General features: G+C 46.7%; 2 protein-coding genes across 7 annotated transcripts; both read right to left on the bottom strand.

Annotated features, from left to right (window-relative positions):
* Window positions 1-16,622: 16,622 nt before the first annotated feature.
* LOC109787169 (fructose-1,6-bisphosphatase, cytosolic) lies at window positions 16,623-35,242 on the bottom strand. Of its 6 annotated transcripts, none has more exons than XR_005754831.3 (10): window positions 35,018-35,242; window positions 34,852-34,926; window positions 34,621-34,749; window positions 34,364-34,477; window positions 34,190-34,276; window positions 33,994-34,064; window positions 33,760-33,825; window positions 33,542-33,623; window positions 31,045-33,461; window positions 23,634-30,858 (listed from the first exon to the last, which is right to left on the bottom strand). XR_005754831.3 is itself a non-coding variant. In XM_020345725.4 (10 exons), exons 1-10 carry the CDS (start codon window positions 35,240-35,242, stop codon window positions 30,745-30,747), a joined length of 1,044 nt encoding a protein of 347 aa, XP_020201314.1. In that variant the 3' UTR covers window positions 23,634-30,744. The 6 variants fall into 6 exon arrangements, 4 of the variants coding, with proteins under 4 accessions (XP_045083777.1, XP_020201314.1, XP_020201313.1 ...); XM_020345725.4 differs by having other exon boundaries at window positions 31,045-31,120; window positions 33,537-33,623; XM_045227842.2 differs by lacking the exons at window positions 23,634-30,858; window positions 31,045-33,461 and adding an exon at window positions 16,623-16,742.
* A 21,072-nt stretch (window positions 35,243-56,314) lies between these two features.
* Window positions 56,315-57,006, bottom strand: LOC109787168 (histone H3.2). The gene has a single exon (XM_020345721.4). It carries the CDS (start codon window positions 56,911-56,913, stop codon window positions 56,503-56,505), a length of 411 nt encoding a protein of 136 aa, XP_020201310.1. The 5' UTR covers window positions 56,914-57,006; the 3' UTR covers window positions 56,315-56,502.
* Between the last annotated feature and the right edge of the window lie 15,083 nt (window positions 57,007-72,089).

Here is a 72,089-nt window from a genome sequence, read left to right on the forward strand (position 1 = left end):
GTGGAAAGATGATTTGAGTGGAAAGCAACTTGGGGAAGGCTAGAGATCAAGATTCATATGGTTGGATTGGAATATCTTGGTCTCAACACATGAGTAAGTGGCTCTCTCTCAGAAAATTGGTAATGGAAATGTAGGCACGTTCTGATGGCTCTCTCTACGAATGAAGAGTGGGTGGAGGGGTATATATAGCCTCCACACAAAATCTAACCGTTACACACAAATCACCAAACTCGGTGTGACCGAATCAGAAAACTCATTGAGACCGATTTAGTTCAAAATGTGAACGTTAGGATTTTCGGTGGGACCGACATGTCAACTCGGTGGGACCGATATCATTAGGGTTAGGGCATAACATAATCTTGGTTGGACCAATTACTCAAACTCGGTTGGACCAACTTTGGTAATAGACAAACAGAGAGTTCGTCAGGCAAAATCGGTGGGACCGATTCGCTCGTCTCGGTGGGACCGAAGCGTTACGAAAAGGAAACAGAGAGTTTGCATTGCAGACTCGGTGGGAGCGATCGCTCGTCTCGGTTAGACCGAAACGTTACGAAGGGAAACAGAGAATTTGCAATCCCATCTCGGTGAGACCGAGATCCCTATCGGTGAGACCGAAAAGACTAGGGTTTCTGGCAGTGGCTATGTCAAATGAACTCGGTGGCGTCGGATGGATCAAATCGGTGGGGCCGAGTTTGACTTTTGGTTTGGGACATATGTGGATATGAGAAAGTGGTTGAGGTCTTTGGAGCATATCACTAAGCACTTTGAGCAAGTAAGCCATTAAGCAACACCTCACCCCCTTTTAATAGTATTGGCTTTTCCTATGGACTCAATGTGATCTTGGATCACTAAAAGTAAAATGTAGAGTCTTCGACTTTGAAGCTTGAGCCAATCTTTTGTCCTTAGTATTTTGAGGGGTCCACATTCCTTATCCATGCCATGCCAATCATTGAACCTTCCTGAAATATTTATCTTGTAATGGCATTAGTTCAATGAGCTATATGTTGTTAATCATTACCAAAACCACCCAGGGATAGTTGCACTTTCAATCTCTCCCTTTTTGGTAATTGATGACAACATATAGATCAAAGCTTCGACAAATGATAATAAGATTGAAATACATTGTCACTTTGAGAAGTATGTGAAAAACAAGAGCTTCCCCTAAATTTGTGCATTATTTAAAATTTGCTTTGGACCGCAAATGCACAATGTGTTAGGATCATGGGTCACTCTTCCATGTCACATACATCTTGGTGGAGCGCTCAAAATGATAATAATTAAAAAACATGCACTCATCACTAAGCAAAGTGAATGATCATATATAAGATATAAAAGATAGTATCATCCAAACAAGCATTAAGGTAGCGAATGATCAATCACATGATCATCCAAGTATCTCACAAAAGACATAATGTAGCAAGCAAACACACAATAAAGTTCAAGCAAGTAAAATGCAAAGAGAGACAAAACAACTCTCTCTCTCGAAGACTATGATCTATACATATTTCTCCCCCTTTGGCAACAAGTACCAAAAAGTTAAAAATATGCATAGTGTTATGCGTCTCTCAAGCTTGGTCTTCATGAGGTGGTGTAGAGATGACTCCAAGGACGAAAGCTTCTGTTGATGTAGCTGGAGCTCGCGGAGTGGCTGCTGGAGCTGATGGCACTGTGGCTGTGGCTGCTGGTGCAGATGTAGTAGCTCTTGTGTCTGGGACAGGCACTGCAGCAGACCTCTGGCTTCTGGGCACTCTAGTAAAAGCATATGTAGTAGACTTGCCCTTCTTCTCCTCCACTTCCTCCTGAAGTTGCTCAACCACTGACTGAATCTCAGTTACCTTGACATCAAGATCATAGAATTTCTGCTCAATGATCCTCTCCAAGCTCTCCTGGTTTTGAGTCAGGGTGGCCAAGCCCTTCTCAATCCTCAAGGTGGATTGGATCAGATATCCAAGCTGATCTTGCTTGCTCTTCAAGAACACTTGATATGCCTCTTCAGCAGTTGGCATGCTTGCAGCTTTCTCTGCCCTTGCCTTTTCTCTCTTCTCATGTGCTTGCACTGATGATGGATCTTCCTCAGTCATGACAACAATGTTGTCCTCAAAGTCTAGCCTGAGGGGTAAATTCTCTTTGTCCAATGGATATGTGCTTGTGCCCATCTTGGAGTTGATGAGCACCTGATTTGTGGAGCATACCCACAAGATCTCTTCTGATCTGCAGCTGTCCTATTGATTGTTTCCACAATCAGACTCGTCACTTTGAACTTTTGAGGAACATCAAATATATGCAGCAAGTTGATAGAGTGTCCTCTAATCATTCTGTGATCACCTGACTTTGGCAACAGAGTGTGCCTCGGAATGGTATTGATTGTAGGCAGGCCTGACAGTAAGTGCTTCACAGAGCCAAACTTGTGAGTCTCCAGGTCTGCATCAGGAATCTCCTTGTACATGCTGGCCATTGAGTTGTGATCCTTCTTCTTCTTGGCATAGACATCCAAGTCATCTTCATGAGCTTCTGTAGCATTGATCAATCTAGCCCACTCATCAACTGTAGACTGGTACCTTGTACCCTCTGACATCCATACGATTCTACTATCTGGATAGAAATGAGCAGTAGAATAGAATTGCATGATCAGCTCATCATTCCACTTGGTGAGCTTTTGGACAACAAACTTGTCAACCTCACATGCCTTGAAGCTGTCATAAACACCTGGGAAGTGATCTTCACTCTCTCTTATGTAGGTCCAGTCCACCCATCTCATGTCACACACTATGGGCTTCTTGTCAAGCAGGATAGTCTCATAGGAATCTTGTTGTTCCTTTGTGTGGAACCTATAATCCACAACAGTTCTCCTCCTGACAGCATATGGGTCAGCCTTTCTCCACTGTGTTAGTCCTGCATCCTTTTCCTGATCCTCATATCTTCTGCAACATGATGTGCATCATTATGGTCATGGATCTTTGGCTTTAGCTTCCTTAGCACTTGGGCTTCAGCTTCCTCTTCTTCAGTCTCAGGCACTGGGGCCTTGTTCTTCTCCTCAGCAGGTATGTTCTTGGTACCCCTCTTGGGTGCAGTCTTGGGAACTGGAGCAGTAGCTTTGGGAGCATTTTTGGGCTTAGCAGCAGCCCCTGACTTTATAGCATCTCCCATGAGCTTCTGTGCCTTAGGTGCTGGAGCAGCATCCTCTTCCTCTTCATCATCTGATCTCACCATTGAGGACTTTCCAAGAACTTTAGCTATTGTAGTTCTTGCCCTCTTCTTCTTCTTGTCCTCACCAGCTGCTTCTTCTTCAGATTCAATGGTGAACTTCATAGTTTCACCTGTGGCAACTTTCCTTCGCTTTGACATTGGCATCCTCCTTGCAGGTGCCTTCTTGTTTAGCCCTGGCTTACTTGCAGCAGCTGTACCATACTTCTTCTTCAGCACCTTCTTTTTGGAGCTTACTTCCTCCTCAGTGGCCACATAGTCCTCATCCTCAGATTCTGAGGTTCTCTTCTTCCTAGATCTGGTGGCTGCCTTTGGCAAGTTGCTTGGAGTGCTCCTGCTGCCATCATCAGAAGTGCTAGAGGGATCTGAGCCCTCACTCATCTGCACATGTTCCTGTGACCTGTTCTGACTGTCACTTTGATCAGACATCTTGCAGGCAAACTGTCAGTAGACCCTGTGAATAGGTTGTAGATGAGGTAGAGTAGATGAGCATCACAAAGTACAGAGGTTTTGCAAAAAAAATTGAGTCAAAAATCTTAGTTTTAGTTCTCTACAGAAGTGATCTCGGAGCTACCGAATTGACAAACTCGGTGATACCGAAGCAACACTTGGAACCTAAACTAGTGAACTCGGTTGGGCCGAGTCACAGTTCGGTGGCACCGATATTGCTAGGGTTTCACAGAATCTTGAACTCGGTCACACCGATTTGCATGTTTTGGTCGGACCGAAAAGTGCATGTGCAATGGCCTAAGCCGAATCGGTGAGACCGATTTCTACATTTTGGTCGGTCCGAGATGAGTTCTGCGGAGAGCTAACCCTAAAAATTTTGAATCAATCTAGACCTAAGGAAGTTTTAGCTGGATAGATTAATCACATCCGTGGCAAGAAACATGGCATTGTCCTTGTGCTAGGAAACAGAGTGAAAAAGACAGCACAAGGGGTCGAACACTTACCCTAGAGCGGCGAGTGTTCGCTACGGCAGCAACGGCGGAGTAGATTCCGTCGAAGGCGGCAGAGTCCAACGGCGGGAGGTTGTTGGCGGTGAGGAGACGATCCGGAGACCTGAGGAGGCAGAGCAGGACACGCGCGGGCTGAGAGAATTTGAAGAAATTTCTAAAGTCTCACCCATGGGTATTTATATCCCGACCCTGTCGGTGTGACCAAGTGGAACAACTCGGTGGCACCGAGATTGCGGAATCGCAAGCGGTTGCTGCAACTCGGTGTGACCGAAGTGTTCAAATCGGTTGCACCGAGATGAAAACTTAGATCAACTTAGTGAACTCGGTTTGACCGAAATGGATTTCTTGATCAGACCGAAATGCACAAAGAGGTTTTGGAAGTTTAAGTCTATGACAAATCGGGGGACTCCGAGTGCTCCTCACACAGAGTGGTTCGAATCTGACTTGATCAAACTTTGTGATGTAGCATGAATAGAGTTTGAGATGAGAAAAGCATAGATAGCTAGAGAAGGTTCTTAGGCATTCTCGTCCATCCACTTGGCAAAAGAAAAAGATCCAAACAATCAAAGCAACAAGTGGATGTCCTCGAATGAGTAAAACATGCAACCAACATGCTCACACAATAAGATGACAAATGAAATATGTGGCAAAGCATGCACAACCAATTCTAGCATCTATCAAACAATTGGCGATGACTAGGTCATCTATATATGAGTATATTGACTTAGGAGTCAAATGATAACATTTGATGATAGGTCATACTCATCGTTTAAGCACAAGTGGGGTTACCACTTTTACATAAAGCATTGATGTGTTCACACCATTAGAGTTGCTTTAGCTCAATTCTTTAGAGTAAAGCTCCCCCTAGATGTGAGATCCCCCCTAAGAGGGATGAACTAACATTGGGTTTTGTCGATGATGACTTCATGTAGGTGTTGAAGATGTAGATGCTCAATGTTGATGTAGATCATTTGGAGCAATCCTTTGGAGTGAGTTGCACTTTCAATACCTACACGGGTTAGTCCCACAAGGAACAAACAAGGATATCCATAGACATAGAGTGATGTTCACATGAGATGATGTCCATGAATGCATTAGGTTACCTTGTCCCTTGTCTTACCAACAAGAGGGTTTGTGACTCCTTGAACTAGTGCAAGATGTGGAAGTTGATTGCACTTGTCCTTGCCAAAATGATATGAGTGAAGTATATTGGCGGAGTCACCCTCAAGAACTCTCTAGTTCTTCTTCTTTGGGATCCACATCATCTTGATGGGAATCCTTGGGGTAGTAGTGGAACTTGATGAAGTAGAGCTTGATGTAGTCTTGGGAACCCACTTGACCAAGGCCTTAGGAGCTTCTTCAAATGCATCAATCTCCTCTTGAAGCTTGTCCTTGCCTTTTAGCTTGTGGTCTTGTGGTGGAAGATCATCTTGAGCTTGTGTTCCTTGGAAAGAAGTAGGATCATACTTCTCTTGTTGAGGAACAAACTTCGTCTTGGGATATTGATCTTCTTCCCACTCAACTCCATTGGCATTGAACTTTCGTTCAAAACCAATACCTTGATTCTTCCGGTGCCTTCCTTGCTTGCGTACAATTTCCTCAAATTTCTTACTTCCGGCAAGACTCTTGTAAACACCTTTCTCTATAATTCCCTTCAATAAGTTGTTTTCTTGCTCAAGTGTAACTTGGCTAAGAGAGTCATTAGTGGAATCAAGAGAACTAATAGAAGCAACAACATTGGATTTAGCATGATTGTTGTTACTACTAAAAGAAGAATCTTTCTTGTTCTTGTTGCTAGATTTAACTTGTGGCATGTAAGTAGATAAGAGTATACGCTTGACAATGTAAGAAGAACTTTTCTTGCGAAGATCATCATTGATTGCTTTTAAGAACTCATGCTCTTGCTCAAGGTTGAGCTTTTCAAAGCGTAGCTTCTCATGAGTCTTTAAAAGTTCTCGATGATCTTCCAAGGTAGTTTCATGAGCTAACTTAAGAGTGTTTAGTTCTTTAGTTAGATGCTCAATCTTCTTCTTATCATCATCATTCGTTTTATCTTGATTATCATGATTAATAGCAAGTTCATCATAGTTCTCATAACTAGAGTTGTCAACAAGTAAATCATCATCTCCTAGCAAATCATCTTCATCACTATTAAAATCAACATGATTCAGACAGATTTAAGCATCGCTACGAGTGAGAAAATCTCATCATAGTCAACACCTTGAACTTTGTCAAAACCTTTTTGGACAAGTCTAGCTTTGTAGATAGTAACACTACTATCGGCGTCCGTCTTCCTCTTGAAGATCCATTTATTTTCTATGGCTTGCCGATCATCGGGCAAGTCAACCAAAGTCCACACTTTGTTCTCATACATGGATCCCATCTCAGATTTCATGGCCTCAAGCCATTTCGCGGAATCAGGGCTCGTCATCGCTTCCTCATAGTTTGTAGGTTCGTCATGGTCAAGTAACATGACCTCCAGAACAGGATTACCATACCACTCTGGTGCGGATCTCACTCTGGTTGACCTACGAGGCTCGATAGTAATTTGATCTTCATCACTATTAAAATCAACATACTTGGGTGTGTTACCTTTGGACCCTTTGCCATGAAGCATCTTCCAATTCCTTCATTTAGCGAGTCAAATATGTCGTAGGAGTTGGTTGACACAAGTGCTAGACCGGCAACACCTTCATCTTGAGTATATTCGGAGTCGGAGTGATAACTTCTTTCGGAGTGATGGTCGGAGTCGGAGCCGGATACCCATTCACCAACATGAGCTTGATGTCTTTGCTTTGTGTAGCTCTTTGATGATTTGTCGTTCCTTTTCAAATCCTTGCTTCTCCGAGAGGGTCTTCATTCATAACGATCATCTCTACTCTTTCTCTCTCTTGGTGGTGATTCATCTCTTCTACTCCTTCTTTTGGGAGAATCTTCTCTTCTTTTGTTGGGAGTCGTACACTCATTGGAGTAGTGTCCGGGTCTTCCACAATTGTAGCAATTACGTTCACGACTCGAAGATCTTTTGTCATTGTAGGACCTTGACATGGAACTTCTTTCCTTGCTTCTACTCTTGTAGAACTTGATGAAGTTGTTCACCATTAGGCTCAATTCTTCATTGAAGGTTTGTTTCTCACTTGATGATGTGGGAGCATCATATGAGGCTTTGTAAGCACCGCTTGACTTGTTGTGAAGCTCTTCCTTATCCTTGAGTGACATCTCATGAGCAACAATTCTTCCAATGACCTCCATTGGCTTGAGATCTTTGTAGTTGGGCATCATTTGGATCAATGTGCACACGGTATCATATTTTCCATCCAAGGCTCTTAGGATCTTCTTGATGATGAACTCTTCACTTCCTAAGCCGGCAATCTCATCTGTAATGAGAGCAAGCCTAGAGTACATTTCAGCGACACCTTCACCATCCTTCATTTTGAACTAGTCAAGTTGACTTTGAAGCACATCCAATTTGGATTCCTTGACGGAGTCGGTACCTTCGTGCATGTCAATCAAAGTATCCCAAATTTCCTTTGCATTCTCAAGACGGCTGATTTTGTTGAACTCTTCGGGGCACAATCCATTGAAGAGGATATCACAAGCTTGAGCGTTGTATTGTAGCATCTTCAACTCTTCCGCGGTAGCTTCACGGTTTGGTTCTCTCCCATCGAAGAATTCACCTTGCAAGCCAATACACATAATAGCCCAAACAGCGGGGTTATGTCCAAGAATATGCATTTTCATCTTATGCTTCCAAATAGCAAAATTTGTACCATCAAAGTAAGGACCTCTACGGTGGTAATTTCCCTCGCTAGACGCCATACTCTCCTAGGTTGTGAACCCAAGGCTATGATCACCAAAAGCTATGGAAATCAAGGCAAATGGAGACCAAAGCTCTGATACCAATTGTAGCATCAAAAGTATGTCTAGAGGGGGGTGATTAGACTACTTGACCAAATAAAAACTTAACCTTTCCCAATTTTAGTTCTTGGCAGATTTTAACAACTTAGCACAAGTCAAGCAATCTTATCACAATTCAAGCAAGCATGCAAAGAGTACATGAGCAGCGGAAAGTAAAGCATGCAACTTGCAAGAATGTAAAGGGAAGGGTTTGGAGAGTGCAAACGCAATAGGAGACACGGATGTTTTTGTCGTGGTTCCGATAGGTGGTGCTATCGTACATCCACGTTGATGGAGACTTCAACCCACGAAGGGTAACGGCTGCGCGAGTCCACGGAGGGCTCCACCCATGAAGGGTCCACAAAGAAGCAACCTTGTCTATCCCACTGTGGCCATCGCCCACGAAGGACTTGCCTCGCTAGGGTAGATCTTCACGAAGTAGGCGATCTCCTTGCCCTTACAAACTCCTTGGTTCAACTCCACAATCTTGTCGGAGGCTCCCAAGTGACACCTAACCAATCTAGGAGACACCACTCTCCAAAAGGTAATGGATGGTGTGTTGATGATGAACTCCCTGCTCTTGTGCTTCAAATGATAGTCTCCCCAACACTCAACTCACTCTCATAGGATTGGATTTGGTGGAAAGATGATTTGAGTGGAAAGCAACTTGGGGAAGGCTAGAGATCAAGATTCATATGGTTGGATTGGAATATCTTGGTCTCAACACATGAGTAGGTGGCTCTCTCTCAGCAAATGGGTAATGGAAATGTAGGCACGTTCTGATGGCTCTCTCTACTAATGAAGAGTAGGTGGAGGGGTATATATAGCCTCCACACAAAATCTAACCGTTACACACAAATCACCAAACTCGGTGTGACCGAATCAGAAAACTCGGTCAGACCGATTTAGTTCAAAATGTGAACGTTAGGATTTTTGGTGGGACCTACATGTCAACTCGGTGGGACCGATATCATTAGGGTTAGGGCATAACGTAATCTCGGTTGGACCGATTACTCAAACTCGGTTGGACCGACTTTGGTTATAGACAAACAGAGAGTTGGTCAGGCAAACTCGGTGGGACCGATTCGCTCGTCTCGGTGGGACCGAAGCGTTACGAAAAGGAAACAGAGAGTTTGCATTGCAGACTCGGTGGGACCTATTGCTCATCTCGGTTAGACCGAAATGTTACGAAGGGAAACAGAGAGTTTGCAATCCCATCTCGGTGAGACCGAGATCCCTATCGCAGAGACCGAAAAGACTAGGGTTTCTGGCAGTGGCTATGTCAAATGAACTCGGTGGCGCCGGATGGATCAAATCGGTGGGGCCGATTTTGACTTTTGGTTTGGGACATATGTGGATATGAGAAAGTGGTTGAGGGCTTTGGAGCATATCACTAAGCACTTTGAGCAAGCAAGCCATTAAGCAACGCCTCACCCCCTTTTAATAGTATTGGCTTTTCCTATGGACTCAATGTGATCTTGGATCACTAAAAGTAAAATGTAGAGTCTTGGACTTTGAAGCTTGAGCCAATCTTTTGTCCTTAGTATTTTAGGGTTCCACATTCCTTATCCATGCCATGCCAATCATTGAACCTTCTTGAAATATTTATCTTGTAATGGCATTAGTTCAATGAGCTATATGTTGTTAATCATTACCAAAACCACCCAGGGATAGTTGTACTTTCAAACGGCAAGCAAGTTGCTGCTCAAGTGAAGAAGCCCAAGTCTGGACCTAAGCCTGAGACTAAGTGCTTCTACTGCAAAGGGACTGGTCACTGGAAGCAGAACTGCCCCAAGTATTTGGCGGATAAGAAGGATGGCAAAGTGAACAAAGGTATATTTGATATACATGTTATTGATGTGTACTTTACTAGTGTTTATAGCAACCCCTCAGTATTTGATACTAGTTCAGTTGCTAAGATTAGTTACTCGAAACGGGAGTTGCAGAATGAACAGAGACTAGTTAAGGGTGAAGTGACGATGTGTGTTGGAAGTGGTTCCAAGATTGATATGATCATCATCGCACACTCCCTATACTTTCGAGATTAGTGTTGAACCTAAATAAATGTTATTTGGTGTTTGCGTTAAGCATGAATATGATTTGATCATGTTTATTTCAATACGGTTATTCATTTAAAGTCACTGAATAATTGTTGTTCTGTTTACATGAATAAAACCTTCAATGGTCATACACCCAAGGTGAATGGTTTATTGAATCTCGATCGTAGTGATACACATATTCATAATATTGAAGCCAAAAGATGCAAAGTTAATAATGATAGTGCAACTTATTTGTGGCAATGCCGTTTAGGTCATATTGGTGTAAAGCGCATGAAGAAAATCCATGCTGATGGGATTTTGAAATCACTTGATTATGAATCAGTTGATGCTTGCGAACCATGCCTCATGGGCAAGATGACTAAGACTCCGTTCTCCGGAACAATGGAGCGAGCAACAGACTTGTTGGAAATAATACATACTGATGTATGCAGTCCGATGAGTGTTGAGGCTCGCGGCAGGTATCGTTATTTTCTGACCATCACAGATGATTTGAGCAGATATGGGTATATCTACTTGATGAAACATAAAACTGAAACATTTGAAAAGTTCAAATAATTTCAGAGTGAAGTGGAAAATCATCGTAACAAGAAAATAAAGTTTCTACGATCTAATCATGGAGGAGAATATTTGAGTTACGAGTTTGGTCTTCATTTGAAACAATGCGGAATAGTTTCGCAACTCACGCCACCTGGAACACCACAGCGTAATGGTGTGTCCGAACATCGTAACCGTACTTTATTAGATATGGTGCAATCTATGATGTCTCTTACCGATTTACCACTGTCGTTTTGGGGTTATGCATTAGAGACAGCTGCATTCACGTTAAATATGGCACCATCTAAATCCATTGAGACGGCACCATATGAACTGTGGTTTGGCAAGAAAACAAAGTTGTCGTTTCTTAAAGTTTGGGGTTGCGATGCTTATGTGAAAAAGTTTCATCCTGATAAGCTCAAACCCAAATCGGAGAAATGTGTCTTCATAGGATACCCAAAGGAGACAGTTGGGTACACCTTCTATCACAGATCCGAAGGCAAGACATTCGTTGCTAAGAATGGATCCTTTCTAGAGAAGGAGTTTTTTCTCGAAAGAAGTGAGTGGGAGGAAAGTAGAACTTGATGAGGTAACTGTACCTGCTCCCTTATTGGAAAGTAGTTCATCACAGAAATCTGTTCCTGTAACTCCTACACCAATTAGTGAGGAAGCTAATGATGATGATCATGTAACTTTAGATCAAATTACTATCGAGCCTCGTAGGTCAACCAGAGTGAGATCCGCACCAGAGTGGTATGGTAATCCTGTTCTGGAGGTCATGTTACTTGACCATGACGAACCTACGAACTATGAGGAAGCGATGAAGAGCCCTGATTCCGCGAAATGGCTTGAGGCCATGAAATCTGAGATGGGATCCATGTATGAGAACAAAGTGTGGACTTTGGTTGACTTGCCCGATGATCGGCAAGCCATAGAAAATAAATGGATCTTCAAGAGGAAGACGGACGCCGATAGTAGTGTTACTATCTACAAAGCTAGACTTGTCCAAAAAGTTTTTGACAAAGTTCAAGGTGTTGACTATGATGAGATTTTCTCACTCGTAGCGATGCTTAAATCTGTCTGAATCATGTTAGCAAATTGCCACATTTTATGAAATCTGGCAAATGGGTGTCAAAACTACATTCCTTAATGGATCTCTTAAAGAAGAGTTGTATATGATGCAACCAGAAGGTTTTGTCAATCCTAAAGGTGCTAACAAAATGTGCAAGCTCCAGCGATCCATCTATGGACTCGTGCAAGCATCTCGGAGTTGGAATATACGCTTTGATGAGTTGATCAAAGGATATAGTTTTATACAGACTTGCAGTGAAGCCTGTATTTACAAGAAAGTGAGTGGGAGCACTACAGTATTTCTGATAAATATATGTGAATGACATATTGTTGATCAGAAATAATGTAGAATTTTCTGGAAAGCATAAAGGAGTTTTTGAAAGGAGTTTTTCAAAGAAAGACCTCGGTGAAGCTGCTTACATATTGAGCATCAAGATCTATAGAGATAGATCAAGACGCTTGATAAGTTTTTTCAATGAGTACATACCTTGACAAGATTTTGAAGTAGTTCAAAATGGAACAGTCAAAGAAAGAGTTCTTGCCTGTGTTACAAGGTGTGAAATTGACTAAGACTCAAAGCCCGACCACGGCAGAAGATAGAAAGAGAATGAAAGTCATTCCCTATGCCTCAGCCATAGGTTCTATAAAGTATGCCATGTTGTGTACCAGATCTATTGTATACCCTACACTGAGTTTGGCAAGGGAGTACAATAGTGATCTAGGAGTAGATCACTGAACAGCGGTGAAAATTATCCTTAGTGGAATAAGGATATGTTTCTCGATTATGGAGGTGGCAACAGGTTCGTTGTAAGGGTTACGTCGATGCAAGTTTTGACATTGATCCAGATGACTCTAAGTCTCAATCTGGATACATATTGAAAGTGGGAGCAATTAGCTAAAGTAGCTCCGTGCAGAGTATTGTAGACATAGAAATTTGCAAAATACATACGGATCTAAATTTGGCAGACCCATTGACTAAACTTCTCTCACAAGCAAAACATGATCACACCTTAGTACTCTTTGGGTGTTAATCACATGGCGATGTGAACTAGATTACTGACTCTAGTAAACCCTTTGAGTGTTGGCCACATGGCGATGTGAACTATGGATATTAATCACATGGTGATGTGAACTATTGGTGTTAAATCACATGGCGATGTTAGATTATTGACTCTAGTGCAAGTGGGAGACTGGAGGAAATATGCCCTAGAGGCAATAATAAAGTTGTTATTTATATTTCATTATATCATGATAAATGTTTATTATTCATGCCAGAATTGTATTAACCGGAAACTTAGTACATGTGTGAATACATAGACAAACAGAGTGTCAGTAGTATGCCTCTACTTGACTGGTGCAAGCATCTCGGAGTTGGAATATACGCTTTGATGAGTTGATCAAAGCATATAGATTTATACAGACTTGCGGTGAAGCATGTATTTATAAAAAGTGAGTGGGAGCACTACAACCTTTCTGATAAGTATATGTGAATGACATATTGTTGATCGGAAATAATGTAGAATTTTCTGGAAAGCATAAAGGAGTATTTGAAAAGAGTTTTTCAAAAGAAAGACCTCGGTGAAGCTGCTTACATATTAAGCATCAAGATCTATAGAGATAGATCAAGACGCTTGATAAGTTTTTTCAATGAGTACATACCTTGACAAGATTTTGAAGTAGTTCAAAATGGAACAGTCAAAGGAGTTCTTGCCTGTATTGCAAGGTGTGAAGTTGAGTAAAGACTAAAAACCCGACCACGGCAGAAGATAGAGAGAGAATGAAAGTCATTCCCTATGCCTCAGCCATAGGTTCTATAAAGTATGCCACGCTATGTACCAGACCTATTGTATACCCTGCCCTGAGTTTGGCAAGGGAGTACAATAGTGATCTAGGAGTAGATCACTGGACGTTGGTCAAAATTATCCTTAGAGGACTAAGGAAATATTTCTCGGTTATGGAGGTGATAAAGAGTTCGTCGTAAAGAGTTACGTCGATGCAAGCTTTGACACCGATCTGGATGACTCTAAGTCTCGATCTGGATACATATTGAAAGTGGGAGCATATAGCTAGAGTAGCTACGTGCAGAGCATTATAGACATAGAATATTTGCAAAATACATACGGCTCTGAATGTGGCAGACCCGTTGACTAAACTTCTCTCACAAGCAAAACATGATCACACCTTAGTACTTTATGGGTGTTAATAACATAGCGATGTGAACTAGATTATTGACTCTAGTAAACCCTTTGGGTATTGGTCACATGACAATGTGAACTATGGGTGTTAATCACATGGTGATGTGAACTATTGGTGTTAAATCACATGGCGATGTGAACTAGATTATTGACTCTAGTGCAAGTGGGAGACTGAAGGAAATATGCCCTAGAGGCAATAATAAAGTTATTATGTATTTCCTTATTTCATGATAAATGTTTATTATTCATGATAGAATTGTATTAACCGAAAACTTAGTACATGTGTGAATACATAGACAAACAGAGTATCACTAGTATGCCTCTACTTGACTAGCTCGTTGATCAAAGATGGTGAAGTTTTCTAGCCATTGACATGAGTTGTCATTTGATGAACGGGATCACGTCATTAGAGAATGATGTGATTGACATGACCCATCTATTAGCTTAGCACTATGATCGTTTAGTTTGTTGCTATTGCTTTCTTCATAACTTATACATGTTCCTATGACTATGAGATTATGCAACTCCCGAATACCGGAGGAACACTTTGTGTGTTACCAAACGTCACAACGTAACTGGGTGATCATAAAGGTGCTCTACAGGTGTCTCCGATGGTACTTGTGGAGTTGGCATAGATCGAGATTAGGATTTGTCACTCTGATTGTCAGAGAGGTATCTCTGGGCCCTCTCGATAATGCACATCACTATAAGCCTTGCAAGCAATGTGACCAGTGAGTTAGTTGCGGGATGATGTATTACAGAACGAGTAAAGATACTTGCCGGTAACGAGATTGAACTAGGTATTGAGATACCGATGATCGAATCTCGGGCAAGTAACATAGCGATGACAAAGGGAACAACGTATGTTGTTATGCGGTTTGACCGATAAAGATCTTCGTAGAATATGTGGGAGCCAATATGAGCATCCAGCTTCCGCTATTGGTTATTGACTCGAGATGTGTCTCGGTCATGTCTACATAGTTCTCGAACCCGTAGGGTCCGCACGCTTAACGTTTGATGATGATTTGTATTAAAGAGTTATGTGATTTGATGACCGAAGATAGTTCGGAGTCCCGGATGAGATCATGGACATGACGAGGAGTCTCAAAATGGTTGAGACGTAAAGATCGATATATTGGAAGGCTATATTCGGACATCGGAAAGGTTCCGAGTTATTCGGGTATTTTTCAGAGTACCGGAGAGTTACGGGAATTCGTATTGGGCCTTAATGGGCCATGCGGGAAAGGAGAGAAAGGCCTCAAGGGTGGCCGCGCCCCTTCCCCATGGACTGGTCCGAATTGGACTAGGGAAAGGGGGCGCCCCCTTCCTTCCTTCTCCTTCTCCCTTCCCCTTTTCCTATTCCATATGGGAGGTGGAATCCTACTAGGACTAGGGAGTCCTAGTAGCACTCCACACTTTGGGTGCGCCCTATGAGGGCAGGCCTCCTCCTCCCTCCATCCTTTATATATGTGGCCAGGGGGCACCCCATAGACACACAAGTTGATTTCTTAGCCGTGTGCGGTGCCCCCCTCCACAGTTACACACCTCGGTCATATCGTCGTAACTTCATCATCAGCGTTACCACGCCGTCGTGCTGACGGAACTCTCCATCGGCCTCAACTGGATCAAGAGTACGAGGGACGTCATGAAGCTGAACGTGTGCTCAACTCGGAGGTGCCGTGCGTTCGGTACTTGGATCGGTCGGATCATGAAGATGTACGACTACATCAACCGCGTTGATAAAACGCTTCCGCTTACGGTCTATGAGGGTACGTGGACAACACTCTCCCCTCTCGTTGCTATGCATCACCATGATCTTGCGTGTGCGTAGGAATATTTTTGAAATGGGATAATTAGATTTATGCCCCTAGTTGTGTCCCACTCGTCTGTTTTACCCCTAATTCCCTAAAGTCACTGGTTCTGTCCAAGTCACTTTGCTCCTATTATGCTTTTGCCCTTTGACCGTTTGACCATCAGTTTGAAAACTTCATAACTAATTCGTAGTAAATCAGAAAAATGCAAATAAGATACCAAAATGTTCAGAAAAACATCACCTATGTGTCAGTGTCATTTGCATTCATGAAAAAAGTGTTGGAAAGTGCCATCCGAGTTTTAGCTCTTATGCTACCACCATGAATAGTAAAATCTAAAAAAGTTCAAAAAAATTAAAAAAAAATTGGTGGCAAAGAATGAAAAATGTTTTAAGTGGCTGCCAAGTTTCATCAGGGAATAACATTCGTGGGTGCCGTGGCAAAAAAAACAATCAGCACTCCAAAATAGATTTTTTTTTGCCACGACTTCCATGAATGTCGTTCCCTAATGAAACTTGGCAAGCACTTAGAACATTTGTTGTTCTTCGCCACCATATTTTTTTTGAATTTTTTTGAATTTTTTTAGAGTTCACTATTCATGGTGGTATCAAAAGAGATAAAACTCGGATGTGCACTTTCCAACACTTTTTTCATGAATGCAAATGACACTGACATATAGGTGATGTTTTTCTGAACATTTTGGTATCTTATTTGCATTTTTCTGATTCAGTATGAATTAGTTATGAAGTTTTCAAACTGACGGTCAAACGGTCAAAGGGCAAAAGCATAAGAGGAGCAAAGTGACTTGGACAAAACCGATGACTTTTGGGAATTAGGGGTAAAACAGACGAGTGGGACACAACTAGGGGCATAAATCTAATTATCCCTTTTGAAATTACTATGTTTCCCAACAATACTAACCATTGATACTTATGAGTTCTTGATCTGTAATCCAGTGGTGTCGTGAAGCTGCCAACTCCTTCACAATGTCATTTCCTGCCATGTCTTAACCTGAACAATACCATATTGTGTTAATGATATTTTAAATTGTGTCACTTTATTCGTCAATAAGAAATGCGATGAATTGTCAGCACTGATACTTATATGTGCAAAACATGTCATATGTCTGCTTGTTTCTCTTTCAGAGTGAGGAGGATATAAGCGTCAAACAAGCGCAGACTCATCAGCTTGCTCAGCTGATTGCGCTGCAACTCCCGAGCATGGCTAACCTTTCTTGAACTCTATTGAAGTGTTGTCGGTTTTGTATATTATTTTGTCGGCGTGTTTATTTGCACTGGTGGCGATATTTGATGCCCAGTGTATGTAATCTGGTGTCTGCTTATGCTTTATTATCATAGTGGCAAACTTTGATGCCCAGTGGATGTAATATGTCGTAATTTGTTTATTGTATAGTCTAGGTTTTTTCTTATCCACGATGCTGCAGTTATTTTACTATATATATATCATGTCTTCGAAGTAAACCTGCCAAACCATAAAATTACGGTACATAATCGGGCCGTCATGCAAATCACTATGTATGATCCGCATCATGGGCCCAGTCATATTGGTCCGTTAACACGCCTAAATGTAAACTGGCCCACTAGTAGTTTCGGGCCTTTAATAGGCCGAGTAAACGCCGGCCCTATTTTCCCAAGAAAATTCAATGGGCTTTTAGAAGGCTGAAAAGTAGGTTGGGCCTGAAACGTGCCGAGCAGCTCACGGGCCGAGAGCAGGACGAAATAGACCCCAGCCCATGATCGTGCCAATCACATCACAGTCCGTTAACAGGCCAAAATTGTCTCGGTCCTTGTTTGGCCCAATCGGATTATCGGTTGTGAGCAGGCCGGATGCAAAGCGGGCCATGATACGTCTCCAACGAATCTGTAATTTTTGATTGTTCCATGCTATTATATTACTTGTTTTCGATGTTTATGGGCTTTACTTTACACTTTTATATCATTTTTGGGACTAACCTACTAACCGGAGGCCCAGCCCGTATTGTTGTTTTTTTTCCTATTTCAGTATTTCGAAGAAAAGTAATATCAAACGGAGTCCAAACGGAATAAAACCTTCGAGAGCGTGATTTTTGGAACGAATGTGATCCAGAGGACTTGGAGTGCACGTCAAGAAGCAATCGAGGAGGCCAGGAGGGTGGAGGGCGCGCCCTTCCCTGGTGGGCGCGCCCCCTGTCTCCTGGGCCCCTCGGGCGTCCACCGACCTACTTCTTCCTCCTATATATACCCACGTACCCCGAAACCATCAGAGAGGACCACGAAAAACTATTTCCACCACCGTAACCTTCTGTATCCGCGAGATCCCATCTTGGAGCCTTCGTCGGCGCTCCGCCGGAGGGGGAATCGACCACGGAGGGCTTCTACATCAACACCATAGCCCCTCCGATGAGTTGTGAGTAGTTTACCACAGACCTTCGGGTCCATAGTTATTAGCTAGATGGCTTCTTCTCTCTTTTTGGATCTCAATACAATGTTCTCCCCCTCTCTCGTGGAGATCTATTCGATGTAACTATTTTTGCGGTGTGTTTGTCGAGATCCAATGAATTGTGGGTTTATGATCAAGTTTATCTATGAGAAATATTTGAATCTCCTCTGAATTCTTTTATGTATGATTAAGTTATCTTTGCAAGTCTCTTTGAATTATCAGTCTGGTTTGGCCTACTAGATTGATCTTTCTTGCAATGGGAGAAGTGCTTAGCTTTGGGTTCAATCTTGTGGTGTCCTTTCCCAGTGACAGCAGGGGCAGCAAGGCACGTATTGTATTGTTGCCATCGAGGATAAAAAGATGGGGTTTATATCATATTGCATGAGTTTATCCCTCTACATCATGTCATCTTTCTTAATGTGTTACTCTGTTCTTATGAACTTAATACTCTAGATGCAGGCAGGAGTCGGTCGATGTGTGGAGTAATAGTAGTAGATGCAGAATCGTTTCGATCTACTTGTCACGGACGTGATGCCTATATACATGATCATGCCTAGATAATCTCATAATTATTCGCTTTTCTATCAATTGCTCGACAGTAATTTGTTCACCCACCATAATACTTATGCTATCTTGAGAGAAGCCACTAGTGAACCTATGGCCCCCGGGTCTATCTTTTATCATATAAGTTTGCCATTTACTTTTATTTGCATCTTTACTTTTCTAATCTATATTATAAAATACCAAAAATATATTTATCCTATCATATTATCTCTATCAGATCTCACTTTCGCAAGTGGCCGTGAAGGGATTGACAACCCCTTTATCGCGTTGGTTGCGAGTTCTTTGTTTGTTTGTGTAGGTGCGTGGGACTTCTGAGGAGCCTCCTACTGGATTGATACCTTGGTTCTCAAAAACTGAGGGAAATACTTACGCTACTATTGCTGCATCACCCTTTCCTCTTCAAGGAAAACCAACACAAGCTCAAGTCGTAGCAAGAAGGATTTCTGGCGCCGTTGCGGGGGAGGTCTTCGCTCAAGTCAAGACATACCAAGTACCCATCACAAACTCATCTCCCTCGCATTTACATTATTTGCCATTTGCCTCTCGTTTTCCTCTCCCCCACTTCACCCTTGCCGTTTTATTCACCCTCTCTTTCCCAGTCTCCTCTCTCGTTCGCTTGCCTTTCGTTTGCTTGTGTGTTGGATTACTTGTTGCCATGGCGCAAGATAATACCAAATTGTGTGATTTCTCCAATACCAATAATAATGATTTCCTTAGTACTCCGATTGCTCCTCTTAATGATGTTGAGTCTTGTGAAATCAATACTGCTTTACTGAATCTTGTTATGAAAGATCAATTCGCCGGCCTTCCTAGTGAAGATGCCGCTACCCATCTAAACAATTTTGTTGATTTGTGTGAGATGCAAAAGAAGAAAGATACGGATAATGATATTGTTAAATTGAAGTTATTTCCATTTTCACTTAGAGATCGCGCTAAAGTTTGGTTTTCGTCTTTGCCTAAAAATAGTATTGATTCTTGGAATAAGTGCAAAGATGTTTTTATCTCTAAGTATTTTCCTTCCGCTAAGATCATCACTCTTAGGAACGATATTATGAATTTTAAACAACTTGATCATGAGCATGTTGCCCAATCTTGGGAAAGAATGAAATTGATGATTCGCAATTGCCCTACTCATGGTTTGAATTTATGGATGATTATACAAAAAAATTATGCCGGCTTGAATTTTGCTTCTAGAAATCTTTTAGATTCGGCCGCTGGAGGCACTTTTATGAAAATTGTTGGGGAACGTAGCAGGAATTCAGAATTTTCCTACGTGTCACCAAGATCAATCTAGGAGATGCTAGCAACGAGAGGGGAGGAGTGCATCTACATACCCTTGTAGATCGCGAGCGGAAGCGTTCAAGAGAACGGGGTTGATGGAGTCGTACTCGTCGTGATCCAAATCACCGATGATCCTAGCGCCGAACAGACGGCACCTCCGCGTTCAACACACGTACGGAGCGGGGACGTCTCCTCCTTCTTGATCCAGCAAGGGGGTAGGAGAAGTTGATGGAGATCCAGTAGCACGACGGCGTGGTGGTGGAAGTAGCGGGATCCCGGCAGGGCTTTGCCAAGCGCAAGCGGGGAGGAAGAGCTGTCACGGGAGGGAGGGAGGCGCCAGGGCTTGGGGTACTACTCCCATGCGTCTCCCCACTATATATATGGGTGGAGGGGGCTGGTTTCTTGCCCTCCAAGTCCATTGGGGCGTTGGCAAAGGTGGGGGAAAGAAATCCCATCATTTCCCTTCCCCACCGATTGTTATCCCCCTTTTTTAGGGATCTTGATCTTATCCCTTCGGGATATGATCTTATTCCTTCTAAGGTGGGATCTTGGTGCGCCTTCACCAGGGGTGTGGGGCCTTGCCCCCACTACCCACGTTCATGTGGGTCCCCCCATGCAGGTGGGCCCCACTTCGAAACCTTCTAGAACCTTCCCGGTACAATACCGAAAAATCCCGAACATTTTCCGGTGGCCAAAATAGGACTTCCCATATATAAATCTTTACCTCCGGACCATTCCGGAACTCCTCGTGACGTCCGGGATCTCATCCGGGACTCCAAACGACTTTTGGATTTCCGCATACTAATATCTCTACAACCCTAGCGTCACCGAACCTTAAGTGTGTAGACCCTACGGGTTCGGGAGACATGCAGACATGACCGAGACGACTCTCCGGTCAATAACCAACAGCGGGATCTGGATACCCATGTTGGCTCCCACATGTTCCACGATGATCTCATCGGATGAACCACGATGTCGAGGATTCAATCAATCCCGTATACAATTCCCTTTGTCAATTGGTACGTTACTTGCCCGAGATTCGATCGTCGGTATCCCATTACCTTGTTCAATCTCGTTACCGGCAAGTCACTTTACTCGTACCGTAATGCATGATCCCGTGACCAAACACTTGGTCACATTGAGCTCATTATGATGATGCATTACCGAGTGGGCCCAGAGATACCTCTCCGTCATACGGAGTGACAAATCCCAGTCTCGATTCGTGCTAACCCAACAGACACTTTCGGAGATACCTGTAGTGCACCTTTATAGCCACCCAGTTACGTTGTGAGGTTTGGTACACCCAAAGCATTCCTATGGTATCCGGGAGTTGCACAATCTCATGGTCTAAGGAAATGATACTTGACATTAGAAAAGCTCTAGCAAACGAACTACACGATCTTGTGCTATGCTTAGGATTGGGTCGTCCATCACATCATTCTCCTAATGATGTGATCCCATTATCAATGACATCCAATGTCCATGGTCATAAAACCATAACCATCTATTGATCAACGAGCTAGTCAACTAGAGGCTTACTAGGGACATGTTGTGGTCTATGTATTCACACATGTATTACGGTTTCCAGTTAATACAATTATAGCATGAACAACAGACAATTATCATGAACAAGGAAATACAATAATAACCATTTTATTATTGCCTCTAGGGCATATTTCCAACAAAAATCACATTAGGAGAAGCTACTAAACTCCTTGATAATATTATGGCTAATTATTCTCAATGGTACACCGAAAGATCTACTAGTAAAAAAGTGCATGCTATAGAAGAAATTAACGTTTTGAGTGGAAAGATGGATGAACTTATGAAATTGTTTGCTACTAAGAGTGTTTCTATTGATCCCAATGATATGCCTTTGTCTACTTTGATTGAGAATAATAATGCATCTATGGATGTGAATTTTGTTGGTAGGAATAATTTTGGTAACAATGCTTATAGAGGAAACTTTAATCCTAGACCGTTTCCTAGTAATTCCTCTAATAATTATGGAAATTCCTACAATAATTCTTATGGTAATTTTAATAAGATGCCCTCTGATTTTGAGAATAGTGTGAAAGAATTTATGATCTCTCAAAAGAATTTTAATGCCTTGCTTGAAGAAAGATTGCTTAAAGTTGATGATTTGGCTAGAAACGTTGATAGACTTTCACTTGATGTTGATTCTTCGAAACTTAGATCTACTTCTCCTAAGCATGATATCAATGAGTCCCTCAAGGCTATGAGGACTTCCATTGATGAGTGCAAAGAAAGAACCTCTAGATTGCGTGCTAAGAAAGATTGCTTTATAAAGGCGTGTTCTTCTAATTTCCATGATAATAATGATGAAGATCTTAAAGTTATTAATGTGTCCCCTATTAGATCCTTGTTTTGCAATATTAATCTTGATAATGATGGGACTGGAGATGAGTCAACTTTAGTTAAAAGGCGTCCCAATGATTCGGAGTTTTTAGATCTTGATGCTAAATTTGGTAAAAGTGGGATTGGACACGTCAAGACTTTAAATAGCATTGAACCCACTATCTTGGATTTTAAGGGATTTAATTATAATAATTGTTCTTTAAAAGATTGTATTTCCTTGTTGCAATCTGTTGTGAATTCTCCGCATGCTTATAGTCAAAATAAAGCTTTTACCCAACATATTGTTGATGCCTTGATGCAATCTTATGATGAAAAACTTAATTTGGAAGTTTCTATACCTAGAAAACTTTATTATGAGTGGGAACCTACTATAAAGATTAAAATTAAAGATCATGAGTGTTATTCTTTGTGTGATTTGGGTGCTAGTGTTTCCACGATTCCGAAAACTTTATGTGATATTCTAGGTTTCCATGATCTTGATGATTGCTCTTTAAATTTGCACCTTGCGGATTCCACCATTAAAAAGCCTATGGGAAGGATCAATGATGTTCTTATTATTGCAAATAGGAATTTGGTGCCCGTAGATTTTATCGTTCTTGATATAGATTGCAATCTTTCTTGTCATATTATTCTTGGTAGACCTTTCCTTAGAACGATTGGTGCAATTATTGATATGAAGGAAGGGAATATTAGATTCCAATTTCCATTAAGGAAAGGCATGGAGCACTTTCCAAGAAAGAAAGCCAAATTACCTTATGAATCTATCATGCGAGCTACTTATGAATTGAGTGCCAAAGATGGCACTAATTAGATCTATCCTCGCTTTTATGCCTAGCTAAGGGCGTTAAACGATAGCGCTAGTTGGGAGGCAACCCAATTTTCTTTGTGTTTTTTGTTTTTGTTTATGTTTAGTAATAAATTTTTCATCTACCTTCTGTTTAGATGTGTTTTTATGTTTAAATTAGTGTTTGTGCCAAGTTAAACCTATAGGATTTTCTTGGATGATAACTACTTGATCTTGCTGAAAATTCCAGAAACTTTCTGTTCACGAAAACAATTGTTTAAAATCACCAGAACATGATAAAATGCTGATTCCAATTTCATTAGATCAATAAACAAATTATCTAGGTCTTCCTATTTTGGTAGAATTTTTTGAGTTCCAGAAGTTTGCGTTAGTTACAGATTACTACAGACTGTTCTGTTTTTGACAGATTCTGTTTTTCGTGTGTTGTTTGCTTATTTTGATGCATCTATGGCCAGTAAAATAATTTATAAACCATAGAGAAGTTGGAATACAGTAGGTTTAACACCAATATAAATAAATAATGAGTTCATTACAGTACCTTGAAGTGGTGTTTTGTTTTCTTTCGCTAACAGAGCTTACGAGATTTCTGTTGAGTTTTGTGTTGTGAAGTTTTCAAGTTTTGGGTAAAAATTTGATGGACTATGGAATAAGGAGTGGCAAGAGCCTAAGATTGGGGATGCCCATTCACCCCAAGATATTCAAGAATAGCCAAAATCCTAAGCTTGGGGATGCCCCGGGAAGGCATCCCCTCTTTCGTCTTCGTTTATCGGTAACTTTACTTGGAGCTATATTTTTATTCACCACATGATATGTGTTTTGCTTGGAGCGTCTTGTATGATATTAGTCTTTGATTTTTAGATCACCACAATCATCTTTGCTGTACACACCTTTTGGGAGAAACCCACATGATTAGAATTTATTAGAATACTCTATGAGCTTCACTTATATCTTTTGAGCTAAATAGTTTTTGCTCTAGTGCTTCACTTATATTTGTAGAGCACGGCGGTGGTTTAATTTTGAAGAAATTGTTGATCTCTCATGCTTCACTTATATTATTTTGAGAGTCTTTTAGAACAGCATGGTATTTTCTATGGTTATGAATTTGGTCCTAGAATGATGAGCATCCAGGTTGAGTATAATAAAAACTATCATATAAAGTGCATTTAACACTAGGATCAATTTGATGCTTGATAATTGTTTTGAGATATAAAGGTAGTAATGCTAGAGTCATGCTAGTTGGGTAATTATGAAATTGAGAAATATTTGTGTTAAAGTTGGCAAGTCCCGTAGCATGCACGTATGGTAAAAGTTGTGTGACAAATTTGTTGCATGAGGTGCTCTTTTGATTGTCTTCCTTATGAGTGGCAGTCGGGGACGAGCGATGGTCTTTTCCTACCAATCTATCCCTCTCGGGGCATGCGTAGTAGTACTTTGCTTCGAGGGCTAAGTAAACTTTTGCAATAAGTATATGAGTTCTTTATGACTAATGTGAGTCCATGGATATACGCACACTTACCCTTCCACCATTGCTAGCCTCTATTATGCCGCGCAACTTTCGCCGGTATCTTGCACCCATTATTTACCTTCCTCAAAACACCCACCATACCTACCTATCATGGCATTTCCATAGCCATTCCGAGATATATTGCCATGCAACTTTCCACCGTTCCGTTTATTATGACACGCTCCATCATTGTCATATTGCTCTTTGCATGGTCATGTAGTTGACATCGTATTCGTGGCAAGGCCACCTTGATAATTTTTCATACATGTCACTCTTGATTCATTGCATATCCCGGTACACCGCCGGAGGCATTCATATAGAGTCATATTTTGTTCTAAGTGTTGAGTTGAAATTCTTGAGTTGTAAATAAATAAAAGTGTGATGATCTTCATTATTAGAGCATTGTCCCAAGTGAGGAAAGGATGATGAAGACTATGATTCCTCCAGAAGTCGGGGTGAGACTTCGGACTTTATAAAAATAAAAGAGGCCAAAGAAGCCCACCAAAAAAAAGAGAAAATAAATGAGAGAAAAAGAGAGAAGGGACAGTGCTACTATCTCTTTTCCACACTTGTGCTTCAAAGTAGCACCATGATCTTCATGATAGAGAGTCTCCTATGATGTCACTTTCATATACTAGTGGGAATTTTCATTATAGAACTTGGCTTGTATATTCCAATGATGGGCTTCCTCAAAATGCCTTAGGTCTTCGTGAGCAAGCGAGTTGGATGCACGCCCACTTAGTTTCTAATGTTGAGCTTTCATACATTTATAGCTCTAGTGCATCCGTTGCATGGAAATCCCTACTCACTCACATTGATATCTATTGATGGGCATCTCCATAGCCCGTTGATACACCTAGTTGATGTGAGACTATCTTCTCCCTTTTTGTCTTCACAACCACCACCATATACCACCATAGTGCTATGTCCATGGCTTGCGCTCATGTATTGCGTAAGAGTTGAAAAAAGCTGAAGCGCGTTAAAAAGTATGAACCAATTGCTCGGCTCGTCATCGGGGTTGTGCATGATGGGAGTATTTTGGCCTAACTATATGATTTTGTAGTATTAAGCTTTCTTTGGCTATGCTATTTTGATAAGACATGATTATTTGCTAGTATGCTTCGAAGTATTATTATTTTTATGTTTTATAAGCTTTTATCTTGAATCATTTGGATCTGAACAATCATGCCACAATAAAGAAATTTACATTGAGAATTATGCTAGGTAGCATTCCACATCAAAAATTCTGTTTTTATCATTTACCTACTCGAGGACGAGCAGGAATTAAGCTTGGGGATGCTTGATACGTCTCCAACGTATCTATAATTTTTGATTGCTCCATGCTATATTATCTTCTATTTTGGACATTATTGGGCTTTATTATACACTTTTATATTATTTTTGGGACTAACCTACTAACTGGAGGCCCAGCCCGTATTGCTGTTTTTTTTGCCTATTTCAGTATTTCGAAGAAAAGGAATATCAAACGGAGTCCAAACGGAATAAAACCTTCGGGAGCGTGATTTTTGGAACGAACGTGATCCAGAGGACTTGGAGTGCACGTCAAGAAGCAATCGAGGAGGCCAGGAGGGTGGAGGGCGCGCCCTTCCCTGGTGGGCGCGCCCCCTGTCTCCTGGGCCCCTCGGGCGTCCACCGACCTACTTCTTCCTCCTATATATACCCACGTACCCCGAAACCATCAGAGAGGACCACAAAAAACTATTTCCACCACCGTAACCTTCTGTATCCGCGAGATCCCATCTTGGAGCCTTCGTCGGTGCTCCACCGGAGGGGGAATCGACCACGGAGGGCTGCTACATCAACACCATAGCCCCTCCGATGAGTTGTGAGTAGTCTACCACAGACCTTCGGGTCCATAGTTATTAGCTAGATAGCTTCTTCTCTCTTTTTGGATCTCAATACAATGTTCTCCCCCTCTCTCGTGGAGATCTATTCGATGTAACTATTTTTGCGGTGTGTTTGTCGAGACCCGATGAATTGTGGGTTTATGATCAAGTTTATCTATGAGAAATATTTGAATCTCCTCTAAATTCTTTTATGTATGATTAAGTTATCATTGCAAGTCTCTTCGAATTATCAGTCTGGTTTGGCCTACTAGATTGATCTTTCTTGCAATGGGAGAAGTGCTTAGCTTTGGGTTCAATCTTGCGGTGTCCTTTCCCAGTGACAGCAGGGGCAGCAAGGCATGTATTGTATTGTTGCCATCGAGGATAAAAAGATGGGGTTTATATCATATTGCATGAGTTTATCCCTCTACATCATGTCATCTTTCTTAATGCGTTACTCTGTTCTTACGAACTTAATACTCTAGATGCAGGCAGGAGTCGGTCGATGTGTGGAGTAATAGTAGTAGATGCAGAATCGTTTCGATCTACTTGTCACGGACGTGATGCCTATATACATGATCATGCCTAGATAATCTCATAATTATTTGCTTTTCTATCAATTGCTCGACAGTAATTTGTTCACCCACCGTAATACTTATGCTATCTTGGGAGAAGTCACTAGTGAAACCTATGGCCCCCGGGTCTATCTTTTATCATATAAGTTTGCCATTTACTTTTATTTGCATCTTTACTTTTCTAATCTATATTATAAAATACCAAAAATATATTTATCCTATCATATTATCTCTATCAGGTCTCACTTTCGCAAGTGGCCGTGAAGGGATTGACAACCCCTTTATCGCGTTGGTTGTGAGTTCTTTGTTTGTTTGTGTAGGTGCGTGGGACTTCTAAGGAGCCTCCTACTGGATTGATACCTTGGTTCTCAAAAACTAAGGGAAATACTTACGCTACTATTGCTGCATCACCCTTTCCTCTTCAAGGAAAACCAACGCAAGCTCAAGACGTAGCAGGCCATAGTTAGGCCCAACTATATGATGGGCTTTTAACAGGCCGAAATAAATATAGGGCCGAAATGTTAAACGGGCCTTTAACAGGCCGAAAGTAATATCAGGCTGTATTACTAAATGGGCCTTTAGCAAACAGAAATCCTAACCGGACCTCAAGTGGGCCCAAAAGCACAGTGTCCAGTTGACAGGCCGCGTCTGATATGGGCCATAATTTAGCCCAAAGCCTCTTAAAGGGTCGGATCTGATCTGGGTCGTAATATGGCCCAGAACGTGGTAGGCTATTAATGGGCCGGATCTCATATGGGCCTTTATTAGGCCCAGAACGTGGCAGGCTGTTAATGGACTAGATCAAATATGGGCCGGCATTTGGCCCAAAACATGGCAGCCTGTTAACGGGCCAGCCCACTAGTGTCCTCAAAATCTTGTGGGCCTTTAGCTGGGCCGGCCCATTATGGTCTGCAAAATCTTGTGGGCCTTTAACTGGGCCGGCCCATTATGGTCCGCAAAATCTTGTGGGCCTTTAGTTGGGCCGGCCCATTTAATCTTTATGGGCCACTTTTGGGCCGGTCCACGTGTCAACATATCGTAGGCGCATCTCGCCCAATGGATGAGTGACACCTGTGCCAACGCGGAGCTGACACGTGGTTCCGTCGGCTAATGAGAATTTTACACGTGGAAAATCGGCATTGGTCGTGGCTGTTAGTGGGTTATCGGATCCAAAACTGGACCCGATAGCTTAACGGCGACCCGTTACGGTGCCACGTGTCGGTCACCCTTGACGAAAGCACTTCCATCACGCTGCATTTATCGTCATGGAAGTGGACACTTCTGTGATGATAATTTTGGTAATGTCATGGAACACTTCTACGACAGCACAGGTATGACTATCTTGATTATGTCATAAAATTGTCATGGATGTACATGCATGACAGAAAATGTGACCTACTGTGTCAAACACGTATCATCACGGAAGTGTATTCTTTTTGTAGTGCAACAACCCGGGCCAGTGCTCCTCATGAGTGTTGGTCCAACCTGTCGACCGTCGGTGGCCGCCATGGGCAACTATGGATTGGCCTACCGGAAGTTTGACAATCCGATCGTGGCCTGAGACGAGATACGCGCGGCTACTATCAGGGTATCGGCACGTCAGGAGGTCTTGCTGTTTTTGTTTTACCATTGTCGAAATGTCTTGTGCATCGGGATTCCGAGCCTGATCAGAGTGTCCCGAGATGGAGGATTGTCTCCGCGGATCGTGAGCTTGTCATGGGCTAAGTTGGGACACCCCTGCAGGGTTTAAACTTTCGAGAGCCATGCCCGCGGTTATGTGGCAGATGGGAGTTTTTAATATCCGGTTGTAGTGAACTTGAAGCTAATCTCATTAAAACACACCAACCGTGTGCGTAACCGTGATGGTCTCTTTTAGGTGAAGTTCGGGAAGAGAACACGGTTGGGTTATGTTTGAACATAAGTAGTTCAGGATCATTACTAGATTGCGACCGTTTGCGTAGCTTCTCACCTTGTTCTTATATTCGTAAGTTAGCCACCATATAAATGCTTAGTGCTTGTTGCAACTTCACCACTTAACCAGACCTTACCCATTTAAGCTTTGATAGTCTTGATACCGAGGGTGCTATGATTGCAGAGACCCCGTGACTCACAGAATACTACAAACACAGTTGCAGGTACCGTTGGGTCTGATGCAGGAGATGCTATTGAGCTCAAGTGGTAGCTTGACGAGGATCGTGGGTGTTTCTACGTTACTTATCCGGACGATCAGTAGTGGTGCCCACTAGGGTCGATCGGGACTTAGCTTGAGTGGTTGTCTTTTATTCGTTTGATATCGTCCGTAGCCAGACCCTGTGTTCATCTTGAATGATTGTATGCATGTTGATGATGTTGTGTGATTCGTGGCGAGTGTAAGCCAACTATTCTATACCTATCTTTTCAGTACATGGGTTGTGTAAAGATTAACCACTCTTGCGACTAGTCGTGCATGCGTTTATGCCCCTAAGTCGTGCCCCGACACATGAGGGATATAACCGCATGTAGGGCGTTACAACCTCGCCCGGACACCCGGTCCGGAGATGCTGCAGCCCCGTCTGCTCAGGACGGGGACGAAGACGAGGAGGAAAGCGCCTCCTTGCACTCCAAGAAGAGGGCGGCGGCCGAAGACGTCGATGCGGTACAACCCCCTCAGGCCCCGAAGAGGCAGTGTCGGCCTAAGGTGATCCTGCCTGATAGCTCGGACTCCGACGAGGAGTCCGAAGCGTCCAAAGAGGTTCCGGAGAAGGAACATAGGCTCAAGCCCCGATGGCAGGTATATATTCCTTGGCTGTTTTAATTGCTTTGTTTCTAATAGTCCCTTACAAATGGAGACCGACTGTCTGGTGACACAGCCCATATCATGGTCACCTCGGCGAGCAAACCTCGGAGGGGGCATCTCCGCCCGCCGAGCTAGCGGACAGCGAATCGGCGTCGCGCTCCGCACCTCCCCTGATCCCCGAAGAAATCGAGGAGGTGCTATCCCGAAGGACCCTTTCCCGCCCGAACACGAGGAAGGAGGACGACGCGGTCATGGCTGAGGCTGACGCCTCGGTCACCAAGGACCAGGAGGGTGAGGCCCCCCTAGCGAATGTGGGAGGTGAGTCCGGACCATCCGGACCTCCTCAGCCGTCCGCACCTGAGCCCCCAAGGGCCTCAACGGTGCCGGTTCCTCCTTCCGAAGGGGAAGGAGTTGAGGGCCCGATGCCCGCGACGAACACCTCCAATCAGGCGACAGCGGGCTGGCCGGACATGCTGGAGGAGTTGGTGAACAACTTCGTCATCGTCAACGGGCACAGCCATGAGAGAAAAGTAAGGGGGTGTGGTCCGTGATCTTATATTTCTTTACAGGGAATACTTGTTAAAATGACGTGCAATATGTCAAATACTCCCTCCGTAAACTAATATAAAAGCGTTTAGATCACTACTTTAGTGATCAAAACGCTCTTATATTAGTTTACAGTGGGAGTATATGTATATACGGGTATTGTTACATTGAGGCCATGACAATCATGTCAGAATCACCATAACGCTACCCAAGGACTTTTGTCACAACGCCGAACATAACTTTTTTCTTTTAGCAACGGGATGCAGAACATGTGTATTGTGTCTTCAGGAACTCAGATCAGGCGGTGCTCGACTCCGAAGCATACAATGATTTAATCTCCTCCACATCATCGTAGCTCCCGAGGAATATCGGAGACCTCTGGTGTATCTCAGAAGGAACAATTTCAAGGGCCTACAATGCAAACGCAGCAGACCACTTTTCAGTTACAGCACGCCAAAGATCAGCAACAACATGAAGTTAAGATACTACTACAATTTTGTAAAATAGCACATGCTCTGAATCAGACGAAGTGGCATGGTATCAAAGCAGAAAGTGCTGCTCTGATAAAAAGGAATTCGGTGAATTCAGTGGCCTTACCCGCTGTTTGCCGGTGAAAGACTGGCCTCCGGCTTGCTCCATCAGGAACGACATGGGGAAATCCTCGTACAGAACACTGGAAATACGACATGGGCGTGTTTGGTTGCCCGCATGCAGCCCAACCAGGCCCGCGCGGGATGTGCGCGGCCTGTTTGGTAGCCCGCATACACTATTGGGCCTGCATCGCACGCTTCTTAAAGCACCTCAGGGCCTGGCTCACTGGGAACGCACGAATCGGCAGTTTCTCCAGGGCCAGGCCCGAGCGGTGCACGTGGGCGGGTGCGGCTGCACGCGCGCGGCCACCCTCGAGAAGCCGCGTTGCTTCCCGAAGCACCGGCAGTTATTAGCCTCACCGCCCCTCACCTCTCCCTCTCCCCACTCTTCCCCACTCTCCCAACTCTCACCGGCGGCGGCGGATCGGAGCAGAGGAAGAAGACCACCGGACTCCATCAATGGCGGTAAGCACTTCTCTCTCTTCGACATGCACGCTAGATTCGATCCACGGCGATAGATTCGATCCACGGCGGAGGGGAATGGGGAATAGAGGTAGATAAGCATAGGGGTAGTTCATACTAGTTCATAGCAGTTCATACGAGTTCATACATGCAAGATCGGAATGCATAAGGTAGATTTCGGGATTGGGGATAGGGGAATAGGGGGAAAGGGGGTACACAACGGTCACCGGCTGACCGCGGCGGCCGTCACCAGCGTGCGGAGCGGCTGGTCGAGCCGCTGGCCTTCATCTTCTTCTTCATCGCCGTGCGGGCCGGCGGGTCGTCCTCGGCGGAGTCGAGGTCGATCTGCCAGGTAGGACGGACTGGCTCTGGCGCCCTAGCTGGCATGTGCACCGCCTCTTCTTCCTCCTCCTTAGGCTCCCCGCCGATGACCGCCGGCGGCGCGATAGCCGTCTCCCAGTACACTGCGGCACGACGGTCATTAGGAGCCCAGTAGGTCTTGTACTTGCACCACTTCTTCCTCTGTTTAGGGTCGTCGGAGACGGCCTGATTCATGGCTCAGCGAATGATGTCAACTGCCATCGCGCCCTTCGCTGGGTCAGGAATCAGCGTCTTCAGCTCTTCTTTAGTGGCCTTCATGAGCACGGCATTAGATTCGTTCTGCATGTCCGGCATGGAGCCTAAGTTCGAGTACACCTCCATGGTGTTCTCGAACTTGGTCCGGTCACCAGCCGTCCACCCGAGGAAGAAGGCCCTCCAGCCAATACCCCAAGGGAAGGGGTTGGCGTTGGAGCTGGAGCTAGAGCTCATGGCGATGGGGAGGAGGAAGGTTGACAGTGAGAGAAGAGAGGGGGTGGGTAAACAATGGTGGGCAGGGTGAGTAAATATAGAGGGGATGGAGAGGAGGGGAAGAGTGACAGTCATGCCGTTTTAACTACAAGCTCTTGAATTAGCCATGAACTCTGTGCAATGCCTGACTCCATGACTTGTGTGCAGATCGAGGACACGGAGGTGCTCCCGGCCATTGACAGCAAGGGCAAGCAGCCCCTTCACCCAATGCCCGACGAGGTTGAGTTGCCGCCCACCGTCGAGGAAGACCCGAAGACGCCTGAGGGTGGCGACGACGAGGGCATGGAGGAGCCCCCCAGCAACAAGCGCCGCAACTACGGCCACTACCATCAGGAGGATGGCCCAACTCACTTCTGCAAGGTCATCCTTGCACCGAAGCTTGAGTGCATCCCCATGCCCCTGGACTTCACCAAACACTTCGTCGCGGTGCCGACGGAGTTCAAGCTCAGGAACAACACCGGCTGCTCCTGAAAGGTGACGGTCAAGCTGATGAACGGCAGGGTGACCCTAGATCAGGGTTGGGCCACCTACGCAGCCATTCATCAGATCAAGATCGGCTACATGGTGACGTTCAAGCTCCTCACTCCCGACACCCTCAAGGTCATCATCTTCGACGACGATGGCATTGAGGTCGTCAGCAAGTGGGGGAAGCACGACGAAGCCTTTGCCGCCAAGGAGTAGGGCCGGGCCACCTCTTTCGAGCGTACTATCGAGTTTGTTTTGAACATGTTTATGGTTTATGCGTTGAACTGTTATATCTGTGGTACTGCTTATATCTGAATTATGCTAGTTGATGCTCTGTTTATACTTTGTTGTGCTTATGATGTGTGCTGCCGAAGTGTGGTGGTAACCTCACCAACTAGCCAAAGAGGTTACCACACATCAGGCCTTGCATACAACCAAACACCATGCCCTGGGTTTGTGGACTAACATGCAGGCAACCAAACACCAGGCAGTGTGGTTCGGCCTATGCAGGTAAGAGGGCATGCAGGCAATTAAACAACATGCATATGGTGCATTTGAGGCTGATTTGCATAGGCAGGTTGGGTGGAGAAGTGTATGCAATGCGGGTACTGTAGCGCACGGCAACCAAACACGCCCCATGTCACCAACCTAAGGAATGCACGTGGATAAGCGTAATCAGCTGGGGATACCACGAAGGAAGGAGGCTGCTAAGCATCAGCGTACCGAACCTTTCCGCTGGGGCTCTTCTTGTCGGCGGGGTACAGAAATATGCCTCCGTAGAGCAGGGTACGATGAACATCCGCAACCATGCTGTGGAGCGTGGAATAACATGACAAAATCATTAGGTTCGGCATAAAACAGGGGCAGTCGGAGTCTGACTGAATTTGCTGTGGAATAGTTTCGGTTTGATGTGAGAGAAACAGCTGAAAGACAGGCACTCACTCACCTTCCGATATATCTCAGGGATTTTGGCGATGAGCCGTCTTGGGGAAACTTGCATCTCTCTGCGTACCTGCAATGTTGGCCAGAGAATTCAGCTTGACTTCATGTGATGTTTGTGAACTTGAAATGAGATCTACTCCCTCCGTTCCAAATTACTCGTCGTGGTTTTAGTTCAAATTTAAACTAAAACCACGACGAGTAATTTGGAACGGAGGGAGTAGTAAGTAGGAGTACATACTTTGCAGTGGGCGCGTCCCAGTTTCTGGCGTTCCCTTCATTGACCGAGTAGATCTTCCCTTTGTTTGGTATCTGCACAATCAAGAAGAGTTGAACACACATACAATAGGATTTTGGCAGAACTTTTGTTGCAGGTCATCAGTGAATAAATTTTAAAAAAATTGTGCGTTGCTGTTGCTGTGACCTGCATCACAAACCTTTATGTTGGGATGGGTAAGTATGAACTCCCCGCGGGAAGGATCAAGGGTGAAGCCATTTACACCGTTTCCAGTGCTTAGGACAAGCTGCGGTAAACCAGAACATCGTTGAATCTAGGATGAAGAGGTGGGGTAAAGTAATGGAAGTGAAAATACATCAGGGAACATAATTACCGTGCATGAGCTCCCGTACATGCAGTAGCCAGCGGCGATCATGTCGGTCCCGGGTTGCAGCACGTCCTCCAGGGTCGCGTTGTCCTTGTCTTTGATCATGTAGATCCCGAAGATCTGTAGAACAGAATGAAAACGCCGATCAGATAGCACATAGCAGTGAGTAACCAGCAGACATAGTGCCTTTGTTTTTGAACGGTGTACTGAACCAGTCAACAGGTAGAAGCTCGGAGAAGCAGCAGAGTAAGAGGAGCGCGTACCGTCCCGATGGAGACGCCGTAGTCGATGTTGGAGGAGCCGTCCAAGGGATCGAAGCACACGCAGTACTTTCCGCGGAGGGGCGCGTCGACGAAGATGGCCGCCTCGTTCTCTTCAGACACGAGGACACACTGCACGCAGCACGGCAAAGTCAGATCCTTGGCTCAGGATTGTAGTTTACTTTGCCGGGAAGATATCTGCTGAAACTGAAGAGTCAGAAGAGTGTATATTACAGTGCGGCCGCTGCTGACAAGCGCCTTGACAAAGACCTCGTTGGAGAGCACGTCCAGCTTCTTCTGCTCCTCGCCCTGCACTCCGGCCGTGCACGTTTGTCAACGCGCGCACAGAGATTGGAAACAAAGCGAGATAAGGGGACTCGAGGGGTCGGTTGGCGCTTGCCTGGACGTTGGTCTCCCCGGCGAGGCCGATGAGCTTGGCGAGGCCGATGAGCTTGGCGAGGCCGGCCTTGTTGACGGCGGAGGCGACGAACTTGCAGCCGAGGACGATGTGGGAGAGGAGGATGGTGAAGTCGCCCCGGGACTCCGGGTGCCGGCCCTGCTCGTTCAGCGCGTGCCGCGTGATCGTCATCAGGTCCGTCCGCTGCGCCTCCGCCGCGTGGTCCATCCTCTCTTCTCTGCTCCGCCTCTGCGAGCGGCGCCTGGTCTCCGGTCGTCGGGAGCGAGCGGGCTGGGGACGAGGGGTGGGAGTGACGGGTACAAACAGATTGCACCGCCCGCGGATGGTTGTTAGAGATGGGAGGCGGCATCCGGTGCGCGGCCCGGGGATTGAAATAGGCGGGAGCCGGTGGGAGGCGTGCCGGATGAGGTGCGGTGCGGGCTTCCACGTCGGTGTAGCGTAGCGTGGATATGCTCGGCAGCGCGGCCAGACGTGTCCGGGAAAGATGGGAGGAGCACTGGGCTACAGGAAGCGCTTGTGCCCATTTTACCACGACACTACTCCGGTGATACTAATATATAATTTCCTCCCGGACGCTGTTCGTACTACTCCTATCCTATGTTCGACTCGACCTGATCCTGTGCTCCTCATGCGTTTACATGTAGAGTGATAAAGAAGAAGAGGAAAAAGGCTCGAGCATCAAGCATGTTGCATTCGGTTGACTAATGAAGCTTCACAAAGAAGTGGCATTAAAGTAGAGAACGGATAGATAACCTTGGCCTTGGCGCAACAAGAAGCAGCGCTGGCCTGTAGCCATCGCCCGTCAGCCTCAACCATACATGATGCAACAGCTGCTATGTACTAGTAGGAGTAGCCATCATCAACCATATCATGGTCAACTTTCATCAACAAATGTTTGCAGAAAATCTCTGAGGCCCTCCGCTTGGTTGCACGAATTGAATTGGTCTGCAGAACTCAAGTGCAAATTCCAGCTCATCTCCGGAATTGAAATTTTGAAATTGCCATGGTTCCAATGTTGTTGTTTGCCCGACTGTTTGAATTGCTTGCTGGAAATATCAAATGACTCAAGTTGCTAACCACGACCTGTTTGGATGCACAGGATTCCTTTCTTCTCAGAATTTGAACATACAGATACAGGAGAGAGACACAATGTTATGTGGCCTCCTTGCTGTACTTGCACACGATTATTCATACTACTTAATACATAGTTTTTGTATTTAGAACAATTTTACAATTAGACAATCTATCTATCCAATTTCATTCACTAGAATATATGCATATTTTAAATGTTTGGGACACATAAAAATCCTAAATAATGTGACAAACTACTGCAATAGCCCGTGGACCCTTTTGCTATTTTGCGCCAATATGAACCCTATAAATGGTCTTCAGCGATTGCATGGACATTGTAACAAGATCCATCACTCATCAGGTGCCCGTATATAGATATATACGATGGGTCTTTTTGATCACCCGAAATTTTTTTGATCACCCGAAACCCCCCGCGTCGCTCCCGCGAGCGACGGGAGGAAACCCTCGCCGCCGCCGGTCCTAGCCCCCTTCCCCTCCTCCTCTCTCCTCGTCGCCGCCGCACTCGCTGGCGGGCAAAGCCCGGCCAGCCGCGACGGCGGCGGGGCCTCCTCTCCTTCCCGAACGGTGGTGGGCGGCGCGGGACGACCTCGCCGGTCGGGGACGCGGTGCTTCGTGGGGTACGGCAGCGCAGGTGGTTGCTGCCCCGGAGTGGTGGGCTACGTGCGGTGGTCGTCGGGGTTGCGCCCGTGGTGGCAGAGGCGGCGGTGCGGGCCTAGCGGCGGCGGAGGCCCGAATCGATCTGGATCTGGGGGCTCTCCTCTGGCTGGCGGCGCGGGGGCTAGCCACGACCGGGCGTGGTCGTGGCGCTGGGCGTGGACCGCGGTGGCGCGCGACCAGCTGCTGCAGGCGGCTGCTTCCGGTGCTGCGGTGGTCCTTGGTGCATTTGGGCTGCCACGGTGTGGTGGGAGCCCATGGTGGTGGCATGGGTCGGCTCATGGCGGCGGTGTTGCGTCGGCGTGGTTCAGCTCATGCTGGTGTGCAGGTCGTGGCGCAGCGGCGGCTGGGCTCTCCGGCGTCGGCTCGTCTGCGTACGGCCCTTGGGGATGATGTTGGTCTCTCTCGTGGATGCAGGTTGTGGCCGGTCCGGTTCCTCGCGCCGTTGAGCGGGTGGCCGGTTTGGGCCAGGTGCTGATCCAGGCTGGGAGCCCGGGTTGGGCGTCAGGGGGGCGTTTTTGAGGAAATTGACTATTTATAATTAAGTTCGTTGGAATTTGATTATAACTACAAAGTTCATTTCTTCTTGATAAAACGTTAACCAGGGACTGGAGCGTAAGAGATGATTAATGCAGCGATCCTTTTTTTTTTGGGTCAACGTTGCCGCTTTATTTAATCAAATGCGTTCGGAATCTCATCCGAGATTACATCAAGCACACAATCTGGGGTAGTTCCCAGCCAAACCTTACAGAGTTCATCACCCACACCAACTCTAGCTTATTTATGCGTGGCAACATTAGCAGAACGGCGAACCCAAGAGACTCTAAAATCAGAAAAAGATGCAAGTATCGTTTTGATTTCCTGTATCCATGGCCCTGCACTGGACATCTCCTTGTGTTGATTATTCAACATGTTTACGACACTTTGAGAGTCAAGCTCAACATGGACCTTATCAGCGTTGATTTCTTGCGCCACTTGAAGACCCCGTTTGCATGCCAAAATTTCCATCGATTGTGGGTCCACAATTCCACGGAACACATGGCAGAGACCAGCTCTAAAAGCCCCAACATGGTCTCGAATGACTGCTCCAGCTCCTCCCTTGTCCCTATCTCTTGACACAGCCCCATCTGAGTTAATTTTTAGCCAGCCCTCCTCAGGAGGCCGCCACTTTTCCTTGACTGTCGGGACAGCCGGATGCACATCGCGTGTGTGTACAGCCTTCCACTCATTCATATGCGACACTACCGTGCCTATTATTTCTTGTGGAGGCGCTATCTTCTTCCCATCCCTCGCTTCATTTCTTGCCAGCCAAAGACCATATGTTGCTTGAACTGGGAGTCAATCAAACTTGGTGGGATCGCCACCCCAACTCCCTTCTCTGAGCGCAGAAGTTGCCAGAAAAGTGATGAATGTTGGCATGTCCAGAACCGGTGGAGCACCGTCTCTTCTCGCCCACACGCAACACAAAAAACACCGGGTTTGATCCGACGCCGATGTAGCTCAGCCCCAACTGCTAGCCCGTTGCGGACCATCCTCCACATATGGATCTTGGCTTTGGCCGGCGCATTCGTATCCCACAACGCTAAGTATCCCTTATGCTTCCCCACCGAGCTCGAGGACTCCGGCTGTCCGCTCCTCGCTATATTCTTCTTCATCCTTAGGTGATACGCAGATCTGACGGTGAAGTCACCATTTTTGGTGTAGTTCCAGGCCGGGTAGTCTTCTGTACCGGGACCCCCAACGGCTATTTGCTCAATATCTTTAGCGTCACCATCAGAGAATATAGAGCGCACCTTGCCCATATCCCAGCTCCTTCCATCATGCGCTAATAGGTCTGCTACCTTGGACATGCCCGTGGCAAAAATCTAGCCAAGAGGCCGCATGCTCCCAGCTCGTGGAGTCCAGTTTGCATGATGGATGTTCACACTGCTTCCATCTCCAATGCGCCATATGATCCCCTCGCGCAGCAGGTCCCGTCCATAAAGAATGCTACGGAATGTGTATGAGGCGGATGAGGGTGCTGTTGCTGTTAGGATGGAGTTGTCACTGAAATAACGAGCCTTCAGCACACGCGCACACAGAGACGTTGGCGCCTGCAGGATCCTCCACGCCTACTTTGCCAGTAACGCTTGGTTAAAGGCCTCGTGGTCTCGAAAACCCATTCCACCATCTTATTTTGCCACGCACATCTTCTGCCACGAAATCCAGTGTACCTTCCGCTCACCATTCGTTGCCGCCCACCAGAATTTTGAAGAGATCGAAGTCAGGTTCCGGCACATCTTCTTCGTAAGCTGAAAACAACTCATGGTGAAGGTTGGTACAGATTGTAGCCCCGATTTGATCAATACCTCACGTGCAGCCTTAGACAGTCCTTGCCCCTTCCATCCACTAACCTTGCCTTTTGAGCTTTCTGTCACATGCTTAAAAGTTCCCTCTTTGGACTTCCCAACCAGTGTTGGTAATCCTAGGTATCGCTCACTCAGAGCCTCAGACCGAACCCCCAAGGCATTCTTGAGAGTCTCCTTGTCCTCCTCTTGACAGCCCTTGCCAAAGAAAATGGATGACTTTTGCAGATTAACACGCTGTCCACATGCCTCCTCATACTTAGTGAGTATGTCTTTCAACGTCACCATATTGTCATGAGAGCCTTCGAGGAAGACAATGCTGTCGTCTGCAAACAGAAGGTGAGTAACATGGGGGCCAGTGCTCCCAAATTTCACCCCTTTCACCCTCCCCTCCTCTTGAGCTTTTTTAAGCATAGCCGAGAACCCCTCAACACAGAATAAGAATAAGTAGGGGGATAATGGGTCACCCTGCCGGAGGCCTCGGGATGGTGAAAACCTCCTCGACAAACTACCATTAAGCTTTACTGAGAAGTTTGCCGACGTTACACACCTCATTATCATCGAAACCCACCCTGGTGCAAAGCCAAAACGTTCCATCATCCGCTGAAGAAAAACCCATTCCACCCTGTCATACGCCTTCATCATATCTAACTTGACTGCACAGAACGGTTTCTTTCTCTTCCTCTTGCGAATTGCGTGAACACACTCATACGCCACTAAGACATTGTCAGTAATCAACCTGCCAGGGACAAATGCACTCTGCTCCTCAGAAATAAGAATTGGTAAAATACCTTTTAACCGATTAGCCAAAACCTTTGTCGCAATCTTGTATAGAACATTGCAGAGACTAATAGGCCTAAATTGTGACAACAACTCTGGCGAGTTGCACTTTGGGATCATGACAATAACTGTTGCATTGAAACCGTCCGGCGCCGCGACACCATTCAAAAAGTCCTTAACCGCCTGGCATACATCATCACGGACCAACGACCAGTGTCGTTGATAGAAGAGAGTCGGTAGCCCATCTGGACCCGGCGCCTTCGTAGGCCCCATCTGAAAAAGAGCCTTCTCAATTTCCTCATCAGAGATAGGGGAAACCAGCAGCTCATTCATGTCATTTGTAACAAGGCACTCAATATTCTGCAGCAACACATTTGCCCCTCGTGAGCCATCTGAAGCAAAAAGTTGTTCATAAAAAGCAGCCGCCATACTACGCATCTCCTCATCAACCCTGCAGAAGGAACCATCATCTCGTTTCAATGCCCTCACTGTGTTCTTCCTTTTCCTATGTGATGCTCTGTTCTGAAAGTATTGCGTATTTTGATCGCCCGCTCGTAGCCAGTCTACTCGAGATCTTTGCCTATACATAACTTCGTCCCTAGCATAGATTTCCCGGAGTTGCTCCTCCAGCTCTCGGACCTCCAGTGAGGTGCCGGTCAGCAGGGCTCTATTTTTTGCTTCGAGAAGCTGCGTTTTCAGTTTTGATATTTGTCTCCTGATTGAGCCAAAGACTTCCCTGGCCCAATGTTGCATTGATCCCGCCATAGAGCCCAGTCTGTCCCACGCCGCCGCAAGACCTCGTTCGCCCGTGCCTGCCGCTTCCCATGCTTCTGCTATCATGCTCTCATATTGGTCATGCCGCGTCCATGCTTCCTCGTACCTGAATTGTCTCTCACCCCCTCGACCACGTCGTGGAGCAGTCTCCACCGCGTGAACTAGGAGAGCTTGATGGTCTGACTCCTCAGTAAAAATATGCTCCACCCTTGTCTCAGGAAACATGGCCAAAAAGTCATCATTGCATGTAGCACGATCAAGACGAACCTGAATGTTTTCCTGCCCATCCCTTTTATTATCCCAAGTATAGGGGTAACCAGAGAAGCCTAAATCTGCCAAGCCGCAGTCGGCCAAGCAGTCACGGAAGTCTTCCATTTGCGTAAAACTCCTAGGGTTACCACCACGCTGGTCCGTCTGAAACAAAGCTTCATTAAAATCGCCCAAACAAATCCACGGATGGTCATCTTGTGCTCGGAGATAACGAATTGCATCCCAGGATCTTTTCCTTAATTCTGTTCGAGGTTCCCCGTAGAATCCAGTGATTATACAAGTCTTCCCCTCACACACCACTTCTGCATCGATAAAGTATTGGCACCACGGCCTCACCGTTACTTGCACATGGTCTCTCCACCATAAAGCCAGACCGCCACTACGGCCCTCGCAGTCCACCGCTACTCCTGACGTGAACCCCAAGCTCCATTTCAGCCTCTCCATTGCTCTCGCCTTCTTTTTTGTTTCGCATAAGAACACCACCGCTGGGTTGTGGGACCTAATCAGGTCTCGTAGTTCGCCCACTGTCGAGTCCAACCCCAGTCCCCGACAGTTCCAGGCCAGGATATTCATTATGACCGGCGGCCCTGCCTCGCAGGGTCCGCCGATGTGTCGTTGTGCTCAGAGATACGATCAAACACTGTAGACGTTTTCTGCCTTGTGTCGCGAATGAAGGTATCATTACTCACTTGCCTGTCCGGGTCCCCCTTAGCCACCCAGTGCTGCTTCGGCCTTCTCTTCCTCTCCTCAGTTATTTCGTGCTTTGGGCTTCTGGACAGGCGATGTTCATCATACCCTGGCCGTGGTTTCCTCACATAAGGGCCTTTCTTACGCTCTCTCTCTCTCTGTACTGACTAGAGCTTCCGCCACCACCATGATCCCAAGAGCCATATTGTCTGTAGCTAGATCGTAACTCAGCCTGCTTTTTCATCTGTCGCTGTCGCAACTCAAAACGCATATCCTGCTCCCGCTTCTGTTCTAATGCCTCCCGGAGATCCTTTCCCTGTGGTTCAGCCGGCCCGTGCCGCTGTTTGTTGGGACTAGTGACGTCCCCATAGTCCCCTTTGTCGCCCCCGCCAGTGCGAGAGTCAGCCGGTTTATTAAGCTTCCTTTGCAGATTGCGTTTAGTGGGTAGATCACGTACTGATCGAGTCCTCCTCATGTTCATATCACCCTCACTAGACCTCACACTACCAAAGCTGTTAGCACCACTAGATGCCGCACGGTGGGAGCCCTCTTTCATCAACCAGGAACGCCCTGGCGAGGCCCTGAGCCATTCGCCCCACTGTTGATCAGATTCCACCGGCGGGACACAACCAATCGCACTATGCACTAGCCGGCCACAATCAAAGCAGAAGTGCGGGATCTTTTCGTACGTAAAATCAAACCAGGTTTGTTCTAGATCGTCTTCTGCTTTCTTTAGATAGAATCCTCTCACCAACGGCTCAAAGACTGAAAGCTTAACCCTGAATCGCAAATCCAAGCCTTTTGCAAAACCGTCCTTCTCTACATCCACACAAACTGATTCGCCCAACCAATTCCCTAGAGCCTCACCAAACTCCTTTGAGTGTTTGTTCAATGGTAAATCTGCAACCCGGACCCAAACCTCCACTGTATCAAACGTCATCTCCGACGGCCTAGTTGCACCATCGTAATCTTTAAGCACAAGAACGTTGAAATCAAACTGCCAGGGACCATTGTTTAGGGCGTGTTTCCAGTCACCTTCACTTCCAAATTTCACCATAAACATATTCCTTCCAATGATCTTGAACTGAGCTTCCCTATGAAGGCCCCAGGCCCTTGGCATGGAAATGGAATTCTCTATTGCACGCTTGTTCATTAGCCTTGGAGTGAACGCCTTCCCGATTGCCGACCACTTCGCCGCCCGTGGCTGTTCCTGATCTGAGTCCTTGAACACGAACCCCGTGGCCTCCTTCTCTGTCAGAACTAGCCCTCCCAATCTTGCAGTTAGACCAGCCGCCTCCGCTGACACTTTGCCATCTGCAGGAGACACGGAGGCGCTCCTGCTCTGTGTGCCCAGTGGCGTCCTCATCCCTGAAGCCGCCGTCGCCTTTTGTGTCAACGGTCCCGGAGTTACCGTCTCTTTTTGTGTTGCCGGTCTCTGCGCCGCCGCCGCTTAGGAGCCGTCGCCGAACTCTGCGCCGTCGTCGCGCCGCTCTTCAGTCTCTCCGCCATGGTTCCCTCCTCCGAAGAGAGAGAAACTGCACCCCGATCCGCACGGTAGGAAGCGCCGTCGCCCCCGTACGTGCCACCGGAACCTCACCACCACCGCTCGAAAAACCCTAACCCTAGCGCTCGAGCCGATCGCCTGGCAATCACCTCAATCGCCTCTCCGTGTTTTCCTCACGAGGTGGACCCACGTTTCATCCTATTTTTCTGTAGGATTTGCTACGATCCTTTCTTAGGTGCAACGATGTTCATTGTTTTTTTACCTTTGACAAAGGAAAGATTAGAAACAGCGTCGAAGAATTGTGAGCGGCGCTGGATGTTCGCCTGAACATTAGGAACTACTGGGGACCTGACTTGCCGGCGGCTGGCGGCCGGGGCACCAATTGATGAATTCGTCGCCTAGGGTTGAGGAGGCGGCGGCGCTGCCTGATGAGTTGCGACGGCTAGGTATAGATGGAGGCGTTGAGCGATGTACGAGTAGATAGTTATGGGCCAATCATCATCCTTATACCTGTACATGTATACGACGTGTGTACGCGGGATCTTCTTCTTTTCACTAGCACTATTCATCTCTCACAATCTAGTCCCTAGCCATTTTTTGTCAAGAAAAAATCAACTTTGTAGTCCGACAAACTTAATAATAAATAGTCAATTTCCTCGACGTTTGGAGAGGTGGCGGGAGAGATGGGTGGCGTCGATGCAGTCGGACCACTCGTCACCGGCAGGGGTGCCGGACGTTGACCTAGTCCGCTCCCGTCTCGCCTCTTCTCCGACCTGGTCGCTCATTGATCGATTTGGCCGTTCAACTGTAATATATATGTGTCAATACATACCCACCCAACGATGGCCGGCCTCTTGCCGACCCCTCCCTCCTCCTCCTGCTTCCTCCCCCCACCACCGCCTGGCACCCCGCCACCGTCAGCAGCTCGCTGCACCACCCCCTTCCTCCAAGCGCTGCTCTCGTCCCCGGTACCGCCGCCCCCTGCCGCACCGCGGCTCCGCTCAGTGGTGACTGGACCGCTGCAGGGCGCGGTTAATGACGCACCCACCCCCGCCTCTCCTGCTGCCGAACTTCAATGCGGTGGTGGATGGCAGCAGGTGCGCCGGCCCTACTGGTGGAGAGAAAACCGCCATGGCCTGCCGCGCCATGTTGGAAGGATCCCGCGTGCTCCCTCCCAGCTCCCCTTGACGCACATCCAGCATCTCTTTAAGACGAAGGCCGCTCGCTCCTGCTTCTGCTGCCTCTCACCTCACCACCGCGTCGCCTCCTGCTGCAACCCACCAACCTACCTCCTGTGCTCCCGCTCCGGCCACACCTCCCATAGCTGCAAGAAAGTCAGGGACAGCGCCGCCCCTTCCCTCCCTCCCCTCCCACCACCCTCCCCTCCTCCCCTCCCCCAATCCCCACCGCCTCCGTCGCCCCCCGCCGCCCAGCAGACCACAACTGCCGCTACCAAGATGGCTGCGCCGGCCGCTGATGCTCGTTGCCGCCCCACCATGGTCACGGCCTCCATCCCCTGGAAGCCAGCGCGGGCGGCGGCGGAATCCGACTTCGAGCGGCACGCAGTCATCGCGACGGTGCTGGGAAACCGCCCGGAGTTCACCGTCCACGACGTCTCCATGGCTGCCTCCCTCCAGTTCGGCCTCCCGCGAACCCAGATGCACGTGTCACTCTTCTCCCCTGGCGACTTCCTCATCAGGTTCTCTGATCCTCGCTTCAAGAGCAAAGCCCTGCGTAACCCTGCTCTGTTGTGGATCGGCGGCGCCACCCTGCGCCTTACCGCCTGGTCTCGTCGCGCTGGGGCCAGTGTGGTCCGTCTGTCATACAAGGTCCGCGTCTGTCTGGAGGGCGCCCCGAGACATGCTTGGTCCATCCCTGATGTCAAGGAGTTGCTGCCCCCCACGGCCATCGTCGAATCCATCGACGAAGAGGTATACACGGACCAGGAGTCGGACTGCTGTTGCGCTTGGGCGTGGGTGGACGACGTGTCCAAGATCGCCACAAGAGGTAGACTCTGGGTGGAGGAGCCTTGCAACCCCTCGTCGCTTGACTTCCATCGTCAGTTCATGGTGGGCACGCCGGCGGTGCGCCGCCACTTCGCGCCGGTCTCCTTACTGGACTACCCCATCATCATCCACCTCGACTGGGTCCACGACCATTTCGTTCGCCCGGCCAGCCCCGACAGCAACAAGAGCATCAGCAGCGGCTTCAGTGGAATCTTGCCCTCTCCCCTTGACGATGGTGTGGTCAAATGGCGCTACAACTGGCACCGGAAGTTCGTTGACAGCACCTTCCCCCCACGCACCCCTAGGGTCTCGGCCCACTCCCGCCTGAACTTTGGGGGTGGAGGTGACCGGGACGGGCCTGCCGGCGGGCATGGCGGCAACGGTGGCGGCCGATGGGGTGGCGAGTCGTCCGGCCGGCAGCAGCCACCATCGGCCGGCGGCTACGGTCACTCTTCCGGCGCCTCAGGCAATGGGGGCGAGGGTGGTGCTCACGGTGGGCGCCGTCACCATGACGGCCTTGCTCCATCGGGCGGGGCGACGCTGGCTGTGTCGGGTGGACACGGAAGCTCTTCTCACGGCGACTGCTCATCTCCGTCTGGGATGGCCACGACTAACGGTGTTGTCGGTCTGGTAGGCGGGCCCCCTTCCTCTGGCCTAGCTACAGGAGCTCTGCATGCCTCGGTGGCTGTGGGCATGCCCGCTGGGGAATACTGGGCGTCTGATCCAAACCGATCCGAGCTGGGTTCAGAGCCAGTTTCTCTTCTCGTGTCTCCTGCAATGGTGGCCCTTGTCCCCACCCCTATGCTTGTACATGAAGACAAGCTGGTCGGCCAGGACACTGCACCTGCTGCTCCTGCCTCCCCTGCACCCGCGCTGACCGTGTGTGCAGACGACAACCTCACCTCGCTGCTACACATGGGAGAGGACCCCAGTGGCATATCGCTTGGTCTGGGCGCGTCCTCCGAGCCTCTCGTACACCTTGATGCTCCATCGGCCCAGGATTGCGAGGCACTGTTGGGCCGGGACGCCGCAGCCACCAACCACTCGGGCCTCCTACCAGGCCTCGACGAACTCGTGGTGGGCTTCACGGGTCACTTGCAGCCTGCAACGACACGCACAAGACAGGAGGAACAACTCGACCACTTCATCGCCACGTTCACCTGCCCTACTACGCCGCCGCTGATGACCACGCCGACACACCCGACACCACCTCCTCTGGCCATCCTCCCATCATCGCCGCCAACTGTTGCACCTCCCCACCAGATGGCCACCAACGACTCCAGGCGAGCCTCGCGGCCAAGCCCACGCATGGCATGGCCACCCTTGACAAGATCCAGGTCGTCCTCCTGAAGAAATCCGGCCAGCTGCCGCCGGATTCGACGGCCTCCAACGCCGACATCCAGCGCTACAAGGAGCTCTACGGTCGCCTGCTGCCCCCAAACTTCATCGATGCAGTCACCTCGCTGGTGTCTGCTACAAGGAAAGGAGGCGCAGCCGTCAGAAAGAAGGCATCGTCGGCCGTGCCGACGGCAGCAAGGTCAGCCGCGATGGTGACCTCCTAGGGGTACTGGTCCGGATTGTGGCCATGCTCTTGCTGCCTCAAGACTCCCTCATGCCTGCTGCATCTTCACCTCTGAACCCATCTTCAGTGTATCCCCTCTCTGTTCCCCTGTTCTCTGTCAGTGTTAGTCTGCCTAGTCGTCTTCAGTTTCTGCCATTAATGGCTCCTGTTTGAGTTGGAACATCAGGGGTTTGAACAACCCGGCTAGAAGATCTATTGTGCGAGAGTTGGCCTCCAACCACAGATGCAACCTTGTATGCTTGCAGGAAACAAAACTGTCTCTCATCACCAATGCTATTGTCTCTAAAACTTTAGGTGTTAGCTTCTTCAACAATTTTGCCTTTTTGCCAGCGCTGGGAACCCGTGGTGGCGTTCTCATTGCTGCCTCTTCTGATCATTACACCATCACCCCTCAACCATTGCTTGCTGGTGCTTACTCAGTCACAGTGCTTGTTACTGAACTCGCCTCCAATGCCGTTTGGTCTTTAACCGGTGTCTATGGACCTCAAGAAGATGCTGACAAGATCCTCTTCCTCGAGGAAATGCGCGCACTACAACCTTTGTGTAAGCAGGAGTAGCTGATCATGGGCGACTTCAACCTCATTAGCAGAATGAATGAAAAGAGCAATGGGAATGTCAACCTTGCGATGCTGCGACGGTTCCGGGCCGCCATTGACAATCTGAACCTCAAAGAGTTGCCTCTCATTGGTCGCCGATACACTTGGTCCAGCGAGTGGCTCCACTCTACGCACACAAAGATCGACAAGGTCCTCTTCTCAAAGGAATGGGAAGAGCTCTCTCCCAGTTGTCAGCTGCTTGCTGGCTCCACGGAAATCTCTGATCACTGCCCACTTATTCTGAAGAACTTCTGCAACCAAAAGTTCTCTGGCTTCCGCTTCGAGGCTTGGTGGCCCAAGGCCTGTAACGCCCACGATGCGGCTATATCTCCCACGTGTCGAGGCACGACTTAGAGGCATAACCGCATAGTGGTTTTGTCGCAAGAAGGGTCATCTTCACACAATCCCATGTAATGAACAAGAATGGGATAAAGAGTTGGCTTACAATCGCCACTTCACACAATACATAAATATCATCATACATCATCCAAAATACAATCATATAGACTGACTACGGTCAAAATCCAGATGAAAATAAGACAACCCCAAATGCTAGATCCCCGATCGTCCCAACTGGGCTCCACTACTGATCATCAGGAAAAGACACATAGTAACGACCACGTTCCTCGTCGAACTCCCACTTGAGATCGACGCCATCATCTGCACTGGCATCGTCGGCACCTGCAACTGTTTTGGTAGAATCTGTGAGTCACGGGAACTCAGCAATCTCACACCCGCGAGATCAAGACTATTTAAGCTTGTAGGAAAAGATGGTGTTATTATGTGGAGCTGCAGCGGCAATAAGCATATATGGTGGCTAACTTGCGCAAATGAGAGCGAGAAGAGAAGCAACGGAACGGACGTCATCTAGCAATGACCAAGAAGTGATCCTGAACACCTACTTACGTCATACATAACTCAGACCGTGTTCACCTCCCGGACTCCGCCCAGAAGAGACCATCACGGCTACACACGCAGTTGATGTATTTTAATTGGGTCAAGTGACAAGTTATCTACAACCGGACATTAACAAATTCCCATCTGCCTCATAACCGCGGGCACGGCTTTCGAAAGATAATACCCTGCAGGGGTGTCCCAACTTAGCCCATCATAAGCTCTCACGGTCAACGAAGGATAAACCTTCTCCCGGAAAGACCCGATCAGTCTCGGAATCCCGGTTTACAAGACATCTCGACAATGGTAAAACAAGACCAGCAAAGCCACCCGAATGTGCCGACAAATCCCGATAGGAGCTGCACATATCTAGTTTTCAGGGCACACCGGATGAGACATCCTACGAGTAAAACCAGACCTCGAGTTTCCAGGAGGGGGCCCCGCAGTCTGCTCAGTTCGGACCAACACTCGAAGGAGCACTGGCCCGGGGGGGTTAAAATAAGATGACCCTCGGGCTCGCGAAAACCCGGGGGAAAAAGGCTTAGGCGGCAAATAGTAAAACCAAAGTTGGGCCTTGCTGGAGGAGTTTTATTCAAGGCGAACTGTCAAGGGGGTCCCATAAATCACCCGACCGTGTAAGGAACGCAAACTCAAGGAACATAATTCCGGTATAACAGTAACTAGGGCGGCAAGAGTGGAACAAAACACCAGGCATAAGGCCGAGCCTTCCACCCTTTACCAAATATATAGATGCATTAATTAAATAAGAGATATTGTGATATCCCAACATATCCATGTTCCGACATGGAACAAACTTCAACTTCACCTACAACTAGCAACGCTATAAGAGGGGCTGAGCAAAAGCGGTAACTTAGCCAAACAACGGTTTGCTAGGAAAGGATGGTTAGAGGCTGACATGGCAAAATGGGAGACATGATATAACAAGTGATAGGTAGCGGAGCATGGCAATAGAGCGAACAACTAGCAAAGCAAAGATAGAAGTGATTTCGAGGGGTGGTCATCTTGCCTGCAAGATTCTCAGAGTTGTCGAAAGCTTGATCCTCGTAAGCGTACTCGACAGGTTCCCCGTTCACGAACTCGTCTCCCGGCTCTACCCAAGACAAGAACACAAACAAACGGAACCACAATCAACAACGAGAAATGCACAAGCAACATGATGCAAAACATGTATGATATGCAAGATATGATATGCGATGCATATGCGTGCTCCGGAAGGAAAATGATGAACATGCCAGTAACTTGGCAAACCAAGCATACCACTGGAAAGATGAGATGATTTCGGTCGAAATCGATATAAAGATCACCGGAATCGGATGCACGGTTTGCAAATGGCAAGCAAAACAAGAATGACACTAAACTGCGATAAACAGCAAGATAGCACTCAAAATGCAACAAGCAACAATGCTACAGCACCCCAACATAGCAACAAAGCACATGAAAGTAAACTACAGGAGATGCTTGACAAAAGATGAACACTGAGCTACGGCTAGTTCACAACATATCAAGCTCAAACAAGCATGGCAAAAGTGCAAAAGATTACAGGTTCACAGACTTTGTGAAAAACTGGACATGGCAGAAATCAGCATCAGGTAGCAATGTTCGGAGCACGAAATCAACATGCTACAGGAACTTAACATAGCAAAACAAGGCATGGCAGTGTTCTACTAAATGCACATGACAAAAGTCCCTTACTGACCATAAGCCAAAAAGGACCAGAAGATATGACGGCAAGCATGTAAACATAGCAAGTTTCATTATCAGGTTTCAGACTTGGCAGAAAACAGAGCATGGCAGAAATATTAATATGTAGGCCTCTTTGTGAGCTTGATGCACTCACTACAGAGCAATGCACTACAAACCAAGCATACCTACAGCAATATGGCATGTTTATGAAGCTAACCATGGCAAGAACAATTGCATAGCATGTATGGATCAACTACAATAAGCTTGGTAAGATTGCATATCATGTTAAGAATTTGCCAGAAATATTTATAGCAAAAGTAGAGCAAGATTGAGTCATGCTATGGCACTCCATAATTGCAAGCAATTGCAGGAATGGATCAATTGCAACTATATCTACAAAACAACCTTACTGAACATCTCAAAAATATGCATGGATCTCTCTGTAGCATCAAGTTTACATGGCAACAAAATTACAGCAGACAAGGACTTAGAGAAATCACTAAGTCCCTGAAATCAGAAATATTATGGGGCCTACTTTGCATGCTTGTGCTAGTCACCACAGAGATCACAAAAATACATGGACTAAATCACTGGAAAGATGGCATGGCATACTTCAAAATACATGTAGAGCTTATGCTCATAAGATGCACAGATTAAATAATACAAAAATGACAAATCTCCAAGTTCTGTCAAGAACCAGAGAATAACAGCAACTAGCCCTCTTCCAACAGAGTTTTGGGCATCAAGATGACCTCTAATGAACATGGTGCAATTTAACAAAATGAAGAGTATCACGAGACGAACAATTTGACATATTACACGCGCGAATTGGAGCTACATGCACAGAGTTATGGCATCACGAACAGAGGCATATAATAACAAAATGCAAAAACTTGGAAAAATCACAGGGCTCGGGAAGTCAACGGGAACAGTAACTACCAGATCGGATCGAGGGCTGGCTCGAGCTCGACGATGGCGCTCGCCGGCGGGAGGAAGAGGAGGCGACGAGGCGGCGGCCGTGGGGAGGAGGTGAAGCCGGAGGGAGGCGGTGGAGAAGAGGGGCGGCGCCGGAGGCGCGGCGGCGGCGATGGCCGGCGGGATCGCTGCGGCGAACGGCGGTGCCGGCCGGCGGGGAGGCCGCGGCGGCGCGGGCCAGGTGCGGCAGCGCGCACGGGATCCGGCGGCGGAGTTGCGGGCTCGGGCGGCGGCGGAGTTCGGGCCGCGGGGGCCGGGGACGGGCTCCGGCGGGCCGCGCGGTGGAGGAGAGAGAGAGTGACGTGGCGCGCTGCGATTAGTCGGGGCGCGGCGGCGGACGTGTCCGGCGGGGTACGGACGCGTCCGGCGGCGCGGAGGGATTTTTCTAGGGTTGGACTGAGAATGTATTTCGGGATGCCCACATATTTATAGATAGAGGGAGCTAGGAGACTCCAAATGAGGTGCGGTTTTCGCCCACACGATCGTGATCGAACGACCTAGAGCATGGAAGAGAGTTTGGTGGGTTTTGGGCTGGTTTTAGAGGGGGTTGTGCTGGACACTCAAATGGACTTTGCGGATGCCCGGTTAACCGTTGGAGTACCAAACGACCTCCGAATGGAACGAAACTTGACCGGTAGTCTCCGGGTGGTATAATAAAGCCACTTGACAAGCCTCGGTCCATTCCGAAAAAGTTTGACACACGCACACGAAAGAAAACAAGAGGGGTGCACCGGAGGAGATAGGAGCGCCGGATTGCAAAACGGGCAACGGGGAAAATGCTCGGATGCAAGAGACGAACACGTATGCGAATGCAATGCACATGATGACATGATATGAAAATGCATAATATGACAAAATACAAAACGAAAGACAAAACCTGACAACGGAGGGAATATCATAACACATAGCCGGAAATGGCAAGAGTCGGAGTTATAAATATGGCAAGATACATGCGGGGTGTTACAAGGCCGCTGGCTTCCAAGAAACTGTCTTTGAAGCTTGGAACAAGCCGGTTCTTTCCACCAACCCTGTCCGACGGCTACACATTAAACTGACGAGGGTGGCCAAAGCTCTTAAATGTTGGAGCAGGTTGACTGTGCGCCGACAAAAATTCCAATCTGAGGTCATCTTGCAGCTTGATGTTGCCCAGGAGAGCCGCACCCTGTCAACAGAGGGATTCGAGCTGCGCCGACTTCTGAAATCTCGGCTGCTCGCCTTTGCGGCCGTCGAACGCATCAAATGGCGGTAACGATCTCGGATGGTCTGGATTAGGGCCGGTGATGCCAACACCAGACTCTTTCACCTGAGGGCAAATGGTCGTCGGCGAAAGAATCACATTCCTTTCCTACATGTCAGTGGTGCAGTGATCTCTGACAAAGATGACAAGGCGGCAGCACTACTGAATCACTTCTCTCATATCCTCGGCCCCTATGATGATGTCCCAGCACAAGCAGTGAACTGGGAATATTTGCACCTGCCCAGCGCTGATTTGAGCCACCTTGATGCTCCTTTTGATGAGGATGAGCTTCTTGCCGCAATCAAAAACTCCCCCACTGAGAAAGCACCGGGGCCTGATGGATTTATTGGGATCTTCTACAAGGTTTGCTGGAACACAATCAAGGTGGACCTCTTAGCTGCTCTCAACCAACTATCTGCTCTCAACGGAACCTGCTGAAATCTGCTGAACACGGCCTACATCGCGCTCATCCCGAAGAAGGACAACGCACTGCGGCCATCTGATTCTCGTCCCATCAGTCTGACACATAGTGTGGCCAAGCTTCTTGGGAAGATGCTGGCAACTAGGATTGCACCCGAGGTGCAACAACTCATCTCCCACAGCCAAAGTGCTTTCTTGAAGAACCGCAGCATTCAGGACAACTTTCTCTACGTCCAAAACCTGATCAGAAACCTTCACCGGACTAAAAAGAAGGCCATTTTCATCAAGCTTGATATTGCGAAAGCATTTGACTCCGTCCGCTGGAGCTATCTTCTGGATGCCCTCGCTCAGTTCGGCTTTGGTTAGAGATTCAGAGACCTTGTTGCCCTTTCTTTGGCGTCAACTTCATCCCGTGTGCTGCTGAACGGCACCCTTGGTCCTCCCTTCTACCATAGATGTGGGTTGCGACAAGGCGACCCTTTATCCCCTTTTCTGTTCCTACTGGCCATTGAACCACTACAAGCGATCCTCTCCAAAGCCTCTGACGCCAATATTCTTAGCCCGATCGCTCATCGATCGCCTAAACTTCGCATTAGCTTGTACGCTGATGATGCAGCTCTCTTCATCAACCCAGTTAAAGAGGAGGTGGCATCGCTTCTTTCCATCCTGGCCATCTTTGGGCAGATTTCTGGACTGCACACCAACTTCGGTAAATCTTCTGCCTTCCCCATCAACTTGGAACCCGATGAAGCAGTTGATCTGTTGACTGATTTTGAAGGGGACACCTGCTGTTTCCGTGCAAATATCTGGGCCTCCCTCTTGGGCTCCGTAATCTGAGGCGTGCCGACTTCCAGATTCTCATTGATAAGATTATTGCTCGGCTAGCAAAATGGAAAGGAAAGCTTCTCAACAAGGCTCGCAGGCTCACTCTCATCAACTCTGTGCTCACCTCTTTGACCACTTATATGTTCACTATCTTCCCACCTCCAAAGTGGCTCGTCAAGAGAATCGACAAGATCAGAAGAAGTTTCCTGTGGACCGGTGATGATGATGCTCCTGGTGGAAAATGTGCTTTCAACTGGAGACAAGTATGCTCCCCTAAGAATCGTGGCGGTTTGGGCATTAAGAATCTGGATTTCTTCAGCAGGGCACTTCGGATTAGATGGCTATGGTTTGCCTGGGAGCGATCCTCCAGACCTTGGATTGGATCTAACACACCATGCAGCCCCACCGACCACCAGCTGTTCAACGCTTCCACCACCATTACACTCGGCAACGGTACAACAGCATCCTTCTGGTCCAACCGGTGGCTAAATGGCTCTGCTCCAAAAGACATCGCACCCAACCTTTTCCCGCTGGCTGCAAGAAAAAGCGCAACGGTTGCTGCGGCTTTGACGGATGGTCGGTGGATGAAAGGGCTCCAGCGCCTGAACTCACCTGACGCCCTCCATGAATTTATCAACCTATGGGGCCTTATTTAGCAGATCACTCTCACAAACAATGAGGATTCAATCAACTGGAACTGGACGTCTAATGGTGCATACAGTGCCGAAACAGCCTACAATGCTCAGTTCATTGGTGCCATCACCCGGCCGGCGCTTGCGAAGATTTGGTCATTGAGAATGGAGACCAAGGTCAAATTCTTTGTCTGGCTAATGTCGCTGGACAGGCTCTCTACTATTGATAGGCTTCGCGCCAGAGGCGGCACGCAAGCGGCGACCTGTGTGCTTTGCGACCAGCTGCCTGAGACGGCACTGCACCTCTCTTCCCAGTGCTCGTACAGCAGGGAGGTGTGGCATCTCCTTGGCAGAGCCTCCCCAGGGCTGCAACTCCAACCGATGCCTCCCTTCCAGGCAACTGAAGATTGGTGGCTTCATTTCTCTTCCATAAGCAAGCAAGCTGCTGTAGCCGCCGCCTACCATGCATGGCACATTTGGAACGAACGCAACAGAAGAATTTTTCGACAGACATCTAGCACGGCCGCCTCTGTCTCTCGCCTGACGTACTATGACCTCTCCCTGTTGTTCCCCCATAGTCAGGAAACGTAGACAGTATGGATGTATAGCCAGAGCCTAAGGCTACTGGATCCTCTCTTTTCCTACCCCTGCTCCTCTTGTAACACCCTGTTTCTCTCCTAATCTTAATGAAAAGGCAGAACACCTGCCAGTTAGCCTAAAAAAAAAAATGTATCAATGACATACAGAATAAGCTTTCTTCAACTGTAATATGCACGCTGTCATGCAGCCCACACCTCCCACATACAGAATGTTCCTTCAGTTCAACGCGGCTCGTCATAGCATGTTACTTCAAGACCCATCATATATATTTTTCAGCACATACCTCCTAATCTTATGCCTGTCCTCGTCATCACTAAAACGACTTATCTCCCTTGTCTCCTCTTCCTAATGATATATGCTGTCGCCACAACAAGAACTGCATTAAAAGGTTCTGCCAACATAGTCCTTATCCTCTTCCTCATTCCATATTCCTCAACTGCATACAACCATAAAAAATAAATCATTTTTGTAATATATTCAGATGGGGAGCCTCATCCCACCCCCCACCCCCACCCCCGGTGCGGTTTACACCTTCAAGAAAAACATAAAAATAACAATGCAAGTAAATACTGCATAAAGTATGAAAGAAATTTCTGTGAATCAATGTTTAAATTTTGAACTAGCCGCAAACATCACCGCGTACTCAGGCTCCTACAGCGGCAGCATCAAACTATTGCCATGTAATATTTGTTTGAGTAGAAACTCTGAATATTATAGATCTGATGCTTTTACAAGTTCAGTTAAAAGAAATGCATGTACAAGTGTGCAGACTGAACTTAGTTTTGACTGCCTGGATAACAAACGATTGAGGGGATTTCACACCAAATACATGACTGCCTAGAAAACAAGATGACACGGATATATGTATATGTTAGAAAAAAAATAGTGACAATTAATTTGTGTATTTAGGCTTGTACTGCGTGCCATTTCTTTATTTTAAGAAAATGATGCACATATATAGGTTTGGATGGATTTTTCCAGTGGGGTGCTTTGAATGGCTATTAGTTTTCCCACGCATGGTACCTGATTCAACTTACTATCTTTCATGGAGCCATTACTCTTGTAGTCCTGCTCAGAATGACGACTACAGTGAACCAGTGACGAGTAGCAGCAACCCATCAGACACCTCAGAGCTCAGAGAATGACATACCCAATGCTGGCAAGACATCAGGAAAAATGTTTGACGGGTTGGCCAGGCTTGAGGATTATCATCACATACTAGCTTAACCATTGATCAGAATATTCAAATTACACTCCAGTTTCCAATCGGGAAAAAGGAAGTTATGATCTACAGTACTTTTATTTGTTCAGGAGACGAAAATGGGCTCAGATTGGATGGCAAAAGCATATTCAGAGTAAATATTCTGATCAGGTCATTTTGAACAGGTGTTATAGATAGAAAATATCATGGTTCAGGACAGCAGCAACACATCCTGCAAGGCCGTCTGTAAGAAATACAACGAGAAATGTATTAGCCGTATTATATTATCAACAAACAGGCAGGAATAATACCGACACACTATTTCAATTGACAATCGAAAATACCAGTAATGCAATTGGTTTGTCTGTGAGATTCAGAAGCACACAAAGGTGGCATGCAATTAGTTTGGGGCTTTCAGTTGACACTCGAAGCTACCAGTAATCCAACTTCCGTTCAAAGTTGGGGCAAGATCACACTGACAAACAAATACACAGCACAGAATTCAGATCCGATAGCCAACTTTTCATTGCTGATGGTAACAAGATGGTTACATCAGACACAGAACAGGAACATAACACAGCCACGATGGCACGAACAGAGGAATCCTACTACCACAACGCCAGATTTCCACCACGCAACACAGATTCAGAAGCTAACACCTCTACACCTCCAACCAAGCTCGAAGCGCTCTAGGCCCTCTCGCCACGGATGCGGCGGGCGAGCTGGATGTCCTTGGGCATGATGGTGACGCGCTTGGCGTGGATGGCGCAGAGGTTGGTGTCCTCAAAGAGCCCGACGAGGTAGGCCTCGGCCGCCTCCTGCAGCGCGGAGACGGCGGAGCTCTGGAAGCGGAGGTCGGTCTTGAAGTCCTGCGCGATCTCCCGCACCAGGCGCTGGAAGGGGAGCTTGCGGATCAGCAGCTCCGTGCTCTTCTGGTACTTGCGGATCTCGCGGAGCGCGACGGTGCCGGGGCGGAAGCGGTGGGGCTTCTTCACGCCGCCGGTGGCCGGCGCGGACTTGCGCGCCGCCTTGGTCGCCAGCTGCTTCCGCGGCGCCTTGCCGCCGGTGGACTTCCTCGCCGTCTGCTTCGTGCGGGCCATCGGGACGAGAGGCTGGGGTGGGGTGGGGGAGTGCGAGCTCTTGGGGGATCTGGGAATGGAGGATGGGATTGGAGTGAGGAGAAGGACGGGGGAGCGGGAGGATTTAATAGGCGGCGGGCGGGCGCGAGGCTGCGGAAATTTTGGGTTTCGGGGGCGGGTGGGTGATTGTTTTCGGAGGGAAGGTGGGTTTGGAGCGTTGGATTTGGTAGGAGTGGACGGTGGTGATGTGGCCTCGGGTGAGGCACGCGGATCGTGGGGGGCGATCCGCGGCGTTGTGGTTCCTGCGCCCTGATTGGTTGCGGTTCCCAGTGGGCTGTGACCGTGTGGCCCTCTGCTTGGGCCTTAGCGTGCCAGGGATCGAGACATGCGTTCTTCTCCTTAGCAATTTTAAGCTTGTCACTGCAGGGCCTTGATGTGTTTCCTTCTTTTAAAAATGAACCTTTTTTTAATACTCCCTTCATCCCAAAATTCTTGTCTTAAATTTGTCTAGATATGGATATATCTAATACTAAAACATGACTTAATACATCCGTATTTAGACAAATTTAAGACAAGAAATTTGGGACGGATGGACTAGTTCGGATTGCTTATCACACATGTCACATGGTAAAAAAATGAACCTTTTTAACCAAGAAGATGCCATTTCTTCTATTCCCCAAACAATGCGGCTAGTGTTTTCATTGTAGCAGCAGCAAGAACTTCAGGGTTGAGTTGCCCTGGAGGATTGACGATGCCGTGTGCCATCACCTGAGGGGAGGTGACATGTACCGCTTCAAGCGATACCAACACTTGTGTCGCTCGGATAGGCAACCGCGCAACTGTGCATAGGCCAACGGGCCAGTAGCGAGCATTGCTCAAGTCTGTCGCGACAGATATATTTTTTTTTAACCGTGTTCTGAGAAAAAAATCACAACATCAAATCAAATTAACGAATATGAAAAAAATGCGAGTTTTAAAAGCTCATGAAATTGAATACATTCTTGAATTCAAAAAATGTTCATTAAATACAAAAATGTTTAGGGATTTGAAAATTGTTCATGGAATACAAAAAATGTTCACGACTTCGAAAAATGTTTATGAATTCGATAAATGTTCACGAGCTTCAAAATGTTTGCGGATTTGAATAATGCTCATGAATACAAAAACAACAAAAAATTTAAAAAATGTGAATTTGAATAATACTCATCGATTCAAAAAATGTTTGAAATTAAAAATCATGAAATTTTAAAATGTTTTGTGAATTCAAAAATAATAATTTTTTTTTTAAAAACGTTTTGCGGATTTGATGAAAGTTCACATATTCAAAAAATGGATAAAAATTTAAAAATGTTCGTGAAATTAAAAGTATATTCACGGACTTCAAAAATATGTGAATTTGAAAGAAAAAAAGAGATAAAAACAAACAAGGCAAACAAAATGATAGAAGAACAACATAAAAAATAAAGCGGCCTGGAAGCTTCCCAAAACTGAGTGGGAAGCTCTTAGAAACTTAGCAAAACCACACGAGGGAAACGCTTTCTAACCCTTGATCGGTCGGCCCACGCCCGAGATCGCGTGGGCGATTGCAGCGTTAGGTGTCACACTGGCACGAGCGGAGCTACGATAATGCGATGCATACCCAATATTTTTTGCAATTTTTCCCCTAATAATTTTTACAAATAAAGCCGGCCTCCGCGGGCATCGCACGTCAATCAGCGCCAGGGGACCAACTAACCACGTGGTACGCGCCGGTCCCACAGGTCTACACCAGGCAGGCCACGCGTTCCACTGCAACCATGCCACGCAGGCCCGACGTGGGATCCGATCTTGATCCGGCCAGTTCGCCCAGATCTTCTGTGGCATTTCCGTCGTCTCCATCAGTTTCTCCAGCCACAGACGATCCGGCGGGCACGAGTGGGACTGTTCTCTCATGATCGGTTGTAGCTTCTGCACAACACGATGCAGCAGCTCTTGGATCTTCTGTGCACGTGCCTACACCGCCCCCCTCCAAGCCGGAATTATTCAATAAGTAAACTATAAAACTAAATATGGTTTAGTTGTTTCAGCTATTCCACAGGACAACCACGCTCTATTCATGAGGCCCTTGCTGATCCGAAGCGGAAGAAGGCTATGGATGAAGAGTTTCATGCTCTTCAGAAAAAAGACATGTGGCATCTAGTTCCTTCACACCCAGGTAAAAATGTGATTGATTGCAAGTGGGTGTTTAGAATCAAACGAAGGTAAGATGGTACAATAGATCATTATAAAGCTAGACTTCTTGCAAAGGGGTGCAAGCATAGGTATAAACTAGATTATGAGTATACTTTTAGTCATGTTGTTAAAACTGCTGCTATTCGTCTTGTTCTATCTATTATTGTCTCCAGAGGATGGAGTCTCAGATGGCCAAATCTGCAGGATGCATTTCTTCATGGTGTTCTAGAAGAGTACGCGTATATGCAGCAACCCCTGGGTATGAGGATAATAACAAACCATTTCACACATGCATGCTTGATAAGTCTCTCTATGAACAAAAGCAAGCTCCAAGAGCATGGTACTCTCGTTTGAGCTAAAAGTTGCAAACACTTGGTTTTATTCCCTCAAAATCTGATGCATCATTGTTCATTTACAATAAGTCAAACTCCATTATCTTTGTGTTGTTTTACGTTGATGATATTATTTTCACAAGTTCATCAAATGAGGTAGTGACAATTCTTTTGAAAGAATTTAACCCATAGTTTTCTCTCAACGATCTAGGAGACTTGCACTTCTTTCTTGTATTGACATAAAGAGAAACAAAGGTGGTCTTCTTCTTTCTCAAGGAAAATATGCAATAGATCTTTTGAGCAAGGCTGGATTGCAGGGTTGTAAACCATCACCAACACCACTATTCAGTTCAGAAAAATTGTCTCTTATGGAGTGTCTATTGGGGAACGTAGTAATTTCAAACAAATTCGTACGCACACACAGGATCATGGTGATGCATAGCAACGAGAGGGGAGAGTGTGTCCACGTACCCTCGTAGACCGAAAGCGGAAGCGTTATGACAACGCGGTTGATGTAGTCGTACGTCTTCACGATCCGACCGATCCAAGTACCGAACGCACGGCACCTCCGAGTTATGCACACGTTCAGCTCGATGACGTCCCACGAACTCCGATCCAGCAGAGCTTTGCGGGAGAGTTCCGTCAGCACGACGGCGTGATGATGGTGATGATGATGCTACCGACGCAGGGCTTCGCCTAAGCACCGTTACGATATGACCGAGGTGGATTATGGTGGAGGGGGGCACCGCACACGGCTAAAAGATCAATGATCAATTGTTGTGTCTAGAGGTGCCCCCCTGCCCCCGTATATAAAGGAGCAAGGGGGGAGGCCGGCCGGCCCTTGGGGCGCGCCAAGGAGGGGGAGTCCTCCTCCTAGTAGGAGTAGGAGTCCCCTTTCCTAGTCCAACTAGGAAGAGGGAAGGGGGAAGGAAAGAGAGGGAGAGGGAGAGGGAAAGAGGGGCCGCGCCCCCCTCCCCTAGTCCAATTCGGACTCCTCATGGGAGGGGGCGTGCCACCTCCTGGGTTGCTGCCCTCTCTCCCCTCAGGCCCACTAAGGCCTAATACTTCCCCGGGGGGTTCCGGTAACCCCTCCGGCACTCCGGTTTTCTCCGAAATCACCCGGAACACTTTCGGTGTCCGAATATAGTCATCCAATATATCGATCTTTACGTATCGACCATTCGAGACTCCTCGTCATGTCCGTGATTATATCGGGGACTCCGAACTACCTTTGGTACATCAAAACACAAAAACTCATAATACCGATCGTCACCGAACTTTAAGCGTGCGGACCCTACGGGTTCGAGAACTATGTAGACATGACCGAGACACGTTTCCGGTCAATAACCAATAGCGGAACCTGGATGCTCATATTGGCTCCTACATATTCTACGAAGATCTTTATCGGTCAAACCGCATAACAACATACGTTGTTCCCTTTGTCATCGATATGTTACTTGCCCGAGATTCGATCGTCGGTATCTCAATACCTAGTTCAATCTCGTTACCGGCAAGTCTCTTTACTCGTTCCATAATGCATCATCCCGCAACTCACTCATTAGTCACATTGCTTGCAAGGCTTATAGTGATGTGCATTACCGAGAGGGCCCAGAGATACCTCTCCGATATACGCAGTGACAAATCCTAATCTTGATTCATGCCAACCCAACAAACACCTTCGGAAACACTTGTAGAGCATCTTTATAATCACCCATTTACGTTGTGACGTTTGATTGCACACAAAGTGTTCCTCCGGATATTCGGGAGTTGCACAATCTCATAGTCCGAGGAACATGTATAAGTCATGAAGAAAGCAGTAGCAATAAAACTGTAACGATCACAATGCTAAGCTAATGAATGGGTCTTGTCCATCACATCATTCTCCTAATGATGTGATCATGTTCATCAAATGACAACACATGTCTATGGCTAGGAAACATAACCATCTTTGATGAACAAGCTAGTCAAGTAGAGGCATACTAGGGACACATTGTTTTGTCTATGTATTCACACATGTATCAAGTTTCCGGTTAATACAATTCTAGCATGAATAATAAACATTTATCATGAAATAAGGAAATAAATACTAACTTTATTATTGCCTCTAGGGCATATTTTCTCCAGTCTCCCGCTTGCACTAGAGTCAATAATCTAGTTCACATCGCCATGTGATTTAACATCAATAGTTCACATCTTTATGTGGTTAACACCCATAGTTTCACATCGACATGTGACCAACACCCAAAGGGTTTACTAGAGTCAGTAATCTAGTTCACATCGCTATGTGATTAACACCCAAAGAGTACTAAGGTGTGATCATGTTTTGCTTGTGAGATAATTTTAGGCAACGGGTCTGTTACATTGAGATCCGTAAGTATTTTGCAAATTTCTATGTCTACAATGCTCTGCATGGAGCTACTCTAGCTAATAGCTCCCACTTTCAATATGTATCTAGATCAAGACTTAGAGTCATCCAGATCGGTATCAAAGTTTGCATCGACGTAACTCTTTACAACGAACTCTTTATCACCCCCATCTGCATGGATTTTCTTCATGCGCTTTACACCAATATGACCTAAACGGCAGTGCCACAAATAAGTTGCACTATCATTATTAACTTTGCATCTTTTGGCTTCAATATTATGAATATGTGTATCACTACAATCGAGATTCAATAAACCATTCACCTTGGGTGTATGACCATTGAAGGTTTTATTCATGTAAACAGAACAACAAATATTCTTTGACTTTAAATGAATAACAATATTGCAATAAACATGATCAAATCTTATTCATGCTTAACGCAAGCACCAAATAACATTTATTTAGGTTCAACACTAATCCTGAAAGTATAGGGAGTGTGCGATGATGATCATATCAATCTTGGAACTACTTACAACACACATCGTCACTTCACCCTTAACTAGTTTCTGTTCATTCTGCAACTTCCGTTTCGAGTTACTACTTTTAGCAATTGAACCAATATCAAATACCGAGGGGTTGCTATAAACACTAGTAAAGTACACATCAATAACATGTATATCAAATATACCTTTGTTCACTTTGCCATCCTTCTTATCCGCCAATTACTTGGGGTAGTTTCCGCTTCCAGTGACCAGTCCCTTTGCAGTAGAAGCACTTAGTCTCAGGCTTAGGTCCAGACTTGGGCTTCTTCACTTGAGTAGCAACTTACTTGCCGTTCTTCTTGAAGTTCCCTTTCTTCCCTTTACCCTTTTTCTTGAAACTAGTGGTCTTGTCAACCATCAACACTTGATGTTTTTCTTGATTTCTACCTTCGCCGATTTTAGCATCGCGAAGAGCTTGGGAATTGTTTTCGTCATCCCTTGCATATTATAGTTCATCAGTAAGTTCTAGTAACTTGGTGATAGTGACTAGAGAACTTTGTCAATTACTATCTTATCTGGAAGATTAACTCCCACTTGATTCAAGCAATTGTAGTACCCAGACAATCTGAGCACATGCTCACTGGTTGAGCTATTCTCCTCCATCTTGTAGGCAAAGTACTGTCAGAGGTCTCATACCTCTCGACACGGGCATGAGTATGAAATACCAATTTCAACTCTTGGAACATTATGCTCTGTGGCGTTTCAAAAACGTCTTTGAAGCCCCGATTCTAAGCCGTAAAGCATGGTGCACTAAACTATCAAGTAGTCATCATACCGAGCTTTTGTCAAACGTTCATAACGTCTGCATCTGCTCCTGCAATAGTTCTGTCACCTAGCGGTGCATTAAGGACATAATACTTCTGTGCAGCAATGAGGTTAATCCTCATATCACGGACCAAGTCCGCATCATTGCTACTAACATCTTTCGACTTAGTTTTCTCTAGGAACATATCAAAATAAAACAGGGGAGCTAAACGCGAGCTATTGATCTACAACATAGATATGCTAATACTACCAGGACTAAGTTCATGATAAATTTAAGTTCAATTAATCATATTACTTAAGAACTCCCACTTAGATAGACGTCCCTCTAATCATCTAAGTGATCACGTGATCCAAATCAACTAAACCATGTCCGATCATCACGTGAGATGGAGTAGTTTTCAATGGTGAACATCACTATGTTGATCATATCTACTATATGATTCACGCTCGACCTTTCGGTCTCAGTGTTTCGAGGCCATATCTGCATATGCTAGGCTCGTCAAGTTTAACCCAAGTATTCTGCATGTGCAAAACTGGCTTGCACCCATTGTAGATGGACGTAGAGCTTATCACACCCGATCATCACGTGGTGTCTCGGCATGACAAACTTTGGCAACGGTGCATACTCAGGGAGAACACTTTTATCTTGAAATTTAGTGAGAGATCATCTTATAATGCTACCGTCAATCAAAGCAAAAAAAGATGCATAAAGGATAAACATCACATGCAATCAATATAAGTGGTATGATATGGCCATCATCATCTTGTGCTTGTGATCTCCATCTTCGAAGCACCGTCATGATCACCATCATCACCGGCGCGACACCTTGATCTTCATCGTAGCATCGTTGTCGTCTCGCCAACTATTGCTTCTACGACTATCGCTACCGCTTAGTGATAAAGTAAAGCAATTACAGGGCGATTGCATTGCATACAATAAAGCGACAACCATATGGCTCCTGCCAGTTGCCGATAACTCGGTTACAAAACATGATCATCTCATACAATAAATATAGCATCATGCCTTAACCATATCACATCACAACATGCCCTGCAAAAACAAGTTAGACGTCCTCTACTTTGTTGTTGCATGTTTTACGTGGCTGCTATGGGCTTAGCAAGAACCGTTCTTACCTACGCATCAAAACCACAACAATATTTCGTCAAGTTAGTGCTGTTTTAACCTTCATAAGGACCGAGCGTAGTCACACTCGGTTCAACTAAAGTTGGAGAAACTGACACCCGCCAGCCACCTGTGTGCAAAGCACGTCGGTAGAACCAGTCTCGCGTAAGCGTACGTGTAATGTCGGTCTAGGCCGCTTCATCCAACAATACCGCCGAACCAAAGTATGACATGCTGGTAAGCAGTATGACTTGTATCGCCCACAACTCACATGTGTTCTACTCGTGCATATAACATCTATGCATAAACCTGGCTCTGATGCCACTGTTGGGGAACGTAGTAATTTCAAAAAAATTCCTACGCACACACAGGATCATGGTGATGCATAGCAACGAGAGGGGAGAGTGTGTCCACGTACCCTCGTAGAAAGCGGAAGCGTTATGACAACGCGGTTGATGTAGTCGTACGTCTTCACGATCCGACCGATCCAAGTACCGAACGCACGGCACCTCCGAGTTCTGCACACGTTCAGCTCGATGACGTCCCACGAACTCCGATCCAGCAGAGCTTTGCGGGAGAGTTCCGTCAGCACGACGGCGTGATGACGGTGATGATGATGCTACCGATGCAGGGCTTCGCCTAAGCACCACTACGATATGACCAAGGTGGATTATGGTGGAGGGGGGCACCGCACACGGCTAAAAGATCAATGATCAATTGTTGTGTCTAGAGGTGCCCCCTGCCCCCGCATATAAAGGAGCAAGGGGGGAGGCCGGCCGGCCCTTGGGGCGCGCCAAGGAGTGGGGAGTCCTCCTCCTAGTAGGAGTAGGACTCCCCTTTCCTAGTCCAACTAGGAAGAGGGAAGGGGGAAGGAAAGAGAGGGAGAGGGAGAGGGGAAGAGGGGCCGCGCCCCCCTCCCCTAGTCCAATTCGGACTCCTCATGGGAGGGGGCGCGCCACCTCCTGGGCTGCTGCCCTCTCTCTCCCCTCAGGCCCACTAAGGCCCAATAGTTCCCCGGGGGGTTCCGGTAACCCCTCCGGCACTCCGGTTTTCTCCGAAATCACCCGGAACACTTCTGGTGTCCGAATATAGTCATCCAATATATCAATATTTACGTCTCGACCATTTCGAGACTCCTCATCATGTCCGTGATCATATCCGGGACTCCGAACTACCTTCGGTACATCAAAACACAAAAACTCATAATACCGATCGTCACCGAACTTTAAGCGTGCGGACCCTACAGGTTCGAGAACTATGTAGACATGACCGAGACACGTTTCCGGTCAATAACCAATAGCGGAACCTGGATGATCATATTGGCTCCTACATATTCTACGAAGATCTTTATCGGTCAAACTGCATAACAACATACGTTGTTCCCTTTGTCATCGGTATGTTACTTGCCCGAGATTCGATCGTCGGTATCTCTATACCTAGTTCAATCTCGTTACCGGCAAGTCTCTTTACTCGTTCCGTAATGCATCATCCCACAACTAACTCATTAGTCACATTGCTTGCAAGGCTTATAGTGATGTGCATTACCGAGAGGGCCCAGAGATACCTCTCCGATATACGGAGTGACAAATCCTAGTCTTGATTCATGCCAACCCAACAAACACCTTCGGAAACACCTGTAGAGCATCTTTATAATCACCCATTTACGTTGTGACGTTTGATTGCACACAAAGTTTTCCTCCGGATATTCGGGAGTTGCACAATCTCATAGTCCGAGGAACATGTATAAGTCATGAAGAAGGCAGTAGCAATAAAACTGTAACGATCACAATGCTAAGCTAATGAATGGGTCTTGTCCATCACATCATTCTCCTAATGATGTGATCCCGTTCATCAAATGACAACACATGTCTATGGCTAGGAAACATAACCATCTTTGATGAACAAGCTAGTTAAGTAGAGGCATACTAGGGACACATTGTTTGTCTATGTATTCACACATGTATCAAGTTTCCGGTTAATACAATTCTAGCATGAATAATAAACATTTATCATGAAATAAGGAAATAAATAATAACTTTATTATTGCCTCTAGGGCATATTTCCTTCAGTGTCTACTCTTGAATCAAGAGGATGGCACTAGTGCTGCAAAATGAGTCAAGTTCGAGCGAGCTGGGTTAGTCTCAGCTCAACTTATACTAAAATTTGAGCAAGCTCAAATTGAGCGAATCTCAAGGCCGAGCTGCTGAAAGTGGTTCGTGCTCAGCTTGTATCTCGAGTCAATCTCAAGCTAGTTTCGAGCTAAATACGATATATTTTTAATAATTTAAAACAAATTTTCAAACATATAATCTGTCAACTGAAGACGTATACTTAATAGCTAGAGATCATGGATGAGCTAGCGAGAGGAGAAAAGGCAGGTGTGTCTGCTCTCCAACTTTGGCCAAAATAGCATGTATTTAACACATAGCTGACCACATACCTGTTGGGAAACACAGTAATTTCAAAAAAAATCCTACGATCACGCAAGATCTATGTGATGCATAGCAACGAGCGGGAGAGTGTTGTCCACGTACCCTCATAGACCGTAAGCGGAAGCGTCAAGTGACGCGGTTGATGTAGTCGAACGTCTTCGTGATCCAACCGATCAAGTACCAAAAGCACGGCACCTCCGCGATCTGCACACGTTCAGCTCGGTGACGTCCCTCGTACTCTTGATCCAGTTGAGGCCGAGGGAGAGTTCCTCAGCACGACGGCGTGGTAATGGTGATGATGAAGTTACCGGCGCAGGGTTTCGCCTAAGCACTACGACGATATGACCGAGGTGTGTAACTGTGGAGGGGGCACCGCACACGGCTAAGAGAAACTTTGTTGTGCCTTTGGGGTGTCCCTTGCCCACGTATATAAAGGGGGAGGAGGAGGAGGCCGGCCCTAGGGGGGCGCGCCAAGTGTGGGGAGTCCTACTAGGACTCCCAAGTCCTAGTAGGATTCCCCTTTTCTTTTCCGGAGTAGGAGAGAAGAAAGAGGGAAAGAGAGAGGGAGTAGGAAAGGGCAAGGGGGGCGCAACCCCCTTTCCCCTAGTACAATTCGGACCCATGGGGGGGGGAGCGCGCCTCCTTCCCTTTGGCCTGCCTCCATAATTCCCGTATGGCCCAATAAGGCCCGATACTTCTCCCGGTGAATTCCCATAACTCTCCGGTACTCCGAAAAATACCCGAATCACTCGGAACCTTTCCGATGAATGAATATAGCCTTCCAATATATCGATCTTTATGTCTCGGCCATTTCGAGACTCCTCGTCATGTCTGTGATCACATCCGGGACTCCGATTCATCAGAACACATAAACTCATAATACCGATCATCATCTAACGTTAAGCGTGCGGACCGTACGGGTTCGAAAACTATGTAGACATGACCGAGACACATCTCCGATCAATAACCAATAGCGGAACCTGGATGCTCATATTGGCTCCTACATATTCTACGAAGATCTTTATCGGTCATATAACAACATACGTTGTTCCCTTTATTGTCGGTATGTTACTTGCCCAAGATTTGATCGTCGGTATCACCATACCTAGTTCAATCTCGTTACCGGCAAGTCTCTTTACTCGTTCCGTAATGAATCATCCCACAACTAACTCATTAGTCATGTTTCTTGCAAGGCTTATAGTGATGTGCATTACCGAGAGGGCCCAGAGATACCTCTCCGACAATCGGAGTGACAAATCCTAATCTTGATCTATGTCAACTCAACAAACATCATAGGAGACACCTGTAGAGCATCTTTACAATCACCCAGTTACGTTGTGATGTTTGATAGCACACAAAGTGTTCCTCTGGTATTCGGGAGTTGCATAATCTCATAGTCATAGGAACATGTATAAGTCATGAAGAAAGCAGTAGCAATGAAACTGTAACGATCATAATGCTAAGCTAACGAATGGGTCTTGTCCATCACATCATTCTCCTAACGATGTGATCCCGTTCATCAAATGACAACACATGTCTATGGCTAGGAAACTTAACCATCTTTGATTAATGAGCTAGTCAAGTAGAGGCATACTAGGGACATTCTGTTTGTCTATGTATTCACACATGTACTAAGTTTCCGGTTAATACAATTCTAGCATGAATAATAAACATTTATCATGATATAAGGAAATATAAATAACAACTTTATTATTGCCTCTTGGGCATATTTCCTTCAGTCTCCCACTTGCACTAGAGTCAATAATCTAGTTCACATCGCCATGTGATTTAACACCAATAGTTCACATCGTCATGTGATTTAACACTCTATAGTTCACATCGCCATGTGACCAATACCCAAAGGGTTTACTAGAGTCAATAATCTAGTTCACATATCCATGTGATTAACAACCAAAGAGTACTAAGGTGTGATCATGTTTTGCTTGTGAGAGAGGTTTAGTCAATGGGTCTGCCACATTCAGATCCGTATGTGAAGAATACTCTAAGTGTTGAACTAACCTCTAGCAAGTCATCATCTATCCTTGTTAGTGCCTTCTCTGATTCTGGCTGGGCAGGTTTCTTGGATGATCGAAGGTCAACGGGTGATTTTGTAGTTTTATTTGGACCCAACTTAATTTCATGATGTGCAAAGAAACATGCAACAGTGTTAAGATCAAGTATTGAGACTGAATATAAGGCTCTGGCAAATGTAATAGCAGGGCTTATATGGGTTCAGTCTATGCTCAAGAACTTGGAATATGTTACACACAAACCCCTTGTCTTTGGTGTGATAATCTTAGTGCTACATATATTTCTACTAATCCTATTTTTCATGTAAAACTAAGTATATTTAAATTGATTATCACTTTGTGAGAGAAGGAGTTTCTAGCAAGGAGTTGGCAATTTGATTTGTTCAGTTGCAGGCGGCTCTACAAAAGCCTTGCCCACACGACAATTCGAGGAATTTAAGCGTAATCTTAACTTCAGGAGTTCAGATTAAAGAAGGATGCTAAACAACATTATGTTAGTCCAGCCTAGTTCGGATGTGTGCGCCTTGAACCCCACGTTAGAGTTGTTAGTAGATACTTAAGCTTAAACCTCTTTCTATCTCTTATCCCAACAACCATGTAATCTTCTCTCCCTCTCGGTTAGCTATGACTACCGAATCATGCAACCTACGAGATCTTCTCTTGTCTTTTCTTTTTTGAGAATGAGATCTTCTCTTGTCATCCATCAATATAACACCATGCGGGCTCCAGTAAGTTTTATGTAGCTTATGTGGGTATGCATGATGTATGACGAGGAGAATAATGTGGAGCGGGAAGCGGTGGCTGAGCAGGGAGAAGTCAGGGACCGAATAAAGGAACAAACCCAAACTACTGAACTTTTGGGAGGCCCAAACAATATATTTTTGTTGTGGGGATAGAGCATTATGCCCCTTGGCTTTAGGAGGTGAACGCATGCACGCCCGCTAGCATTTGGGAGTAAAATTTAACTTGTTTTTCGCTTCAAATTACATTCGTGTACATATACATATATGTAATACATTGAAGTCCTCATTATGTTCGCATTCGAGTGGCTTGAGTCCGTCCTGACTCTGTTTGCTTTCGAGCAATGAAAATGAATAGGACATGAAGACAATCGGAGTAAAAGGAAATATTTTTTGAAAGGAAAAAGGTTTTCGAGTATGTACGCCGCATCGACATGAGAGAGGAGATGGACCCTGGCTGCCACCGCGGCTTCGTGTCGCCAAAGGCATCTCCTACGGTCGGCGAGAACCTCTCCGGCCACTTTGGGCCACCACCGGTAGCCCTGTGGCACTCGGCGGTCATCTAGTCTGGCTGCGAGGGGGCGTCAGGCCTTCTCTAGTAGCAGAGTTTCGGTGTCAATGCACGCAAAAAAAAGAGTTTAGGTGTTAAAACGATTTCAACCAGGGCGTGTGGGTTTTGACTCCTCTCCTTTGAGGAGGCACGAATATGGCGTACCACGCAGTATCATTAGAGCATTTCTAATCGATCCCTTATATCAATTTATTTGAATAAAGGGGACAACTCATCATTAGATCCATCAAGTATTTTCTTCACTACAGTCCAGATGACTTGTCATATTATTACCTCCTCCAAGAAAGAAAGTTAGGCTTCATGCCTCTCGCCGGCGCCGGTGCAGGTCCGCCTCGTCTCCGGTGGCCCTAGGGCCATGGAGGCGCGGTGGATCCTGGCAAGGGCCAGCGGGAGGGCTCCGTTTTTAGTCGTTTTTTTTATTCTTGTTAGGGTTTGTGTCCTGCTCAGGAAGGCGAGACGGCGGCTGCTCTCTGAAGATGGAATAAAGGTCTCCCCGCCTAGCCCCCGTTCTGACGGTGCGTCTAGCATCGTTGGTGGGCATATGGAGGTGTGTCTCCAGCAGATCTATCTTTCGTGGATTTGCTCGGATCTCGTCGTTGTTCGTCTAAGTTCGTGTGTCTTCAGTTTGGATTCTTCCAATCTACGTTATTCTTCATCGGTGGCGGTTGCTGTTTTGGGGTGCTGGTCCTATGGGGCCTTAGCACGACGACTTCCTGACTGTTTACTACAACAAGTTGTGCTTGACTCCGTCGATCGAGGGGCGATGATGGCGGCGCGCCTTCGGCTTGCTTCAGTGCTCGTAGTCGTCGCTAGGTGGTCTACGTATCTGGATGTAATTTTTATTTGTGGTGTTCGTTGTACTGCCATGATTGAAGTGAATAGATTGGAAGTTTTCCAAAAAAATTAAATTAATTGAATAAATTTGGCTTTTTACTCCACTAAGTTTGACCTAGCCAATCTCCTATACGGCTTAGTGGAGTAATTTTTTTACTCCATCGCTGCAATTTTGAGTATATTTACTTCATCCCTACGCGGCCGAGTAAAATCGGCGCCTCTTCTCCCCGCACCGCCGCCGGTGCGCCCCCGCCCTTCTGATGGTTGGACATGGTGGCTGTCGGTCCCCTCCGCCGATCCGCAACATGGATCCGCACCGCCACGCACGCGGGTCATCCTCTGTGGGCTCTTCATCAAGCCGCCGTCGCCGGTCGCCCGATCCGGCGGCCGCCGCTCCCCTACGCCGGTTCGAGGACTTCCCCGTCCTCCCTCCGCCCCGGCCACCGACGAGGATGTGGGTGGCAGAAATCACGGATCGGGAGATCCACACCTGGTGGTGGCTCGGGACCTTCCACACGGTCAAGCTCGCGACCATGGAGTACGACTGTTGGCAGGTCCGCTACCATGGCGTGGTGGCCCAGCTTGACTTCCCCTTCGACACGGCTTCGATCCACCTCGTCCCACCGGAACCGGGGGTGATGAGCTCGACTATGGTGCCGGAGGACCGCAAGGCGAGGGAGCGCCTCGAGGCCGAGGTCGTCGACGAGGCCTACATGCAAGAGCTCTGCCGGCAACACCCGGAGCTCGTGGAGGCAGAGCGGATGATCTTGCCGACACCGGCGGCGAAGTTATATTTATCTCCTCCTTCGACAAGGTCGGAGGCGGCGAGGTGGGCGGCGATGACGAGGAGATCGAAGTTGATGAGTGGAGGAGTGTCTTCCCCGATGACGACACCAGTCCAGACCAAAATCGCGGCACACCATACCCGACGAGTGTAAGTGCATCTAGTGCCACCCCTAGTTGGTTTTGGAGTATTGACGACAAACTTGGTTGAGGGACTAATGTGTTTGTGAGAATTGCAGGATAACACAGGTAGTAGTCCAATATTGATTCGGTTTACCTACCAGAGATGACCCCTAAAAATGTGTGAAGACATTGAAGACAATGGTGGTCTGTGAAGTTATTCACAGTGAAGAATATGACATGAGAAGACATTCACGTGAAGACTATGGAGTGCAAAGACATAGTTGTTTCATAGTTTCCGTTTCTTCTTTGTTGAGGCATAGGAACCACCGTACTGTTAAGTGGGGTCC

The sequence above is a fragment of the Aegilops tauschii genome, chromosome 1 (genome assembly GCF_002575655.3).
Source record: "Aegilops tauschii subsp. strangulata cultivar AL8/78 chromosome 1, Aet v6.0, whole genome shotgun sequence".
Taxonomy (NCBI): domain Eukaryota; kingdom Viridiplantae; phylum Streptophyta; class Magnoliopsida; order Poales; family Poaceae; genus Aegilops; species Aegilops tauschii.

What these genes read in the sequence shown, in the direction of transcription:
- LOC109787168 (XM_020345721.4), bottom strand. Translation starts at nt 56,913, where the DNA reads ATGGCCCGCACGAAGCAGACGGCGAGGAAGTCCACCGGCGGCAAGGCG.
- LOC109787169 (XM_020345725.4), bottom strand. Translation starts at nt 35,242, where the DNA reads ATGGACCACGCGGCGGAGGCGCAGCGGACGGACCTGATGACGATCACG. An exon ending in TTGTCAGCAGCGGCCGCACT is followed by an intron (nt 34,750 to 34,851) that starts GTAATATACACT and finishes TGCTGCGTGCAG; the next exon opens with TGTGTCCTCGTGTCTGAAGA. An exon ending in ACGGCGTCTCCATCGGGACG is followed by an intron (nt 34,478 to 34,620) that starts GTACGCGCTCCT and finishes TCTGTTCTACAG; the next exon opens with ATCTTCGGGATCTACATGAT.